A 72,089-nucleotide genomic window follows, 5' to 3' on the forward strand; every position below is an offset into this window, starting at 1 on the left:
ATAGAAGGTGATTTGGGACTGAAAGAACATAGGATTATATTTGGGTTGAAAAATAATAGAATGATCTGTGAATCGTGAAACTACAAAGCAATGTGAAAGTACTTTAAAAAATACCAAGTTGTGATTAAAAAATGACATATTCATTCTGCAAGACATCCCTTTCCCTCATACCACACAGATTCGTTTATGCTTTTTAGAAAAAGGACACTGTTTTTGTCAGGAGACAATAACCCTAACAAAATGGTGTCCATCACTTTCCCTGAAAAATAAGAATAACTCTTAACACCAGGAACTGTATAGAAGTCAAGGAAAAACTGGGGGTACCTTCCCAGAGTTTACAAGAGCCTGACAGGTACTGTAAAAATAACAATTATTATGATAATTTAAAATTGATTACATTCTTTTTATATAGCACTTAATAATGTCATGTGCATGCATATTGTCTCTGTGTGATTTATTTTGAACTGTTTTATGCACTGCTTATCACCTTTTTTTTTTCCATTATTTTGAGATCTTAAGAAAACACAGAAAGGAAATGCAGAAAGAAGACAAAACAAAACAAGATTCACTATAGATCTATAAATCAAACAAAACTAAATTTTCTCTGAGCAGCCGAATGTAAATGTTTTTACAGACAAATATGTGATTCAATACAATAGTTTCAGTGATTCACATGTGTTTCCCTGGCTGTAGCACTATATATGTGACTGATTTAATGAACCCTCTCACATTCAGACTTCAGAATAGCTGGATGGGACTACTGCCATGTCTGTTTTGTAGTTCTGACTTGCACACGTTCTCTACCTCGTTATTCAAGCTGCAGGTAGCAAGATACCTGCGAATGATCAGCTTTGCCAACAGGTATAATGTAACAAGGATTTAATTGCTTTTGCCTTTCGCATCCTTCACCCGCGGGGGATGGCAACTGTTATTTCACTTGTAAGACAGAGCAGCTACTTAGTGGTCTTTCAGCCGGAAAGGGATCAAGAATGTAAGTGTTAATTAATCAAAGTTTGAGTCTGTTGTCCACTTTTGACATCCTTTCCAACAATGCAAGATTCAAAAATTCTTCTAGAAGAGTCTGCAAGCATCAGGATCTGTAATCACCTTGTGGTTTCTGAAAATCGTGTCCAAGACACTGCTAATTAGAAAGTGACTAGGCAAGGAAAGCATTAGAGGCAAGGAAAGCATTATTGGCTTCTGCTCCATGTCTTTTATCCATTTTAGTGTAATGTACTACGTCTTTGCAATTTCCTGAAAATTGTCCTCACGACACGGAGTGTCTCTGGGATCTGTGCACTGAACTGGCTGTTAAGGTGTCCTGAGCTCACCCTTGATTGACCAGTCATTTCTCCTGGTACCACAGAAAACACATTACAGCAGACTGTCTGGATAGCCCGCTCTCATAGCCATTATGGCACAGGTTTTCCCTGTCCCTGAGGATTGCAGTTCTGTAGCACGGCATTACCACTGCTGCTAATGGGCCATAAACTCTGTACTGAGTTTGCAAGGCCTCAGCAGTGAGGTTTGTCAGTCCTGCCCTGCTCTGTGTGAACATTTCTTGACCTACCTGCAGCTTCATTTTACCTGTTTGGGCTGTGACAGCAGTTTCTCTAACTAAGTGTCCATGGCTAATTTGTCCTACTTCTGTTTGTCTTTGTGTGATAAAATTGTGCTTTTTTACAGCAACAAGCTCTTACCCTGTGAAGAGCAAGATATCTATGACTAACACAAAAACACAGTGTGGGGAAACACACCCCTTTTATGACAGTGAAGAAGCAGAAAGGAGTAAAATTAAGTTATAAAATCTGTAAAAAATAACCCAGAGTGGATTCTAGACCAAGGAAGAAGCAACGATCAGCATCAGCATCATATTCCTGCCAGTAAAGGATTCCGGATACTGAGGACCTCCACTACACACATCTCCTGTCAGCACCAGCATGGAAGACCTCATGAACCAGAGGAGCAGTAGGAGGGTGAACATCAGTCCAAGAGATATGGAGAAACTAAGAAATGCACATTAAAGAATTTTAACTGCATTGTTTTTCTTCCTATAACAATTATATCTGGATTAATAATGATTGAACTTAAGATTTCCATTATATTACCAATAAATTCTCAGCTTTATATAAACACAGTTGTGCTTCGTCTTTGACCATAAAAAAATTTTAAGAGAATAAAATCTTGGCTTTATGGAAAAAATATTTAGAAACTATTTCCACTAACTTCATTAGACTCAGAATTTCAGTGTATGTCCTTGTGTGTGAAGAATGCATTTTTATTAATTTTGAAATGATTTAGACAACTGATTTTAACAACCTAATAATATCTCGACTTAGAGATAAGAGTTTTCTTAAACTCTTAGAAACTCTGCTCTCCAGAAACATTTTGACAGTGTTGTCAGAGGTGGTTTTTTCTGTTGAAAACATATTAATTTCATCAAAACATTTGTAGTGGGAAAAGTCTCTTGACAAGGATAGAATTTCTGATCAAAAGAGAGAGAGGGGAAAAAAGAAAAGGGAGGAGAAACTAAGGAACTACTGGCTTAGTTGCTGTTCTCTCATGAATCTCAGTCCCACTTGGGAGTTATTCTTCAAAAGTGAACAAAACCCCTCAGCTAAGACATGGAATATTCATGTTCGAATTTCTGTCCCCAAAACTGTCCCACCCTGGGACTGGAAAAATGTTTGACATGCCTAGATTTCATAGGATAAGTAAGCTCTTAACTTCAAAAGGAAGCTAAAAATTAGTCCCATAATACACTATTTACAGCACAAATACACTGCCAACAGCACCCTTTAATTTGAGTTGTCACTACAGTGACATTGAGACTAACCTTTATGAAAAGTTCAGCTATTTTTCTTCTATGAAAAATACTCTCCTACATAATAAAAGGGTTTCAGTAATATCAATTTCATCAACTTTAAAACAAAAGTAAAATTGGGAAGTATATTTTCCTTTTAAAGCATACTCTTTCCCTCCCCCAAAAAAACAAACTTAAAGGTAATTTCACCATTTGGATTATATCTGGAGGGCTAAGAAATAATATATCTCAAAAAAAAATCAGATTGTGAAGTCAGTTTCTGAGAAGTTAGGGAATGTCCATGTCAAAACCGTCTATGTTTGTTCTTTCACCTTTCTTGTATATTCACTCAAAAAATAAGCTCTGACATACATAAACAGAAGTTTAGAAATAAACAAATAGAGGTGCAATTTAAAGAGAAATAAATACTGAAACTTCTCAGTATCTGCAGAGGTCACAGTGCATCGGAACATTTAGGTCCACCTCACACAGCTACACATCTACGCCACTGCTGGCAGCAAATTGCCAGGAGAGGTCTGTTACCAAGAGCTCTCCTACCAGAACAGAGATGGGTTCTGCTCTGTATATTTTGTCTTGTAAGGTAGAAGTAAAATAAAAAGTAATTTTACCACACAAAGGATTTACTGTTTGTGCAACCCTTTTACACAAGGTGTCTTTTTAAGAAGAATGTCTCCAAGCATATAATGTTGTCTATTAGCTCACGGTAAAACAAAACTGCAAAAAACAAACACAGAATCAACCCTGAAAAATCCTAAACCATGAAGCACTTAACAGCCTAACCAAGTTCTGGCAGAAATCCAGTGCTGCTGGTGTGTGCTGGTAGTCTATGTCAAACACAGCATCTACATGCATCTTTGCATATCACCATCTGTATTATTTTGCCTCTTCCCTATTTAATGAAGGTTTAGGAACGAAAGGCTTGACAGAGAGCTCTGCAGTTATGATCAGAACAGATATAATAGAGGCAATAATAATGCAAACTTTCAGAATTAATAAAATTCCTTAAATGACACTGGAGAGGATTGAGTACTAATCTGATCTGAGTGTTTGTTCCCAGGTTCCTCAGAGTAACTCCCAAGGTCTGCGGGTTACACCCTGGGCACTCTCCCCTGCACAGCCTGTGCTTCCCCAAAGGCTCTCCTGCCAAAAAGGCAGCAAGAGCCATTGTGCAATCGCAGGCAGTAGCCCCAGGGCTACAGATAAGCAGGTTGTTAGTAAGGACAAAGGCTGCCTAGGCCACACACCTCAGGCCCTTCAGTTCTTCCCTGGGGTGTACAGTAGGATTTTATTCTTGCCTAATTATGAATACCGCAGGCTATGCTGTTCCAGAAGATGGATCTGAATAAAAGCAGCTTCAAACAAACCTTTACTATAACTCTTAATGGTGGGGGCAGCAGAGTGGCTCTTTTCCTTGCTATTAGATTTATTTAACTGAGTCATGAGAAGGACTAAAACCTTACAGAAGAATTTTAGAAGGTGCCTTTCAGCTGAGTATTTACTAAGAAAGCTGGACAGGGCTGAGCTGCACCTACAGACTGACACATTCTGCTTCTCTTCACTTTCTGTGGGTTTGAAAGCCCAGGCTACTGAATTAAACATTGGATACTCAAGACTATGAGAAGCAGCAGTACAATTCTACTTATTGTGCCCTTTTACATATTCCCTCAGCAAAAAAAAAAAAAAAAAAATCCAACTAATTAGAGTTTATGAGAGCTATGGAGCATTGCTGTGGATGTTTTATTTCAAAGGTCATTTATAGTGCAGATCTTTATTGCAACTTAGGAGAACGAAAAATGTAAAAAGAAGGTTCCTCTTGTAGCTATCAGGGTGTGATATAAGTTTACTTGAGAATATATTTGAGTGGCATGTAAAAGAGATATTTAAAAAGTCTCTCAGCACCAGGCAAGATAATAAATAATTGCTTTATTTTATTTAATTTCCGCTTCCAGAAATTTGCTGTTCGAGAGTTTTGCAGCAAAATCTTTCTTCTGTGTTGTAAATAATTACAATTCTGGAGAAGAAACAACTGGATTGGGAAAAAAAATTACCCTTGTTTGCTTTAGAGTCCAAAGAAATTGCTCCATTATTTCAATTTGTCACCTTTTTTTTTGTTTTTTTACATGAGTTTTTTTACTGAAGTCTATTTTTATTGGCCATATAACTTATAGAAATTAGAGTGACAGCGCATCTTTCTATGCTTAATGTTTTAACATCTCCTCTTACAGCCAAAATTATGTAAATACACGGCCTATTGACACACTATCATCTTCTTCAGCAAGAAATATAGTAAATTTGTTATTATTGATGTCTACTCTCTTCTCATTTTTACAGGGGAAGACCAAAGTTCGTTGTAATCCTGAATTTAGATTAGATTTAGGTCTTCCAAAAATCAGCAAGAAGGAGATATTCCTGATTGATGTCTTGAAGAGGAGAGAAAAATAAATGTTTTCCCTTTTGTGATTTCTGAGTTCAGAGAAAAATAATTGGGTAATTTTGAGGATTGTTTGATGGTAAAGTGATATTTTTATCATATAGGAGCTTTGGGCATCTATGTTTTCTTTACAAAAGTGTTTACAACCATGATTTCCAAATAGGTTAGATCTTTTCAATTCAGTTGAAGTCAAGAGGAGATGGGGATTTAGTAAAAGCAGGCTTAAGCCAAATATGTGATATATGCAGAAGTATAAGAAGACAGACTGAGAGAATTTGGGTCATTCAGCCTGGAGAAGAGAAGGTTCCAGGGAGACTTTATAGCACCTTCCAGTAGCTAAAGGGGGGGCAAAAGAAAGCTCAAGAGGGTCTTTTCACAATGCCATGTAGTGACAGGACAAGGGGAATGGTTTTAAACTGAATGAGAGTACATTTAGATTAGATATTAGGAAGAAAATCCCTGCTCTGAGGCTGGCACAGGTTCCCCAGAGAAGCTGTGGCTGCCCCATCCCTGGAAGGCGAGGTTGGATGAGGCTCTCAACAACCTGGTCTGGTGGAAGGTGTCCCTGCCCACGGTAGGGGGCTGGAACTGGGTGGTCTTTCACATCACTTCCCACCTTAATTATTTAATGATTCTACAATTCTGTATATCAATGTAATGAGGACATCACTATATACTAAGGAATATGAATAACTTTATTCTCAGAATTGCTGACAACATACTCCCATCTCAGAACCGTCTTCAGCAATACCTTCCCACAGACTAGCTAGCACTACTGTTGATTAGAATAATATTGTAGGTGACCACATCCAACCTCACCTATTTTCCCCTGAACTTATAAATGGAGCTGATGGAAAGAGTCACTTGTGTAAATTTTCAGTGTTTCACATTATGTCTTGTAATTAAATAACCTCTACTTTGCTTTTAGCTTTTGATTTTTTCTCTAAATGGGAATAATTGGAAATAATATTGCACTGAAAAACACCTACTGCTCCTGGAGAAAGACTTTGCAAAAGAGATCAGTTCTTATTACCAAATACTGAGAAAAATCATGATGATCTGATCTATTTTTCTTCTGTTTAAAATGTACAGAATAACTAAGAAAAACTTTTTTCTACAGTCAATTTACCTTGAAAAACAAACAAAACTGTTTTTTAAATTTTATGTACCACAGATACCCTTTGTAGGGATAATACATATTCCACATTTTGGGAAAAGACATGTTTATAAAGCCAAACAATAAAATACAATCACAAGACAGACACTTAAAATTATAATTTTTTGGCTTCAGCATTGCCATTAAAGTTCTTCATGCAGAGTTTTTTCTGCCTTCCCTCCCGCTACAATAGAATGTCATATATGGGCATCTATTTTTGCAATGTTTAAAATGTTCGAATACAGCTGCCACTGTAAATCTTACTGGAACAATGAAATAAGCTTCCAAGAGAGTGCTAGAATAAAAGGATAATAACTCCTATTGATTTATGTCTTGCAGTCAATTGATTTTAAGAATTGCCCAAGTTATGATCAGAGCTTATCCTGAAAGAAGAGCATTTCTCAGAGCACTTGGTGTGGGTTAATTCCCTAGTAACAAACAAAGGATTCTGCCATGTCATGAGGGAGGAGAAAATATCCACTAACAAGGCTTTTCCTTTTATTTAAATATGGATGATCATTATCTGTGATACTTCTTTCTCTTTTGAGTTCACAGGCATTAAGGGGAGTAACAGACAGACACAGCTACCGTGTTATGTGATTTGGTAAACCTAGTGAAGTTCTTCCAAAGGCTACGTAGAAGCAGAATAAGGTATTTCATGGACATATTTTGGACTACAACAGATAAATACCAGTGTATCCCAATTCAAAACAAGTCCTTTTACTGCAAGCTTAAAAAAAAAAAAAGTGAAATATAAGTAGCTTCTCCCCACCTCCCTGACAAATTCGTCCCGTGTACCTTCAGAAATGCAAAATGTTTAGCACATTTTTCTTGTCATGGCTCAATCATAAAATCTAATTTTTAAACTTATGTTTCTTATTTCCATTCTCTGAGTTGATATCTTCAATAACACTTGTTCACAGCTTGTTTGCTAGGAAATTGCATCTTCTCAAGGTTTCTTACATATTGAGATTCTGGATGGAAGGGCCCTCAGGAGGTCCCTGGTCCAACCTCCTGCCCAAAGCTGGATCAGCTCTGGAGTCAGACCAAGCTTCTTGGGGCTTTTGACAGCCAGGTCATGAAAACCTCCAGGGATTTAGACTGCACAGGCTCCAGAAAGTTCCACCTGAACATGAGAAAGAACTTCTTTATTGTGAGGGTGACTGAGCTGGGTGAACAGGCTGCCCAGAGAAGTTGTTGAATCTCTCTCACTGGAGATATTCAGAAGCCATCTGGACACAACCCTGAGTAACATGCTGTAGGGGTTTAGATGACCTTCAGTGGTTCCTTGCAACCTTAAATATTCTGTAACTCTGTGAAATATAACAAGACTGACTATCCATAGGGACATATTTTATTGCAAACTTGATTCTGGTCACAGAAATCATTATGAGGGAAGCAATTGGAGCTATGAAATGAGTGAAAAAGGTCTACAGTCACGAATAGCAAATGGCATGTTTTCCCCTCTCTTTCCACATCCAACCTCCATCAAGTGAATTTTGGATTGGTGACAACCAAGCTGAGGGAAATAGGACCTCCTCCGACTATCTGTGTTGGATCTTCTATTTCATGTAAACATATTCAGATGTCCACTGCCAAAAAACACCTCTCAAATTCCAGTGGCCATGTCTGTTTTTGTGTACAGTATCAGATAAACAGGAGTACATTTAGAGTTTATGCTTGATCTTGAAGAAGGTGGATTCTTAGATGCTTGAATTAGTACATTCTTCTAACCAATTCAGTATATTTGATTTGATGGACTTGGGAGTTAGTCTCTTGTTTTCTAAGATGTATCTTATTTTATTCCATAAGCAGGAAAAAAAAAGTCACTGTCAGTCAAATGACAATAGGCTAAACAAACTAGTAAATACCAGTTATGTACTCTAATTTTTAAGAGCAAGTGAAGCAAGTTTTCTAGCCTAGATACACGCACACTTACAGCAGTCTTAAACATTGCCAATTTGGCTTTCAATTATCCCATTTCTCAGAGACAATTTGAGCAGTCAGCAGGAAACACCCTAAAAAACGCCAAGGTCAAACAAAAGATGGAAAGCTAAAAGATAAAAATGAAATAAACAACTGACCAATGGAGAATTAAATTGACAAATAGGGAATGCCAAGAGGTGGAACTAATCATCTCCTGGACATATGTAAAACTGTAATTCAGATCCCAGACTGGTTTCTGCCTTCCAGCGCATACTGTTATTTTTCTGGGTACCTGCCTCACACTTTTCTTTTAAACATATGACTAGACTGGAAGAATTTTTGGTGTCATCCATTTCCATCATAATATATTGAGTAACTACACAGAACTCAGGGCTAGCTACAGAGGTCTTTGTCTTCCTATTTCCAAAATTTGCTTTTTAATGCCAGCATGTTAAGAGGAAGAAACAATATCCAGATGGCAGAAAACTCCAAAGCACTTTGAAAAGAACAATTATTTTTCATTACTAATTTTATTTTTGAGTGAGCTTTTTGTGCATGGGACCCAAAGCGAAGACATGAGCCCCAGATTTACCTTGGTGTTTTTATAAAATGGGGAAACACAAGGATGAAACCTAATTTCTTACATTATAGTACATTATAGTGCATCTAACTCAGCTCACCAGCTGTTTTCAGACCCGGATCCTTAATTATTTAATATTTCAATTTCATTAAAAATTAAAGAAGTAGAAGCAAGTTTTGTGAAAACTTCTGATGTTTACTAACAGGTGGATGGTGCACATAATAAAATGCTAACAAATATTTGAAAGAATATTCAAAACATTGTTTTTTTCAGTAATAATGTATTCTAAGTTCATTCCCACATAAGCTATACTTTATAATCTTCTCTGGAGACAGAGAAAACATTAGAGCAAGAGAAAAAACAGCAGGATTAAGTCATTTGCAGTTGTTACAAGGAGATACCAACAAGTGTGACTGAGAATTTTACAATCCTTTTGTTTTTAAAGAAAATCACAACAAAGTATGCCAGCATACATATTTGCATTATTTTCTTGTATATAAAGGTAGTTACATTAATACTAAGTTTAAGATTGATGATATGTCACATTAATATGTTTATTTAATGAGCAAAGAGAGATGTCATACTACTAATGCAAAATACTAGTTAAACTAAGCCACTAATCTTACTTGTGTTTTACCCATTAATATCAACACTGATTTCCCATGTTAAAAGAAAATGCCCTCATACATTCTACCGTGATTAATTTATTTTTTAAATGCCAACTTTTTACTCCTTTCACAGTTATTTGAAAGTATCTATTAAATTTTGGTGTTATCTATTTCATAGAGAGGCAGGAAAAAAGGAGAGAGAAGAAAAGAAAAGCAGTCAATGGGAAAAAGGTGAAAGAAGGCACCAGGAAAAAAATAATAATTAACAGCCATAATAATCTTAAGATGTATTTCTGATATACTTTCACTTCTCTGAATAGCCTCTGAGGCAATAAAGAATATTTTTCAAAAGCAGTTTCTTCACTACTTGTGATATCAATCAATTCCTTTCATTTTCCATGATATCAGAATTATTAACTTGGCCACTATTAAACCATATGATAGTTTCTCTAGGAAATGTAACTCAGTGTTATCTGAGGGTTGGGTTCTCTTTGTTATTCTCCCCTGAGAGAGTTTTACACTGTGAGGATCAGCCTTACAATGGACAAGCATTGGCATCTCTTGAAGTATTTAACTCTCTCCAATCTGAGCCACACAATTTTTAGCCCTAAAAATAATCACTACAAAGTCCCTTAGGATACAGTAAAAGGCAATTAATATGGAGATGGATCCTCTTTCTCAGGTGCCTGTACTGATGTCAGTCCCTACTGTGCTGCTGGAGTGAGGTACAGCTGGAGCAGAAAGGCATTGCCTCCATCCTTCCCCTTAAGAGCACTTGCAATCTGGCATCCAAAACATGTTTTCAGTTTCCTCTGTGGCATTGTCAATAATAATCCCAGTTCTTAGGGAAAAAAAAAAGTTCTTTTTCATTTAACTGCCCCCCTAACCGTGCACCTTATCACTGCCTTTCACTTTTGATACAGGACAGCTCAATTGGAATAACAGTGTTTAAGGCTATTAAAGTGACATTTTATTTACAGGTCGATGCTATTATCACTTTTCTGCCTTGCATGCTTATATAAATTGAATCACGGAATTTGTATATATTCGGATATAAACTCAAGCTTGAGAAAAAAAAAAAAAAAAAGAAAGAGCTCCCTGGGGTAACCCAACAGCAAACACCATCTGCTGTTCTTCTGAGCTGAGAATGATGAGACATTCCTGAAATTTCATGATTGTACAGTGTCCATGGATAATTATATAATGAAAATTTTGCATGGCATATGATACATTATAAGAGTACTTTAAGCATATCACTAGTACCAAAGGGGAAAAAAATCTCAAATATGACAAATTTTCAGAACAATATATTGATCTTATTAGAAATACGCCTTTAATCTGAAGCACTATTGCTCTGTTATTTTTCTCTCTCTCTTTTTTTTTTTTTTTAAAAAAAATTATTGTTTTACAAAAGACCTACCACACCCTTGTATTTTTCTGAAAGTGTTTCTGCATCCAGGTTCCCTGTCAGTACCTGTGAGAAAGATTTCCACACAGGTATACTACTGTCATGCTCTTGAATGCAAAGTTACACATTTTAACATGCTTACAACTTCCAAATCCATTAATTTTCTACTTGTCTGTGAATGATCAAAGCATACACCTATCACAGCTCTTTAAAATTTTGTATTTGCTTAAATGATCTACCAAGAATACTTTACCAAATCTCACCTTTGTCAAACTGCAAGCACTTCTTTTAGAATGATTGATTTATTTTTTTTTTTTAATTTAAATTCATGAAGAAAGGCTAAAAGGGAATAAAAGCATGTATCAACTCCAGGAAAAGTTATTTTTATATTTAAAAATAAAAAGCAAAGTATTTTAGTTCAGACATTTACCCAGTTGCATAACCATAACTTTGATGCCTCACAGTCAGTGGTTCTACTTGACTATACCATTTAAGACACATGGTAAACTACAGAATGGTTGAGGATGGAAGGAACCTCTGAAAGCCATCTAGTTTATCCCCCCTGCTCAAGCAGGGTCATCTAGAGCCCATTATCCAAGACAGTGTCTAATGTTCACCAGGGAAGGAGACTCTACAACTTCTCCAGGCAATCTGTTTCAGTGCTCAGTCATCCTCACAGTAAAAAAGTGTTTCCATATGTTCAGAGGAAACCTTCTAAGTTTCTGTTAATGCCCTTTGCCTCTTGTCCTCTTGCCTCTTGCCACTGGACACCACTGAGAAGAGCCTGACTCCACCCTCTTTGCATCCTCCCTTTAGGTATTTAACCACAGTAATAAGAGCTACCCTGAGCCCTCACTTCTCCAGACTGAGCAGTCCCTTCTAAGTTCATCTAAGGAAAGACTGAGTCTTTCCTTAGATGGGAGGTGCTGTAGTCCTTTAATCATCTTTGTGGCTTTCCAAAACAACCCTGAGTACCATCTAAGGGCAGCCTCTCTATGATGTCCTCTCTGAGCCCCTGGCAAGCAGCAAACCTTGGACAGCAGGCTGGGTTGGCAGACAGGGACATCCACCCCCGCAGCCGGGAGTCTTCCACAGCCATCCCTCACTCCTTCCCCACGGTGGGAGGTGGCGCTCAGGCCTGGGCATCTCAGGCACTTCCCACCACTGAATCAAGCCCGTAACAGACAGGTATTTCATGTGAACTGACACTCCAGTCATAAGACAGAGATAAATCTCTCTCAATTGACAGTGAGGACTCATCCAGCAATGTGTCAAACCCTCAGGAAAGGCAATTAAAACCCATGGGAGCGATGCATCCTAAGGACTGCCAAATGTCTATAGGCCCTTGGAGAGATGCCAAGAAGAAATTGATTGCAATTTGGACTATTGATCTGTATCCAGTTTCTGGATGTTAGGTTAAGCTACACAGCATAAGTAAGAAAATCTTTCCTGAATGTGTAGTCCTGCCTCTAGTGTTTTCTAGTTTGAGCTTCAATACCTTTGGAAAATATGTTCTGTGTCACCTTAGAAACAATACATCAGTATTGCAAGTAACTCTAAAACCTTTTTAGTTTATCTTCACATTTTCTGTTAAACTATTATCTTTGACCCCAGATTACACCTTGTTTCTAAAGAGCAGTAGCTTCTAGAAACATTCCACCATGAAATAGCCCATAATAGCAGAGCAATATGTACAATCAGAGAAGGTAAAGTAGCACAATTACCCAGAAAGATCAGTCTTGCTGTTTTCATGAAGTCATAGTGGATCTAGTGTTGTCTGTTCTGTAAATTACTTGGAGCAGATATCTCATTTCTGAGATGAAATAGAAATATTTTGCTGCTAGTTTGTCATTCAAAGCATACATAAAAATAAATTTTATTGCCTGAAGTGAATGATGCAAGTGTGAAATAATCATTAGATACTCAATATGCTACCTAAAAAAAGCCAACCAACCAACCAACAACCAAATGAAAAATCAACATTTTTGCATACAATGGAACAAAAGACCTCAACTTTCTGCCCACATTATGCCTTTTCTCACAAAAGCCAAAGGGAATTTGCATCATTTGGGACCTTACACATTTTCAATACAGGGAGATCACTGACATATCTGAGCTCTGTGGAACATCATCAATAAAAGACTGGATATATTGTTATCACCTCCACCCAGAGCATGAGTAGCTGGGATGGTTTTGGTCAAAACACTGTCATTCCCCCTCCAAATGTTGTCACAATGGCACTGAATGAGTGCCAGTTAAAACTGGAGCAACTCCTCTGCAAGCCCCACATTCCCTGTATGCTTCAGAAAGGAGGTGGCACTGGAGGGAAGCCTGCTTTACCCTCCTGGAAAGGCCAGGGTAGCTCTCCTGTAGATTTCCATGCATTAAGGACTGACACAAATTGTGTAGAACAGGCAGCGAGTGAATCTACATCTTGCGATGTTGTGCTAATGAAACAGATTTATTACCTGCTCGATATAATTCCTGGCTCCCCTAAACCACAATTCACAAGCAACTCAACCTACAACAACATATGTAGATATTTTATCTGCATCTGGGTTTGGATGGAAAAATAAAAACCACTTTTGCACAAAACAGAAATCATCAAGAGCTTGCCTTTAACTTTTACCCAAAGGTTAAGGGTAGCAGTTAGTAGTATAAGTGGTTTTTTTTCCCCTCAGTTTGCATGATTTTGCTGTTATGCCTGAAGATTTTTTAAAAAATTACTTAATGCCTACCCCCAAATTGTAGATCCACAGATAAATTTATTGTTGTCCAGTACAGACACTATAAAATAAATTAAAAATCCAGTCCTTGATTCTGTTGAGCAATCCTCCTCTTCCAACCTCAGAAAACTTTTTTATCACAAAGAGCTACAAAATATCTGAGATCTAATGTTTAATTAGAGTTATGATCTAACAATCTAAGTAAATGCTACTACTAGTCAAATGGGATGATATAGTGGATATACTCTGTGTTGTAAAAATATAGAAATTAAGTTATTTAAAAAAAAACCCTTGGAGTCACAATTCTACATGCTACCAGAGACTCTAAACCACTTCCTTAAAGAACAGAAAGCTGAAAGGCAAGTGAAGTTAGGGTACTTTTGTGACCTCCATTAGCCTAATGACACCTTTCAGAGGGACTAATGTCAGTAAAGTGTACCCTTATCTTTGCTGGTTCACTGGCAGCAAGTCCTGTGCCTCAGGCAGTATCACACATCACTCAGTTCCGCTACCAATTTCAATGTGTTGTTTTCCTGTGGCTGTGGTCAATAAATAGGTAGCACAAACCACAGATTAGGCAGCTCTTAAAGACCTGTACAGGGATTTTTGTTGAATCCTTTGAGTGCTCTTTCTGCCTCAGTGACCACCAGCCCTCCAAGCCAGATGCAACAACTGTGATGGATGTGACCAAGGCAGACCTCACTCCAGAATAATCTGAAGCCCAACATGCATCCAACAACTTCTCCAAGGACTTAAGGATTTAAGCTTAAAAAAAAAAAAAAAAAAAAAAAAAAAAAAAAAAAAAAAAAAAAAAAAAAAAAAAAAAAAAAAAAAAAAAAAAAAAAAAAAAAAAAAAAAAAAAGAAGCCATTAAAGGAAGAAGTCATATAAATCTATTCCAGGTCTTATATGACTTATATGATCAAACTTGTAGAACTTTATGGAGTGAGACAAGGGCATAACCCCTGGACATCCCACATCTATGTGAATATGGAGTGATGGAAATCTCAGTTCTATCTATGACACTCACCTTACGCAGTTAAATCCATCATATATACACTCTAGAGTGAAAGGTAAATTTTGTTCTATTAATATTATTTTCTTGTTTTGTTCTATTAATATTATTTTCTTAAGTAATCAGTAGAGAGAAGTGGATGTTCCCAGATCAAAGCTCCTAAACTGTCCTTTTGAAGTTAGATGGTGTTAATGATGCCTAAAGGTGCTCTAGGAATTCCTGTCAGATAAGAATCCTAGGGAGGGAACATAGCATTTACTAATGCTAATGATTTTATAAAAATGGGACAAGGGGTAAATTGTATGGACTTGGGAACATTGTGAGCTATAAACAAGGAAAAAGAGGGGAGAAAATATGAAAGTAAAGAGGATAGCAGACTGTTGTGGTAGTTACAGACTTGAGTATAAGAAGGCAAGCAAAATACAAATATATATATGAGTTATATATTTGCATGCAATGGTAATACCATGGCATAGATGATTTGTATTAATGACCTTTTAAGAGATAATAGAAACAATTGTTGAAGATTAATGACAAAAAAGAAAAATAAATGAAGACAGGAACAACGAAGGAGTCAGTCTGTGCTTTTAAATATTCAGAGACGCTTTCAGAGTTGAATATTATCATTAATAAAAAAATACATATCCTATTCTATATTTAATTTATCAATATTTCCTTTACAAAGTCAAGACAAGGTTTGGAAGGTTACAGATATTTAAGATCTTATCTAGATAGAGAATTAATTTTTCATCAGCTTTTGAGGGGTTTCTTCTAAATTTTAATACCCTGTGATCACATAGCACAATCCCTACTTTGAGTTAACTGGCCAGTTGGTGCAAATTCTCCAACAGGCTTTTAAAACCAATTAAGTTCTTTCTAATATTTCAGTACGAATAAGGTTCATGCATAGCTTTTGTATTAGGTTGGCAGTCTTCCAACTTCTTTCCTGCATTTTCTATATTATTCCAGCATTTTATACTGCAACTCCTCTGCTCTGAAGTTGACAGGACCAAGCTGATTGTGGACCTTTTGCTTTTGCACCTTCCAAGAGACCTGTACCTTAAAAAAGTAGTATGGACTGGGAGGAGATAAGTACACACTCGCAGAACACTGAAAAAAAAGTAAATACACAGATTGTATTGTAAAGAATATTGCAATATGAGACAGGCTTTGGATCTATTTTTTTTCTCTTATTTTACTCTGACAACACTTCAGAGCACTTTAGCTCACTGTGTATATTCAGAAATTCTTATTTTCTTTCTTATCTACTCTCATTCTCTGGTTCAGTGCTACTCTCAGACCCAGAAACACCAATACATCAAGGTTCTCAGGCACTTGCCTGCCTAACAGTAGTTTATTAAGATGACCAACTCCTGAGACACAAGACTATCACTGCAGAACTTTTGTGTTACACCTTGATTTGGTCATACAAAACAAAACTTCTGACACAGAATTGAATGACATTTCATACAGCAGTATAATTTTTGGGGTCTTGGAGATTCCACAGGATTCTAGGCCAAACCAGGGCAAGATATACCATGTCCTTGGTGCTACTCCCTTGGTGTCTTGAATGGATGAGCAACCCCTTCCATTCAGTTGCTTATATGACATCTCTGATGGAAGTACTTCCCAGCCCAGTGCAGGATGAACACAAACCTATTAAACCTACCAAAGATATTTTCCACTCTAAGTGATTCTATTATTCTATTTCCTAATTGTGTCCTACTTTTCCTTATCCCATAACTACTACATACAAATTGTGATCTCTGTTCACCCTTTGTTCTTACTAGTGACAAAGTAAGTCAGTCATGGTGAGACTGTATGAGTGGCACACACAGGCAGCTTCCTAATTAAAAAAAAAAAAGAAAAAAAAAAGAAAAAAAGAAAAAAATACATTACTTGAAATAAGTGCCCAGAAAATTAGGTAGCAGATGACTTATCTTCTGGAAGATAATGAGAAGAGATTATGGAAGAAGTGAAATGTTTTATCAGTGTTCCCATGGAAACTGTAATAGGTGCAATAACAAGCTTTTAAATTTCATCAACTTTTCAAAGAACATAAAGTTGAATTCTGCTAACAGCCAAGGCCAAAAGCCTCCTGGGTTAGTCAGGGTAGTGTTCAGTCAGCCTCAGTGGTCAGGTTCCCAGTGTGTGCCTAAGAAGAAGAAAGGAAGAGCCTTGCTGTGAGGAAAAAGACAGACGACTAATAAGGGAGAAGGACATGGAGTGTGCAAAATCAAGCCCATGACAATAACTTTGCTGCAGATTATGCTAAAGAAATATTTTTACAAGCAATGACAGCTACCAGTATTGTCAGAACCCAGTTATATCCTTTACCCCACAGTGAACTCTGCTTTCTGAAAGCAACAGCTCCCTCCGCAGGCTTTTGACCACAAGCCTGGTTGACAACCTGCAAGGAGAAGAATGATGAGTTCTGAAACTCCCACCCTGTTTTTCAGGCACAACATTTCCACCAGGCAAGGAATAATTACTGTAGGTGTGAGTCTTCAGCTTCCTGTTTTTCAAGACATACTCTGTTATGAATGCCTCTCATTGCTATAAAAACTGAACAGCTTTTTTTGTTTATAGTGTGTCAATCCAAAGTTTGGCTCATTTCGCCTTTTCTTGTTCTGACTGACAGTTTGTGCATCTCATATCATTAGTACCTCCGCTGTTTTCTAAAACAGTAATTTTTGTAAGAGGAGAATGAAGTTTCATTAACAATTTTTCACATGCTGTCACAGAGGATTAAAGAAATAGTGTTTGGAACTGTCTAGTGTTTTAAAAGTCTAACATGACAAGATCTCTGCAGCTCATGTACTGCATATGCCACACTGTGCAAAATACAGTAAGCTCTCATGCTGCAAGGTAGACTTTGCTCAGCATGTTCATGGCCATTATGTTTCGGTTTCTCTCTCAGTCCTCCAAATATGCTCTACTGTGATTTGAGAGATACTTTGTCTATAGCAAAATAGGCCTTTTAAGTATCCAAAAGTTCAGTAAAGGATTTCACCAACAAAGGATGCCAAGAAAAACTAAATCAGACAGAAGAAAAGGACAAAGATGAGTAAACCTTGTACTCAGAAACCACTGAACACTAAGTTCCAGTTTTTCATCAGCAAAATCAACTGTTAGTTTATGAAAACTTTCTACTAGTGATTTTTCTCTAGACCATGTTATATCAGTCTTAGTGAGTCAGTGTCACAGTGAATCCACAGTAATCATTAAGGTATGCTGAAGAAATAGGTTTCCCAGAGGTACAAAGCTAGAGAACTGTCTTAAAAGTTCACAAAAGGGTCCTTACTATAAACCAAGAACTGTGAACTTGTAAAGGTATCAATACATATCTAAAGACATTATTTTCATTCTTGTGCTTCTGTTAGGTTCCTTAATTTTCGAGTCTATCCCAAAATTGCAAGTACATATCAAAAGCACACTCCTCCACCTCCCCCAGTCCCACTGGTACATCGTAAGCAGAGCACCAGAAATACCTCCCTCATCATTTCTGTCCATACAACCAAGCGCCTTCTTCCTTCCAGCTCCACCCCTGCCCCCAACATATGTGGTTTGCAGTCTGATAGCCCAAGATCCTCTTAGGCAGTGTTGTTTTCTACATGATTGCACCTGTCTTTCCTCTTCCCACTTGATTAATATAATGCCATTTACACATGCTACATCATTTTTCCCTGTCTCAAAGGAGCCGGGCTCCCCTGGAGAGATCAGCAGCCTGACTACCTTGAGTCCTCCTACAGGAGCATTCAGGAGGCACTAAAATCCAAGCTGCCTACTTTCTAAGCTTTAGCCTAAATAGCTTTTTTTTCCAGAGTTAGATGACAGTGCTCACCTAGTTCCTCTAAGATCTTCCATAAGAGGAAGCCACCCTTGATGTCACCAATGAGTTTTAATTGACAAAGGATGTAGAGCAAGGAGCTGGACTTAAACCACAGCAGATTCACCATCTGGGGATCAATGGCAGTTTAAAAACATTGCTACGCAAATAAATGAATGAAAAAACAGAAAAACAAAGGAAATAAAGAAAGATTTAAAAATTCTTAGACTAGCTCCCAGCATCTGAAACATTCCTGTCTAAACCATTAATATATCTTGGAATGCAGATAATCCAAAAGAAACACAGCACTTCAGGGTGGTGTGTTTTTTGTGAGGAAAGGAAGAGGCACTATTTACTAACAGTAGTAATTAATAATTGCTTCTAAAAATAGGTCGGGCTGTGAAAACAATGTCAAATAAACACATGGAGTAAGCATTGTTACATCTTTATAGAAATTAGGATATATTAAGTAATTATGATATAATAAAGAAATATAAAGGCAAACACCACACAGGGTATTACCCCAAGAAATTTGTTTGTAAACATAGAAAAACAAAATTTTTAATCGGCTCTGATAAACTTCCACCAATAATAAGGCAAGAATAGAAATTCTCCTTTTTTGATAGCTGTATATTATGCAGTTATCCTTTCAGGTATTACTAAGTATGCTGAGTACGCTGAGTTCAATAAACATTGACCTAACTTTTTGATCCTGTCTGAAAGCAGCTTCTAATTTCAATACAAGGCTGTAAAAAATTAATTCTGATTGCTTGAACCTACACACCTCTGGTTCTGCATAAGAGTATGATCATATCAAAATAGGCTTTACAGTAAGTAGAATTAACTTCACTTAAAAATACAGGTTTTTGAAGCTTTTGATATTTTACTGGGGGCTTTGAATAACTTATGCTCTTCCACAGTTGAAGTCATCCTCTCCTAACACAAGTTTACCAAGAGTTACGAAAGACTTTGCTTTCACATTTATAATGGTTGCACTTTGCCTGGAAAACATTCTCATTATATAATTTCACCTCATTATTTCTAAGTAATGGAAACTCAATGACATTAATTTCAATTACTTATTAATATTTATAGGTGAAAACCTGGAGAACTTGAAGTGCATTTGATACAGATTTAAAGATGTCCAAGGCTATAAAATTCAAGATATAAAATTCAAGTTATACAGTAATTTCCGAAATACTCCAGAACAGATACAGTTTTAGGTAATCTGCCAAATCCTAGATTTTTGCATGACTAAGATATCTTACTTCTGTCCCATTTATCCTGGTTAGTATGTCTTGAAGAATAAAGCTTAGCTTTCAGTTATGTTAAAGAAGATCTGACCTGGAAAACAGATTATTCTTATATGCATAGATGCAATACCTGAGGCAGCATAAAGAAATCCAACAATATGCCTCTCATATATCCTGCACACAGCAAGAAGCCTTTACTTCTGTGAGGTACCAAAACCCTACCACAGCCCCAAAACATCTACATAGAAGTGCCACACACAGCCCTCCACTCACTTCTCCTTGTTAAGATGGGGGAGAGAATCACCAGGGTAAAAGGTAGAAAACTCGTGGGTTGGGATAAAGACAGTTTAACAGGGAAAGCAAAAACAGCACGCACAAGCAAAACAAACCAAGGAATTCATTCACTACTTCCCATGGGCAGGCAGGTGTTCAGCCATCCCCAGGAGAGCAGGGGATGTGTAACAGTGACTTGGAAAGACAAATGCCATCACTCCAAATGTCCCCCCCTTCATTCTTCTTCTTCCCACAGATTTATGTGCTGAACATGACACTACATGGTGTGGAATATCCCTTTAGTCAGTTGGAGTCAGCTATCCCAGTGTGTCCCCTCCCGACATCTTTTGTGTCCCCATCCCAGTTGCTGGTGGAGTGGTGTAAGAGGCAGAAAAGAACTTGGTACCGTTAAAGAGCTCCTGAGTAATAGGTAAAGCATCCTCGTGTTATCAACATTTTCCAACACAAATCCAAAATGCAGGTCCACACTGTGAAAAAAATTAACTTTAGCCCAGCCAAAAGCAGCCCTTGACTCTGTCCCCTCCGAACTGCCTTTTTAATCTTTATAATATGGCACAAAACCAAGCTCTTTATATAACACTATTTGCTTGAATAATAATTTTATAAACTAATCATTTAACTGTGTATAAGCCCTGATAAAGTTTATAGCATGCCTTTACCTAATTAATTAATTTTTACTGGTGAAAGACAAACACGGGTTAAATGCCTCCTAATGCAGTGGAAACCAAGTCTAGGATTACTTTAATAGCTGTAAGCTTTGGATACCAACATTTTCTTCAACACAGATTATTCATTCTATTATTAATGCTATAGACTTTATGAATGAAAAGAATAATGATCAGCTATATTGCCTTCAGGTTAGCTGTGAGCCCAGACATTGGGAAACAAGATTATAGAGAGGGAAGGAGACAGGAAAAAAAAAAAAAATCAGATCAAGTGGTGAGCTACGTACATATTTTGCCGAGCTGTTAACAAGCACTTCTTATTGCAATTGCAGTTTATCTGACTACATGACAAATGGAGCAGGCTTACTTAAAAACCAGTTTGAGATAATAGATCTTCTGTGGTTCTTTGTCTCTACTAAAAAGAATAAAATATCTCATAACCTATTTTTAAACAAACTATTTTTCAACAGTTGGTGAGCAAGCGTGTGTTAATTTGCATGACCTATTATCTCCAGCATCTATTTGTTTGTGTTCTTTGCTTTTAGAAGAATTGGCATTAATTATAAGTATGGAAGTAATTTGAAATGTCAGTTCAGAATTTTACAGCTTGGAACAGCTCATCCTTCAATAATTAAGTCAATAAAATTAATTTAATTTAATTTAAACAGCGAAGCTTCTTTTTAGACCTTACAGAGTGATTACAATTAGTATTTCATAATTAGTATTTTATTGATGTCCATACACTGGATTGCCAGGCATCATCAAGATACACCAATGATTGGAAGTAATTTGATAAACATTCAGAACTGTTGCATTAATGGCATGCCTCCCAATTATGCATTGAGTTAATGAATGCATTTAAATGTTATGGAGATGAATTTAAAGGACAGCTCAACCTTAATTACTATACCATTTCCTCCCTCTTCCTCGACATTCTAATTATAACTTCAGTAGTTATCACCTTTTAGTATACAAATATCAGATTCCTCTGTAAATACAGAAATAGAACATTTATGATACTTTTTAATTTTTTTTTTTTTTTAAGTGTGCTAACAGTGCTAAAATAACAAGGGGTCATTTTCCTATAAAATAAAAACTTCTAGAGACTGAGAACTGATCTTTTACCAGTTCTTCCTCATTCACATTTAATTTTCTCAAAGACTTACAGTCAGGACAGAGAAGAGAGCATAACTAAGTGAAACCCTTTCAGTCACTATCTTAATTTTTCCCCCATGCTTAAAATAATACCAAGAAATAATGGAAGAGTTAGCATCATTATTTACAAGCTGAGTGTTTGAAAGTGTGTACAGATAGGTAGGAGAACTCTTTGCAGCTCTGTTTCAGCATAATTTAAGAATATAATGTCAAGGAGATGACACTGAATACTTTGAAATCCATGACTTCTGAAACCCAGAATTGTTTCACTTTCACATGGAAATGTTTTGGCCCTAGAAACACCTGTCACTGCCAGTGCTTCTTCAAAAGATAATGTCAAGGAGGACAGCAGACCTGAACTCAGTAAATCCCCTGAAAAGGTATTCTCTTGTGAGCACAGGAAAACTCAGGTTTTAAGGCAAAGCAAAGCAAAACTGCTATCTCTAAGGGACAGAGATGAATCATCAGCTACCAGATGGCTAATTTATGGCTGCAATTTCTTAACTTTGACATGTTTAAAGGGACAGCTGATGGAAATGCATGCCAGGAAACATTCCTGTAAAGGTTGACTATGCTGTTAGAACATTCTTTCCAAACTGCAAAACCTACTCAAGCACAGAGAAGAAGGGAAAAGTATGAGGGTTTTGCTCTCGGATATGCTGGAGCCTTAGAAAAGAGATGTAGTTTGCACACCCCACCCCCCCCCAAAACATTGTAAAACTGGAAGGAACACAAGTTCGTGATGCCCAAGGACTTTATGACATTACAACCTGCCCAAAATAGTCTGTTGTGCTTCTCCATATCTTAATGTTTCTTAGAACTTTAAAGGTCCTGATGGTCTACAGTAGGCACTATCTGAATGGAAATAGAATAAAAGGAATATTAAGGACAGGAGTGGTGCTTAAAATGTATCAATTACTATCCTCGCCAATTCGCTAATTCTTCTCTCTCCTCTACCTTATTTAGTTTTTGCTATCTAGTTTCTCACAAAGTTCTCACAGATTTTCAAACAAACTTTTGTTTGTTTGTGGGGACTTTGATGATTTTTTCAATGGATATTATTGATAGTGGAGAAAAGTTAACTTTGAGAAGCGAAAGAGTGAGTTAGCTGCTCCACTCTAGGGAAAGAAATCATGGCTAAAGCTACTGGAGAACCAAGATAACACCTCTAAATAAAAATATAAAATCTTTTTATTCCCACCCTTGCACAGCTAAAGCAGTACTGTCTGTGGTGAGAGACTCTCTCTTCTGTGCTGAAAAGGCAGTGTCTGGAAGGCAGACGACTGCACAAGTGGTACCAAGAACAGGTTGAGGCAACACCAACTCAGCATCCCACTTGATGTGTCTGCTCCTAATTTATGTGTGTATCCTCACAGAAGAAACAGGACATGTGTAATGAGGGTGATATGATAGGAAGATGTATTTATTAGACTACACAGGCTTCTCATTGCACTTATGTAAATCCCCGTAAATTCTTTGCCTGTTGCATCTCTGCTGCTTTTTTGAGTACAGTGATAAAAAGGGCAAATACATTCAGCCTTTATGATTTGCTGTGACAAACACCATGGGAATTTCATCTTGTTCAAACATATTGACATGTGAGAAGACTTTCGGTTGTGTGTTCAGGTCCCTTCCCACCAGACAGTCAGGAAAAGTCTTAGATGTACATCATTCAGCAGAACTCCAAGAACACTGGGGAAAACAATGGCTGCACTATTCTAGCTTGCCTATGTTTATTGAAAACATAGGGTAGGGTAGGAAAACGGATCTAAATGTACATTTTTCTAAATTTAAACAGTGATTAGCATTGTGTTCAAATTCTATTCATGGAGTAAGACACAAGCCTCAATAATGCAACAAGAGGCTCAAAGTGACTTTCATATCACTTACAAGCATCTCTGCTTTACACTCCTACATGAAAGTACAATTTGTCTTTCAGCATTTGGAGTTTCCCTTAAGAACTTATATTTCAGATCAAAAAAAGAACATTGCACTTTGCTAACTGGGGGCCTACTGAATGTGACAAAATCATGATCCAAATATACTATGAAGATTCTGAAACCAGGCAATGATTAAACTGAACCCTGATTTTAGAAAGCACCTTTGGAGACCTGACTCAAAAGTTTTTGAACTTTTGAGGTGAGAAATAGTACTTTTTTTTTTTTTTTTAAAGTGGTATGACATAGGCCAGTGGCAAAGGTGTTCAGTAGGAATTAAATTGCCTAGACTCAGCATAAATGCAAAATGAATGCAGTGGAATGATACTGGCTGTTAGGTCAGGATATTTTGCAGGAAATTTTTCATGAAATATAGATTTGGAACACTAAATGGGTAAATTACTATAGTAATTGAGTCCTACACACTGAAAATACTTGTTGCCTTAATCTAACCACAACAGGGCCAGAACACCTGAGGTAGGTTGAAAGGCACGTGCTATTTTCTTGGAGTTTCTAAAATTTAGGCACTTTATTAAAGTCAGTTGGCAAATATGTCTTTCTGGAGCATCAAGATGATAAAAGCTTGGAATGGCAAAAATATAGTGCAACAAAACTTTATGCAAGGCCTTACAAAGGGGAAGGGGGGGTTTGTGTTTATATCTTTAACCACAATGGCTTTTTGCACTTACAAGCACAAGAAATGCATCTGAATGGTCTGGCCACCCTCACATACACAACATGGAATGTTGTCAGGTCCTTAGCATGTTTCTTGAGTTTGTCTTTACTCTGACTAATCACCTCAAATATGGTCCTACCACGATGTAAGACTTTCTCACTTTCTCACGATCAGCAACATTTTTCCATTTTACTACTTAGGAATGACATCCTTGGAGCAGTGTCCTAGGAATGTTATTGTCCACTACCCACACAAGCCATTCTTAACTCCTATTTAACACATATTTACACATTCCCTTTCATTTTGTGTTCATACCAATTCTTCTTCTTAATTTTTTTTTTTTTTAAATCCCTACCGAATTATCTTCTGAATTCAGAATGAAGACTCTCCTTATGTATTTCCTGTATTCCATTCTAACATGGGGCCTTTAAATGATCTAGTATTTCCATTAGTTTCAAGTTAATCAATATTCAACAGTTTCAATCAATATTCAACAATATTCAATATTCAACAGCCCCACCCACAGAATTCAGCTCCCCAGTATGGGACAAGCCACTATCTGTATCCAAATTCTGTGAAACATTTTGCAAACAGTGAACCATTCCATTTTTTTCCTTCTAAACCAGCCTGTGTTTTGGCTTTGATCCCATGTATAAAATCAAAATGTAATAACAAGCTCCGTGAGCAAAATGTCATTCTGTCTAGCAACTGAAGCTGCAGCACCAAACTGTGCTAACTAGATCACTGACAGTTCAACACTGTCAATAAATGACAGCATTGGTATGAGTAATGTGTATACTTAAGGCTACATGTAATGGGAATAAAGTGTTCTTCTATTGTCAAAAGAGTATCATTTCAGAATCTTCATAGTGGAAGCTTGCTCGATAGCTCAGCAGGCTGGCAGACAAGGGAGCTCACAGATAAAGACCAGGGCAATGACAGGTATAGTTGCTACATGTTTCTGGAACACCGTGATATAACTGCAGCCTTATTAGATAAGCAGAGGTGAAAGGGAAAAGAAAAAGAAGAAAGGCCTTTAAAAGGAATTGCCTCAAGCTCACGTGTGGCAGCACGTGTAGAGGACACACTAAAATGCTTGACCTGAATAAGCAAGAATGACAGAGTAAAACCTGCAGGTGCCAGAGAGTTGAATGATCATACATAAGCAATTCTGGTTTTGGTATCACATCCTCACCATTACACCCATCTTAAGAAACAAACACCACCACCTGCTCAAAAAAGCCTGCCCAGTTATACTGAAGTTATTTTAAAAAGCATATGGAGTATCATCACTATACATATTCTGCTTCTGATCACCAAATATCAGGCCTGATAATGCAAACTAAAGCTCTGGAAGTCATTCTGTTTTCTTACACAAGCTCCCCACCCTCTCCCTCCCCCAGGCTGTGGAGGACATTTGCAGCTACACAGGAAGCAACATAATATTGCCACTCTACTGTTTGTCCTTTATCCCAGGGGGAGGAGAGCTAGAAGAGACACATCTGGAAGGTGTGACTGACATATTAAGAAAAAATTGTGAAAGTACCTAGGGAAACGTTTAAATTATTAGAACAGCTGTCCTAGTTACGCCTCCTTCATGGCTACTGATGTAGCCTTTATGTTGATCTCCCTCATCTCCACTGAGCATTTGGTGCTGTGGTGGGTCGACCTTGGCTGGCTGAGTGCCAAACCTCCACCCAGCTGCTCTCACACTTCCCCTCCTCAACAGGGCAGGGGGGGAACAAACTAACCTGGAGGAGCTCATGGACAGGGAGCCACCACAGGCAAAACTGTCTCAGCCTGGGGAAAAATACTCTAATTGCACGCCAATTAAAATATAAAGTTGCATAGCAAGAAATAAAAGCGAAAAACTAGAACATCTTATGCCAGAATCAACTTCCCTCCTTCATCCCTGATTCCTCTACCTGCTCCTTGAGCAATGCAGGAGCCATGGGAATGGAGACTGGGACCCATGGGGGTCACATAAGAGGAAAGAGGTAGAAATTTAGATACAAGAAGTTCCACCTGAACATGAGGAAGAGCTTCTTTACTGTACAGTGACTGAGCACTGGTACAGATCACCTGGAGATGGTGTAGAGTCTCCCTCGCTGGAGATATTCCAGAACTGTCTGGACACAATCTTGTGCCACGTGCTCTGGGATGACCCTGCTTGAGCAGGGAGGTTAGAACAGATGACCCACTGTGGTCCCTTCCAACCTGACCCATTCTGTGTGATATGGGATCCTGTCTCTTCTCAATCTAAGTATTACATTTGTTTCTCTTACTGCTGGTGGCAATTTTTAACAAGAAGATACTGAGTAGATATATTTATAGCTTAAGACCTATACAAGTAGGTGATATTCAATACTCTTCAACTGTATGCCTTTTCCTCTGCTATAAAACAGTGGATATATGCAAATGGTACCAAAAAAGGGCTCCTTATAAAATCTTCCTCTAAAATTTCTAAGACTTTAAAGCAAAATTTCTTGTTACTTGAGGGAGGAAAAAAAAATTCTCTCTGATCAACAAAATTACAAAGCAAAAATCCAGGTTTGGGAGTTGGGCAATGATTAATCTCCTAAGGAATTTAAGCTCAGAGATTTTTAATGTGATTGTACTGGTAGCACAAAGGAAAAGAAAGCAAAGCAAGAGAAGAAAATTAAACTAAATTTAGTCCACCACAGAACAAACCATTCAGGAATAAAACCGCTGGATATGAGGTACTTCATTGATCTCCTAAGACAAATGCTATTTTCTGCTATTTAGCAACTAAGACCCTAATTCCCAAAACCAAGAACCAAAGGGAAAAGTAATAAAAAAGGCTTTCTCTCCCCACATTTAAATCATTCCATATACATTCCATACATAACTTTTACTACCTTATGCTAATCAGAAAGGCACCATTGGATAAAGCACTTTAAAGCCACCATGATGGATATAGGTGATGGATATCGAGATATTGGGCTGAAGAAAAGAGACAGAGATCAGAAGGACAGAGCTGTTACTGACAGATTTAGCGAGTAATACACATGTGGGCATGAGATTTCCCACAAGGGTTATTAAGGAAAAATCACGAACCTCAAACCTTACAATTTATAAAACCTACACAGAAAAAAAAAAAATTAGAGAAGTTGAAGGAGAGTAGAGGGAAATAAAATAAAAAATAATCCAGAAGTGCTCACTATGTAAGTTTGAGGAATCTGCTATTTCTGCTCAAGCAGAGAAGGTATGGATATAGTGTAGCACAAGCTTTGGGAAAAGGCACCTAGAAAGTGTTTTGCAATGGATATAAGAATAGGTCTGTTGAATGGAAGCTGAAAAGAAGTTTCAAGCAAATGCTTTAAGCACTGAATTCAGAGGACAAAAGTAAAGAAATGGGAAAAAGTTATTTTGGAACAAGAGACTGTATTTTAAAGAAGGGAAACAGACCCTGATTGTCCAGTCTGTGAGGTAGTCTGAAGTGTTAGTGACTCAAAGAAGAATCTGTGTTTAAAGATGATATTTCGAAACCAGATTTCACTACTTTTAATTGTTCTTTAGCACTGACATGTGCATCAAGCAGAAATACAAGCATACCTGCTGAGTAAGGCTCAATTGATGTGTTAAGAATTGATGTCTGTAGACACTTTCCTGACTTAAGTTTGTATGCTTACATAAGAGCATTTCATCATATAATTTTAATAGGAGCATAAATTAGTTCTATTATACTTGTCTTTAATATTCTTTCCAGAAAGAACTTTTCATGCTGAAGGAAAAGTAAAAAACCATGCTATTAAGTATCTGCTAGGAAAGCGATATCTTCACAATGTCAATTTTAAGTGAAAGAATTTCTCTCTGTCTTAAATGTAAAAGGAACCACAATCTCTGAACCAAATAGAATGAAAAAAAAAATCTGGCTTGACACTTGTGTGGGACAGCTTTTTGCTCTACAAATACACCTGAATAATGAATTCAAACAGCTTTTTATCTTGTTTCAATCAGAAAGCTGATGTAGACAAAACCCTGCATTTAAATAGCATTATAGCACAGAGATATGCTGACAAACCCCTGCAAATTCAAAAGCAAGAGCATCTTTTAAATTACATATTTAAATTGGAAACCTCTGGCTTTTGTGGTTTACTTTGTTTGTATGCTCTGAGCATGGCTTTCCTCTTTTGTCCAATTTTAATACATAAATTGTACTTCACACAGTCTCTAAAGGTTGTGAAACAGACATTCAGTGGCAGCCATTCCGGCCTCCCTGGATGGCAGACAGATGAATGATTCAGAATAGCTGAATTCATACTGAGGATTTTTAAGGGTTCACAATTTAACTGGTTAACTTGAGTTTTGCAACAAACGATTTAAGCACTTCAGGGCTCTTGAGTATATCTATTTTGATAAACTTACCAATTACATAAAAGCATTTACTACTACAGACAATAGAAGCTCCTACCCTTTATCTAAGTTCTTTCATTTTGTGGATTATAAATCCTGAGACCAACTGTTTCAAAAGCAATATTAAAGTCTTTAATGCTGATCCGGTTACTAGGCACATGTCCTAAACTGATGTGCCTAAATATCATAATGAAATTTTAATTGCAAAGAAAAGGGCATTTCTAAAATGAAACAGTGTTTTTCATTTCTACAACACCCTGGGGCAATAATTCACGTCTAGATGAATGGCCTGTAAAATTCCGCTTGTTGACAGTTAACTGCAAAATTCAAGCTGTGTGAAAGAACATGAAATGCTTCCGGTAGAGTACTGGCTTTAGAATCATAGAATGGCCTGTGTTGGAAGGGACCTTAAGGATTATCTAGTTCCAACCCTCTGCCATGAACAGGGACACCTTCCACTGACCAGGGCTGGGGTATCCACAGCTTCTCTCAGCAACCTGTTCCAGTGACTCACCATCGTCACACTAAAGAATTCCTTCCATATATCTAACCTAAATTTCCCTTCTTTTAGTTTGAACCCTTTACTCCTTGTCCTATCCCTACTGTTCCTGATGAAGGGTCCATCTCCAGCTTCCTTGCAAGCCCCCTTCAGATACTGGAAGTTGCTATGAGGTCTCCACACCTCTAATTCTGAAGGCTTAACTCAGTTTATTTAGTTCTTCACTCTTTGTAGATCAATATACCTTCCTCAGCTTCCTGGTTTTATCCTGACATTAAAACTAGTAGTAGATACTGCAACTTGCATTCAGCACCTCACCTCACTGCCTACAGCAGCCTGTGGACATCATCCCCGAGATAAACTTTGGGAATGTGTGTACTACTTCAGGAATTGTGTGAACAGCAAAGCAGAAGATAAGTTTTCTGTCTCTGAAAAATTCACATTCTTGCTTGTAAAGATAGAAGGTGCATGCACATGTATGGAATATATACTAGGCTGTAAGTGCATCCTTCCCAGACAACTCACTGCTCTGGAAAAACAAATAAATACCCTGTCACCTCAGAGTCTGTCCATATGGAATATCACTGCTGTGCCTGATGTATATTCTCATCATTCGATCTCCTTAAAAGCCATATAGGCAAGGAAGTTTCAGCAGAATTCCGTGGAAGGGGAGAAAAACACAGCCTGTGTTACGGCAACATTTTTCTTACTTGTTCATTTGTTGGTAGATACGAGAAAGATAGTTCTGAATCAATGTAGAATAAAAGTGCTTATAGATGAATTGTGGATTTCTCACACCACCACCACTCTACTGAGGGGTAACACCTCAGGTCCAAGTTCAGGGGGCAGCCTGGATACAACAGAACCTGCAGCTACTGAAGCTCACAGAAGAGTTACAGCTTGGGAAATAAAGACTACTGCTTTCACCTGACCAGGGAAATCTGGTCCTTACTCATATGGGGCTACCTGGTGGATTAGAGGCTGCATGTTCGTGTCTTGCCCGTCATAAGTGCTTGTAGAGATGCGTTTTCTACACGTGTAGTTTCATAAGTTCTTTAAACAAATTTTGAGTGTAACTGCTTATATAAGGAGAGTATCTTAAACTCACATGCATTTTTTTCTGATTAAAAAAAAAAAAACCCTGGATATATAGCATAGCAGTGTCACTACTTGTTTTTCCTTCTAATAAACATGTGCCCACACAAATATATTTTTTTAGTTTTAGATTTAGAATTGCAAAGCCGTATATTTAAGCAATGGCCTCCTATTGGACAGTTTAATTCACCTTCAAATACCACATTGTGCATTATATCTGCAAAGATAGTTCACCTAGTCAGCTGAAAGAAAAAAAAAAAAAAAAAAAAAAGAAAAAAAAAAAAAAGAAAAAAAAATCCTCAGCCTCCCACCCTCCCTCTAAATCACAAGCAAGAAACTTATTACTAAAACACAGAAACTAAACTGAGAAAGCCTAATTTCCCATGTTGAAAGTGCAGGAAATTAAGCTTTCTAGTAATTGTCCTATCTAGTTATTGATTAAACCTATACTCAGGATCTAACACACTTGAATACATAACTAAAAACAGAGTCTGGCATCATGGATTTGAGGTATGTGGATTTTGATCTTGTTTTTCTCAGTGGAGAGTTTCCTTTTCTAAAGCATGACTAGCAAGTTAAGTGAAAGGAAGACATTCTTTAATTGGAATACTTTGGAATTATTCTTGGTGGTTTTTTTTCCATTTAGGAATATATTAACAACAACAACAAAAAAAGGTAGATTAAAATTTCTCCTTTCTTAATTTTACTACTTCTACTCTTTAGCATGCTGCAATAAGGTCATTATAGTTCATGTATCACAACCTGTAGGCTTTGTCTACTAATGTTAAACTGCTATTGTTAAATTTTAATTGTATAATGGTCCTCTCCAGAACAGTCCTGACTTTGCTTTTATTAATGTTCATGTTATTTATTATATGGGAGCAGAATACTTGTAGCATCTAAGATTTAAGTCCAGTTGAGTACACCAAATGTTACAGTGTTAAATACAAACAGTATTACAAAGATGATTATAAAAATCAATAATCCATAAAGAATTCATTTTGTCCAGGCTCTTAAATCTGATATACAGAAGGTGAGCCAAGACCATACATCTTGGAATCCTGCTGAAGTATTATTCAACTGTATTTTATGCATTCATATTACTTGTTACCACAACTTCCAGGCACCAGCCAAAATCCTCCCACTCTAGTTAACAAACCTGAAACTAGTGGTATTAATAATTGTGCACACTCCCCCTTGCAAGGCTAACAAAGTGTCTAATGACATTCTATTTTTCAGTAATTTTGGAGGGTTGTTGAACCTTTTCTTAGAATGTCATAATTTCATCAGCAGTGTTATTACCTTAAGTCTGTATTGCCACTGAAATGTTAACTAAGACCTTTTCTAATTCACTCACTCCCAACCAGATAAAAAAGTGGTTGGACTTTCTACTAGTGAACTACTACATTTGGTCCTCTAAACAAATGTTTATACCATGATCCTAATACCATAGCTAAGTTTGAGAACAAAAATATTAGGAATTGAGGCTCCTAAGCCATAAGTTCCCAACCAGTCTCCTGGTAAAGTTCTGTGAGCTCTCTTACCACACACCTCCTTCCATCCTTTGCTCTCGGGTACAGGACAGGGTGCATGGCATAATCCCCCAAGTATTCCTGTTATTTTTACTTCTGTTGCTTAGCTGCAACCATTAAGGTAGCTCACATGGGTATTAGTAGTATATAGGAGCTTGAGTGGGGCAAACATGATGTTTTACATGTTGCATATTTGTTCTTTACTTCTAGGACATCTACCTCCCACTGTGGTGAGTCCGTGTGGTGGTCTTGGTGGAAAGTGGTCTGTGACATGGTATTTGGTGCAGGGATCCCTAAAAGGGGAATGCTCAAAGCTAAGTGGCTTGGAAGGTGAGGACATACCCAACAGTTAAATTTATTAGAAATTTGGACTATGGTTTGGGATAAGTTACAATGAAGGTTTTCCCTCCTTGTAACAAGGCTGTATAAACTCAGATACTTCCTCTACCCATGTAAAAAGCATGGCAAAGCTCAGTAAATTTACCTGTAGAATTTTCCTGATTTCCTCAGGTACTAGGAAGCCTCACATCTGAGTAGCTCTGGAAAAGAAATAAAAACCCTTTCACTTTTTAAAACAGTGGCCGTGGTGGATTCTTCCTGCACCACTTGTCATTCATCCCACTGAATGGCCCTCTGACAGCCATTTAACATGCAAGTGATGGATCCGAGCTTCCTGTCCTCTAACTTTTACAGCAAAGTAAGAACTTAATAAGACAGTCTTCAGCCCCTCCCACCTCCCAATTTAGATTTACGGGAAAACAGTCTCAATAAAATTTTATCTCCAGGCTGCAAATCATGTACCTGTACTTCCAGAGGTGTGGGTTAGTACCACTGATCATTATCCCTTTTAATCTTGAAACTTTCCTGTAAGCTTAGACCATAGTGTGTCAAAGGCTTGTCTGGGTTCAAGAAGCTGATTTGGCTGGGATATGTCTCCAGTACAGATTCAGGAGACAACAGTTCTAAGGGTTGGGGCGTTTTTGTCTTGGGGCCTTTCAAATGTCCCACAAAGTTAAATTTAATGCTTCTGGACATTTTAACCCTGTGTGTGTGCAGACTGTAGCTATTCTCTCTGTAACAGTTCAATTCATCCTTTCTACCTGCCCAAATGATTGAGGGTGATAAGGGTCTGTGATCTTATTTTTAATTGCTAAAAGGTTTGACTTCCTAATTGAGCTATAGGTCTTATATCTGAGAATTTCTGAAAGGTAGGACAGACCTTGGTAATTTTTTAGTGGCTACATAAAGACCCAGTTCCACTCATACTTGCTTAGCCACTGTTTCAATTCCTCCATGAGCTTTAACATGGAACTATTTGGTTACAGTAATTTTTTGCAGTAAGACTGCAAAAAGGTAGAAGCTTTTCCACTCATTTTTTATATTGTCACCATCTTTTACTGTTTTCCGTTTTCTCCACTGTTCTCCATTTGTCATTTGATTGACACAGCTTAGAGTTTTCTTAGGTGACCAACACTGGACCACGAGCTCTTGTCTAAAGCAACTGCCAAAATCTTTGCTATGAGTTGTCAAGACCCAGCTTTTGCTGCTGTTTCAACTAAGGCTGTTTCCCTTTCCTAATTACAGTATGGACAGTGAATCACAGCAACCTCTTTGGGAAGTTGGAAACTGTTGCGTTGCTTCTCAGTAAATTGTTGGGAGCTACTGATGTCCATTAACTGGTAGGTATTACAGTGCCTAGTACATCTGAGCTCTAGAATGATAGACCACTTCTGTTCCATATTGAGACTGAAGTCCATTTTTTGTGGCTACAATGTAAGACAAATGTGTTTCTAACCTGTGGCTTGTTTGAACTATCCAAACAGTTAACCAGTTTCAAGTGCTGACATTTCCTTAGGGGGTAATTATTTAAGAATTAGTACTTTCAGAATTCATCAAGCTTTGCTGTCCACCACCAGTCTGCATCTCTATTAGAGCATATTTTTCATCTCTTTGCCTCCTTTTTACTTTCTAGTTTACACCTAGGTCGCTTGGCTTGCATTCTGTGAGCTTCTTTTTTATCATCATCTCAGCTGGCACTACCAACTCTTCTCAATTTATGACAAGCTGAGAATGTCATTAACACTATATCCCCCTCCCACCTCCAAAGCAATAATGATGATGGTATGCAAATGACCTGCTGAAGTAAATAAGTCTTAACTCTGATTTACATAACTTGGATAAAAGTCCCTGAAGAACACTTGACAAGTTTTTCCACTTTGGTACAGGTACTCAAACCCACTATTTACTTTTTTCAGATGGTTCTAATACTGAGTACACCATTCAAGAATAACTTGTGTTAAGCTAAAGGGGGTGATCCCCTCACTCCCCCAAATGGATTCATTAAAAAAAACTGAAACAAATCTGAAACATATTTCATCTAGATAGTCAAACATTTTGCTGGTATATGAACTTACAAATGCAAGTATTTACCATACATGTGCAAATCAATGATATTACCTGTTAAAGACACAATTCCATCAACATAATTAAAAATCTAATTTATTATATCTGCTGTGGTAATTTCTGCACTTTGCTGTTAGTTCAGGAAGGACTACAGCTTGGTGTGTTTGGTTGGGCTTTTTGTTTTGCTGTTTATGTTTTTGAGCTTTTAAGTGAAGTCCACTCTTTATTAGCCTATGACTATTATGTGACAGCAAAAATATTTGATTTACAGTGTCACATAGAAACCACTATTCTGACGTCAAACAGCATGCAAGAAGAGCAGAATTCACCCATGCTCCTGTCACTGTGGGTTTTATCCACTATAAGTGGCAGACAAGAAACACCCTAACCTAAGCAGTATCAACCTTTACTCCAGCTTTGACATGCTGCTAAACTTCAGGCAAGTCACAGACCATGATGCCCAGTTAGACCATGACAGGTGAGGAATCATCTGCCTGACAATACCTTAACTCACACAGAGAGAGGGTGATGTAATCATACAGGGTGCATAACTAGGGAAGAGAAACAGGATTATCATGGGCATGACTCACATAATGTCAGATGAAAATGCTAAAATAGACCAAGATGAGCCTCACCTTGAAGGCCTGTTCACTGACCATAACAGGAACCCAGTGTGGCTCACGCAGACCGAGACATCCTTCACGTGTTACAGCCAGGTGGGACGGAACAAATCCTTCCCTTCACCTTCCCAGAAGTTAAACTGCTAGAAGAAGCTATGACTTAATCTGAGACTTGGCAGCATGACACAGGAGCTGCAGCTTCTCTTTCCAACTCTAAATCAATTGCCTATCTCTGCCTGCCAGATCCTACTGTGATGCAGATGTGAATTAATTGTTTCAGTTAGCTTACCTGATCTGAAATCAAGGCATATTGCTTAGAATTTTCTTGGCTTGCCCAGCACAATTCAAAAAAGTAGAGGAGGATTTTTATGAGCAGAACACACTGTGTATTTATCATTTTTGGAATGATTATCTCATAACTACTTTAGAATTTTATATACTCTGTGGCTATTCCACACTCCCCAACCTATCCTAGATACAGGAAGCCAACACAGACAACAGCTTGGAAATAAGAAAGGAAAGGAAGGAGGAAAATAATAAGGCAAGAAGCTGTGCTTCTGCAGCATCTGCACTTGACATAATAGTATTGAAATATTCTGTGCATGCACCTCTATGCAATAATCACTAGATAATCCCTGTTACCATCCACAGGAGTCGTGCTTCTGCAGAGCTGAAATCACAGTAACAGGAAGATGAAAATGATTCATTCAGACAAAAAAAAAAAAAAAGTTAGAAGTTTATTCTACCCAGAAGGAAAACAAGCCTCTTTTTCCAGTGCATTTGGAGAATTATTTTCTGAGAGAAAAAAAAAGTCGCTTTCTTTGCCTTAAATATATTGCTCCATCTCAGGTGATAAACATAATCTGCATAAGTGATTAATGTATCCAGAATGTTACATGCTGTATTATCTTTATCAAATATATATATTTTAAGTAGCAACGCTATTAATTGTTGTTGTTCAGCTATGAAAAATAAGAATAAATCTACAAGGACAAAGTACTGCTGCCAGGAGTGGGTGTTCAGCTCCACTGACTCCAGGCAAGCTGAACCTGCTGATGCCAGCAAGGACTATGACCCTAAGTCACTCTTCTCTCAGAAGAGTGAGGGTGCAGGATACAGGACATGCTGCATACTTCTATTTCTGTAAGGGCTTTAGCACAATCTGCATGCAGGGTGTGAAATGCAGCAAAATTGAAGCATACGGAAAGGTTGACAATGTCCTTTTGCTAACCTACTTCTTCAAAGCAATATTCTCTCATCAGCTTATCCTTCTTCTGGCCCTCTGCTTGAGGTCTTTGTCCTCTTCCCCTCCTCTCTACTGTGCATTAGAATCGAGCTCTGCAGCTAAGCAGTCTTCTCCAGAAGCCAACTGTACAGGCTAATTTTATATTCTTCTGAAAATCCACTCTCCAGTGAAGTGTGCTTTGAGGTAAATTTGAGGTCCTTTTATGTAGTTTTACTCCTACAGGTCTTTTATTGTTTCCACCACTTACTTCTGTACTAAATACTTTATTAGGTTGCTGGTGAGTGTGCAGGCTATTCCTGTTCCTTTCACTCTTTATTCTGGAAATAAAAAATTTTTTCTTAGAACTGACATAGTGGGAAGGGGCAATGATATGCTGGCCTTGGAGCAGGCAACAAGGAGAATGTTGCCAATTTAAAACCCAAAATATTAAAACTGCAGTAATAAAAAATCCCACGTGCAAGGACTGCTGCTAACACTGGTTCACTGTTTCTGCAAATACATAATTTTTCCCCAAGTTAGATACTTGTTTTCAAGGCCTCATCCAGGATCCCTGCTGATATTATTCAGATGACCATAGATACCAATCATATGCGTAAGGATTATTAACATTTACAGAGGTTGGACTACCCTTATCACAAATCTTAACATCATAGTTTTTTGCTTTTTGTCAAGAATTGTCACTCTTGGACCTGTCTTGAGGCCTCTGAACTTTCTTCCACGTGTGGCTAAAGGGAGGTAGTTTTCTCACTTTCTCTTTCTTTGTTGTAGTTGTTTTTTGTTGTTTTTTTGTTTTTTTTGTTTTTTTTTCAGTGAATACATCCTATTTTATTCCCTTCTCCTTTCTTTAGCAGAGCCATGTTTTTTCTTCATTTCTCCTCATTTCCACACTCACCTCTGTCAACTGTCCTCTTCCCTACCCAACAGGAAGCTGCACTCTGATGAAAAGCATCTGTTGGTGGTAGCCAAGTGCTGTGGGAATGCAGAACTGAGGATGAAGCATTGCAGGTGCCTACCTTAGACTCCACATCTGTACTTGTTAGCCACTGTTTTGTTTGTTTGTTTGTTTGTGGGTTCTTTTTTGTTTTGGTGGTTTTTTTGTTTGTTTGGGGTTTTTTTTGTGTGTGTTTTTGTGTGGTTTTTTTTTTCTTTCCTCCACTACATAAAAGACCAGATCAGCAACAGAGCACAGAAAGATGTTGCTTTCAAGGGATCACCTGCCATTCCACCTACACATAAACCAGCAGGTTTTCAGAATACACAAGGATTCTGCAGTTTTCTTCACCTCTGTCTTTGCCTCTATGAAAAAGCAATGAACTATGCTATAATGACAAAGTACATAGATGCTCTTCCCACCTCCCCTTAAGGAGCTTTCGAAAAAGATGCCAGGAACAATTCAGATCCACTCTGAATCCTCATGTGGAGCCAAGGACAGAACATTTCAAAGCAGAAAACCCTCAGAAGGACAGTGCTCCTATATAACCCCAATGCCTTGCATGACAAGTGCCTGAAGTCAGAAATGTTCTTTGGGTTGGTGTTGTTTCAAGCTTTAAATCCTACAAGTAGAATAAGAAGCAAGCTGCCTCTGAAGAGAGCAAAAACCATGATGCTCACACAGTGAGTATGGAAGTATACTCTCTTCTATTAACCCTACTAGACATGCTGGTGTTCCCATCCAGAGACGGGAAAGGATATAGTGAAATTCAAACCTGTTTTAAGTTTTTAATTTGTCAAGGAAAAATGAACGTAGGAAGTATTAGAACAGCTGTATGCCTGGAGAAGAGAAGGTTTCAGAGCGACCTAATTGCAGCCTTCCAGTACCTGAAGGGAACCTGGAAGAAAGAAGGAGAGAGACTATTTACAAGGGCATGTAGTGACAGGTCAAGTGGAAATGGGTTCATACTAAAAGAGAGTAGGTTTAGATTAGGTATTAGGCACTGACGAAGGTTTCCCAGAAAATCTGCAGATGCTCCATCCTTGCAATTCTTCAAGGCCAGATAAGATGGATCTCTGAGAAATCTGATCCAGTGAAAGGTGTCCTTGGCCCTGGCAGGGAGGTCAGAACTGCCTGATCTTTAAGGTCCCTTCCAACCCAAACCATTCTGTGCTTATATGCCACAAAGAAGCGACATGTGTATCTTTCTTCCCCTTGTCAACTCCAGTATTTCACTGTACAGTTATCAGTCCAAACATGCACTAGAGCACCCTTCTGGTGATAACAGAACAACTGGATAGCAAACACTGCTTTACCCAATATGACAGTCATTGCAAATGAACTCTGTGTACTTGTATCACCTCTTTTCAAAGAAGCTGGAGATTGATAATGAGCAGAGCAGAAGACTGAGAGAACAAAAAGTCAACTTCTCACCTCATCAACTTTCAGAATACCACCCCAGCCATGCAGCTCAAAGGCAATCCAGGGTGGCACTATGATTATCAATTATGCAATGAAGAGACAGCCTTCAAGTCCCACACAGTTCAGAAATGCTCCTTTATAGCAGTCCCCTTGAAAGGCTTGCACAGACTGTCGGGTTTTTCTTCGACTAGATTTTCAGAGGTTTATAAAATACCTGATAAACCTTCAGTAAAATTGTCAGACAAGCAGGAAGAGACTTAAATCTCTTAAAATTAGCTGTCAAAGTTAATTGGATAGTTAGAGCAAATGATTTACTTGAAGCAGGTTTCTTAAGTCCCTACTGTGTCTTGAGTTGATTATCTTCCCTCGTTGGCTGTAGGGGAGATCTAAGGGAAATTTAGGACAATTTGGAGCAGGCATCTATTATTCAGATATCTGAGTTATTTGCCTCAAAAAGGGAAACTTTAATTTCACATAACTATCAATATGGCAGGCACATTTTGACTCTGCTTGTATTAAAATACAGGTAAAAATGCATGAATGTTCTTCCAAACCAAATATGCAACACTAAACCTATATGTCCACCTTTCCTAATGCAATTTGATTCCCTTAAAAGGCAGCTGGAGTGGCTGTGCATGTTACAGCAGTATCTAGAGGTGGGACAACTGGAAGAGCAGGACTGCAGAAAACACCACACATCACACCTGACACTGAGCATAACACTCCATCTTATTTTGCACAGTTTACCAGAGGAAAGCAAAGTGGGAAAACGTGTCCAGCACTTGTCTCCCAGAATGCCACAAGTTTTCTGCTTTACAGGAAATGTGAGTATGCTTTCACAGTTATGTGACACCTGACAAAGGTAATTTACAAGTGCTTCTGGAAAAAAAAATAACCACACCAAAAAACACCAAAGAAACAAACAAAAAAAACCCCACACCCCCATCCCACCCCCAAAAAAACCCCACCAAACAAAACAACCAAAAAACAAACCCCAAAGCAAAACCCTGAACCCCCAAAACTTTCTTTGATAAATTCTAGTAAGAGATGACACTGGGGAAAAAAAAAAAATTTCAAAGCTGAAGTTCAGTTTGTATTCCACTATATTTAACAAAGCATAAGCTTCAGGTCATAACTTGTCTCCACCTTGACAGTGCTAAACAGATACCCTTTCTACCTTTTGTTCACCTCTTGTCAGGAGACTTAGAGAAGAGCACAGAGTCCTGTCTGGAATTTGCTAACTCAGTCAAAAGTAACTCAAGACTGATTTGCAGCCAGAAAGACAGACTTCTTTTCTCGAAGAAACACGTTGAAAAAATCAAGGCTGTTTAGGATGACAGGATTGTTATTGATGCTTGAAGCTTGAAGGCTGGTCATGGTCAGGAGCTTGAGAGGCTCTTGTCCATCTGACAAGACTTCACCCTGTTAATCCTTTTCACATAAAGAGCCGCTGCTCAAGATTCGTCTTCTTAATACACATTCAGTACTTTAGATCACATTTAAAAGAAATAAGACACCCTACAGACAAAACAAGAGATTCTACCAAGTTATAACAATACTCTGTTAATACAAACTGAGTCTGGTCTTCAAGATTGAAATTCTAACTTTTATGATTGCATCTTGTACTACATCTCCAGTGTTTATACAATCTGTAATGGAATCAGTGCTCATATGATATTTCTTAAAGTAAAAGTTTCTGCTATCACTCAAATAACTCAGAAATCCCCTTTTCAAAAGAAGAAATTTCAAACATATCGTGTATAAACAAGGTTGACAACATCAAGTGTACAAATTCAAGAGTCTAAAAGTAAACCTGAACTCTCAGTAAATTTCTAAGTTATTCTGGATTTTATTTCACCATGATCTTTGAGTCTCGCAGTATACAAATACTTTGAACCTAATACTATATACCTTAATGCATGAATTTTTGTATATATTTTAGCACTAAATCTGTAAATGAAAATGATTCCTTCCACAATTGTCAAGTAAACCTAATATTTACTTCAGGAGTTGGATTTATTTTTGTTAAAAGAAATACCAAACCAACAGGGAAAAAAAAACCAAACCAAACAAACAAACACCCCACAAAACAAACAAAAAACCCCGCACAAGCCAGATATACCACTCAGAATGATTTCCAACTGTCATGATTTTTATGGGTTTTGGATATTTGAACTTTTACTTAAAGCCCAATCTCCAAAAGATAGGACTGTTATTCTTCCTTTTCAAAACTGAAATCATACTTTCCTTGTTGCAGAGAAGGTTTTGGAGTTTTAGGTCAAATACGGTATCAAAGAATAATTAAGTTTGGAAAAGACCTTTAAGATCAAGTCCAGCTATATTATAGCACCACCACCATGTCCTCAAGTGCCATATCAACACATTTTTTTAACATTTTCAGGGATGGTGACTCCTCAGCTTCCCTGAGCATTCTGTTCTAATGCTTTACAACCCTTTCCATGAAGCCATTTTTCCTCATATCAAATTTAAAGCTCCGCCGGTGCAACTTCAGGTAATTTCTTCTAATCCTGTCACTTGTTACATGGGAGAAGAGACTGACCCCCACCTGGCTCCACTCTCCTGTTAGGTAGTTTTAGAGAGCAGGAAGGTCTCTCCTCAGCCACCAAAGGGCTTCTCCCTTTCTCCAAGCTGAAATTACTCCATCTCCTGAACTCTTTCCAGATGCCCCTACAGACTTTTAAAGCTTTCTCCCCTACCTGAGGAGATTCAGCATGGGAGCAGGAGCAGCTCCTTATGCCAGCAAGAACGCTGCTTATCTGCATCTCTGTACTCCAGGAGCCAAAGCACACCACTTCATCAACAACAAAAACCACATCTCCACACATGGATGTGGAGTCTATAACACTATGACTATGTTTACAGGGAGCAAAACCAAAAAAATCCAGCACCTAGCACTGTTGATATTGCTCACAATTTACAGGTGTGGAATTCTAAGGCTAACTTTTGCCTTCAGTGAAGCTGACCATGCTGGGGCTCAATGTGAGCTGTGGCGTTTTCTCCACTGTTGCCTTCTCAGTGCTGAACAAAAGAATGAAAAGGAGAAATGATAGTTTTACAGCTTAAGAAAGAAGAGTTGAAAAAAAAAAAACAACAAACATTAGAAGTATTTTTGTTTGTTTGTTTTTTAGAACTCACCCAGAGCAGAAAATTAGAGAAGTAGGATCTTTTTTTTCCCTTTTTATTTTAATGTATTGAAATATCAGTGTGATTCAGATTTATGAGACATTGGGACATGCCATGATTTTGTGGTGTCAAAAGCTCAGAGGTGCAGAGCACATTTAAATACGAAGAAACTTTCAAGAAAACATGCCAAAGTTTACTGAACTTCAACTATCATGCAGGAAACCTAAGCCAAGGCATTTGCTTGCTGTCCTTTTTTTAAACAGGAATATAAAGTGTTTTAAGAGTAGTAATCTTGAGAGTAGTCAATAATCCCATTCCTATCAAACATCCTTTTAATGCTCAAAGGACTGGAAGAACCCGTCCTGTGAGTAAAAGCTGGAGGAGTTGAGTCTTTTCTCCTCGGAAGAGAAAAAAACTCAGGCAGGACCTCCTCACAGCATTCCAGTCCTTAAAAGGCAACTACAAGAAGGACAAAGGCTCTCTCTTTGCAAGGAGAAGATAAGGGGCAACAGGTACAAGTTGCACCAGGAGAGGTTTCATGTCAGTATAGAAGACAAATTTACTTGTTTATTTTTACAGACACAACATTCAATCACTGGAACACCTTTCCCTGGGATCCAGTGGAGTCTCATCACAGTATGTTTTTGAGATGTGATGGATAAACTACAGAGTAATTTAATGTAGGCTTCCTTTCCCACAGAATATTGGTCCACATCATCTTCTGAAGTCCCTTCCGTTCTGGGCTGTTGATCCCAATTAGAGAAATTCTTCCAAACTGCTTCTGTGAGTGTCAAGGCCCATTAATAGCCAAATCTTGGCTCTCCAAATAGTAAAAGCACAGCTTAATTTAACATGCTAAAAAAATGTGGGGTTTAAACACACCCACATCTGGGTTTATGTACACATACGTACCCACATGTGTGTTACATGGCATGGTTAGGGCAAGATTTGCTCAGTAGTACATACAAGAAAAGGTTACTAACATTTACTTTGCCTTGATTGAGCAGGCAGAATTCACGCAAAACTCACTGGAAAGATATAGAATTTCAAAAGCTGTTGTACACAGTCTGCAAAGTGCAGTGTCTTTGATTAGAGTACAGAGGATTGTTTGCAATTCCTACCTGGAAACATTTTGTGCATTGTCAGAGACCCATGATGACATTTCTCCCAGCTGTGATCTCCTTTATTTCAGCTAGGTTTCAGGTATACTTTACCTTTTCTTTCCCTAGCACTTAACCCGTGTTTTGTGGTCATAATTACACAATCATTGCAGGAATTTCTTGTGAGAAGAATGTTTGAAGGGGGGAGATAGCAGGACTGCATAAGAGGAGCACCACAGATAAAACACAAAACCAGTAAAAATGGAAACTGAAGGGAACAGCAGTGAACAGGGTGGTGGCAGGCCGGCCTCTACCATTAGGAAACCTCAGTGTTCTTTTAAAAATAGCTCTCTTGACACCTTACCCACCCACCCCTCCCTGATAGCACTTCCAGCAGCTCTGGTTATGCACTTTCCTCTTGTGAATTCAAGTTGCCTAAAGCAAACTAATTGTTGCAGTTCATACATATAAAGGGAGAAAGCAGAATATTTTTGGATTATCCAGGTTTTCATTGCAGACATTTTCCCCTTAAGCACTTTTCAAAAATCTCCTTAACATGCTGGACTTTTTAATGGTATCACTTACCTCAAGCACACCATTCAGTTCTGTAGTCTATTTTGAAGAACGCTTTTATTGCACTTTTTTTTTAATCCAAAAATCTACTTCTGCAGAAGCTGCTCCCAAAAGCAGTGTTCTACAACAAACTCAGGAGAAAACTAAACTCTACAAGACACTTGGTGAAGAACTGTAAGAGTTGTGTTCTCAACAAGAGAGGAGGGCAAAGAAAAAAAAAAACAACAAACCCAACCCTACACCCCACTTTTAAATTCTATACATGAATAGGAGGTATTTTGAAATAGACCACAAAGACATCCATGTACTAGACCAGTATCCAGACATACAGGGTTTTAAACAAAACCATCTTAGAGGGAATTTTCGGACTTTTCTGTGACAAAAATATTTTTCTTCAGATCCTGCTTCTAGATGATTAATTCATTACAACTCCAAAGAAGAGAGTGAAAAATCGAGTTTCATGCTGGTTCGGGCTGGGACAGAATTAATTTTCATCATATTATCTAGTAGGGGGCTGCTTGTTGAATCTGTGCTGGAAACAGTGTTTTTCATTATTGCTGAGCAGGGCTTACACACAGTCAAGGCCTTTTCTGCTTCTAGACTGTCCCACCAGGGAGCGGGCTGTGGGTGCACAAGGAGTTGAGAGAGAACACATCCAGGACAACTGAACCCAACTGATCAAAGAGATATTCCATACCATATGGAGCCATGTTCAGCATATAAAGCTCGGGGAAAAAAAAAGACTGGAAGAAGGACACTCAGAGTGATGATATTTGTCTTTGCAATTCACCATTACACGGGATGGATTCCTGCTCTCCTAGGGATGGCTGAATACCTGCTTGCCCACGGGAAGTGGTAAATGAATTCCTTGTTTTGGTTTGCTTTCATGTACAGTTTTTCCCTTTCCTGTCAAATTGCCTTTATCTCAACCCACAATTTTTCTCATTTTTACCCTTGTGATTCTCTCCCCCATCCCGCAGTGGGATGTGAGCCAGTGGACGGGTGTGACCTGCTTGCCAGCTGGGGTTAAATTACAAAATAAACAAGAGTGACCAAAGCACTGTCGAAACATTCCTTTGTCAAATTTCCTGATATCATGCCTCAAGACATTTATAACAATAACAGCTGAAGAGACAAATACACCAGCCAACAAGAGATGCAGAGTTGATGAAGGTAGTCTACTGCACCAGTTGGGCAGTGGAGGGCCCCTTGCATGGCTCAGTAGCACTGTTCACACCAGGGACACCTGTTGTCTGACAAGAGATAATCAGTAACCTTCTGACAGTCTTATAACACTACGTACATGTACCATAGCCCAAGTGGAGCAGTACTATTGTTAACACGCTTTTGAAAACTTTACTGATTGCTAACTTGGATTATGGTCTGAATGAAAATGGACTAATGAATACAGCCAATTACCCTGCAAACCCTATGAACAGTGGTCTTAAGTGAGGCCCCTGGAGCTCTCCTGGACAGTAGTAGGCTGTGTCAGCATCTCCCCCTGAGAGGGATGCTTCTCGAAGCTCACCAGCTCTCAAGTTTGCAATACTTGGAGGACTATCACCAAAAGCTGATGATGGGGCCTGTGCCAACACCCCCCCTGCTCCTCAAGGATCAGTCCTTTGGCTTTTGATAAACACAAGGGCATTCAACATGAGTATGGAACTGAAGCTGAGGAGAACTGACAGATACTTTCACACGTTTAAACAAATATCTGTGTGTGAACTGATCCCTATACTCCCTAGCAAGTATAGCATCAATGTAACAACTACAACAATGACTTAAATGTAGCAAATCCTATTGAACTACTTTCTAAACATACAATTCATAAACAATTAAGTGCTGCATAAGTCCTTTAGTCATGCGCTGTTGACCGAGTCTGAAAGTAAGATTGGATCCAGATGGACCTAGCCTGCCAAAGAGTTCAGAAAGCAAGGGGGGGATCTATGCTGAACTTCATGACTAAATGCAACAGTTTACCCTCACCCTTTGCATCCCCATTCTCCCTGCACATAACACTAAAACTATTTTAAACTATTTTTCCTTTGTATGCTTCACCTATGCAATAAGTAAAACAACAAGACCTTCTTTGTCCACTTTCACAAATTTATATCAAAGCCTGCCTTTGCCAATACCATTAGTGATGATTCTTTAAGTGACCTAAACCACTCATTTGCAACACCCCCATCACCTACACACAGACAAGAGCTTGCCTGGCAAGTACATGCTAAGGCTCTGACATTTGATTTTTCACCTTAACAGGAAACTATTATACAAATGAAGCATCCACATATATCTCCAGACCACCACCAAACCCCACCAGACTACTATATATGTAAAACTTCCAAACTACTAAAGAAGATAAATTAGTTAACTCGCAGCCTAAGTCTTGGACTTAAAGGTACAGAGTACTTAAAAACTTTGCTTCCACTTTTAATCCTCACTTATTTCATCTGTCACCGGTAATCCTGGAGATCATATCACTTTATCCCCTTTTAAATCCTTCCCTAAAACCTACCTCTCCTGCAATACCTACAAATCTCTGCCAGATGGGACTGTTTAGACTAATGGCCATTTGTGAACAGCTTCAGTAAATGCATCTTTCTAAGTCTTCTCTCATTTTACCTTCCTTTCCCACTCTCAATCTGCTTATCTAATTATTTATAGTCTACATAAGCTTAAATTCAGATATTTCAGAACTTTCTTTTGCAAATGGAGCTGCTCTAATGATTTCATATCTTACAATAACTAGCATCTGGAGACCTGAGAGGGTGCCTTGAAAAAAGAAAAAAGCAAGGACACAGAATTACTGTTTAGAGCATAACAGAAGAAAAAAAAATAGTCTGATCTTGCACTTTTAATGGACTTCACACTTAAAAATAATCAAGAACTCAAAAGTAAATGAAATAGAACAGCATTGTTGTTCTGGAGATTTTGAGTAGTAGTTTTTCATTTTTATACCCTCTTTCTTTTTCCTGAAGGGTAGGCAGATAAAACAACATGAGAAGAGCAGTACTTAATATGAAAAACTAAAACTGACAAGGACTTCTCTCATAACTTTAAATAAGTCATGCAGAATAGCTTCTGCCTCATAAAACATTGACACTCACAATTCTAAAAGCAAATCAAAAAAACCCCACAATTATTTTCCTGCCTTACCCAGAGTTCAACAAAAGGCATGAGAAGGCACTTACAGCAGCCACATGCTACCAGTTACATCTTTCTCAAAGCTAAAAAAATCTCAGAGATATTTGTAAGTCTTACATTTTTTGTACCAATATTTTATTAATAAATAAGAAAAAAAAAGCCCACAACTTTATAAAAATCTTTCAGCCGTTATCTATAGAGTCTTTCAGGATTATATTCACTGCCTTCTTTCTCTCTGCCCCTGTTCCCCCCCAGACACATAGATTTCTTACCTCTAAATCCAGATCCCCAGATCCAGTGCTCTATCAGCTCCTCAAACTCTTCTCATATCCCGCTGGGAGACCAACAGGTACCATGACTAAACTTTCAAGTGGATCCAGTTGAGTTCATTTCAAAACAGTGCTTGTGCTGTAGGTGTTTTAAACATTGCAGGCTGCAAATTCAAGCCTTAAAGAATTATTACTTTGTACCAGTGTTACTGGAGGACACCACAGGTAAGAAGCCCTATTTTGTGTGTGGAGGAGCAAGAGGACAGATTTACTGTGTGTTCAGAAGCAGCCTCTATCACAGGTGTGGAGGGACTGGGCTCTGTGGGTTGGTTATGTGTGGTAAATCTATCCTTCCCTGTGCATGTCTGAGGTGCTTGTTATGGACTAATGGATGAATTTGGTGTTGAATTTACAGCACCAGGGGTAGGCTCAGGGTTGGAGACAGCCATGTGAGAAGGGCTCACTGCATCCCTCCAGGAAGCACATGAGGCTAAAGAAGGTACCAAGTAACTCCTCTTCTGGTTGCACCTGTGCTGCTGGTCCCAGCTGCAGCCCTCATAAATGGTTAGCTCTTAGAATCATAGAATTGTAGAAACATTTAGGCTGGAAAAGACCTTAAAGATCATGTCCAACCATTAACACAGCACTGCCAAGTCCATTACTAAACCATATCCCTCAGCACCACGTTTGCATGCTTGTGAAATCACTCCAGGGATGACGACTCCACCACTTCCCTAGGCAGCCTGTTCCAAAGGTTGACAACCCCTTCTGTTAAGAAATTTTTCCTAATCTCCAGTCTTAACCTCCCCTGGTGCAACTTGGGGTCATTTCCTCTCATTCTGTCACTTGTACCCCCACCTGACTACAAACTCGTTTCAGGTGGTTGTAGAGACTGATAAGGTCTCCCCTGATCCTCCTTTTCTCCAGGCTGAGCCCCCCCAGCTCCTTCAGCTGCTCCGCATCAGACTTGTGCTCCAGACCCTTCCCCAGCTCCATTCCCTTCTCTGGACTTGCTCCTGCACCTCAATATTCCTCTTGCTGTGAGGGGTCCAAAACTGTGTACAGGATTTAAGGTGTGCTGAGCACAGGGGTACAGTCCCTGCCCTGCTCCTGTTGGCCACAATTTTGCTGATACAGGCCAGGATGAAAATGGCCTTCTTGCCAACCTGTGCACATGCTGGATCATGTTCAGCCAATTTTCTTTTTCTGAACCACTCCTAATATGTAAAATATGCTGAGTTATTTTCTTAATGCTTGCAAGACATTACCTAAGTGCTAAATATTTGATGATGACAACAGCAACAGAAATAGGCATTTTCAGAAAACAAAACACAGCACACAGCTCAATTTTGTGAGCTTTTATACATTTTCATTTCAAGTGTTCAATGCTGTTGTTTATTCCCCTAGGCTACAGTTCTTCACAGCTCAAGTCAAGAAGTGAGAGTCAAGAGAGAAGATGCAATTTCTGAACTCTCCAGGTACTGCTAATAATTTTAAATTGAATTAAAAGCTCTGAAAACAAATTTTGAGGAAAAAAATGTATCCAGACTAACAAAGTAGAAAACCTCAAACTCTAGTTCTGTGTGTTTGTTGGTTTAAGGTTGGTTTCGTTTGGGTTTTTGGGGTCAGGTTTTAGGTTGAGTGTTTTTTTTTTAGATTTTAAACTCAGCCTTTTCTTTCGGAAAGGAAGGCTAGGGAAAGGGGATTTTATGCTTTATAATAACTCCACATTACCAACACACTGAGACCTGTATGAAGATTTAGAATTCCGTGGAGGCAGAGAACAGAAGGAAGAAAAATAATATGAAAGAGAGAATAAAGATTAGAGCAAATATTGTAAGGAATTGGCTGGTTCCTTTCTGTGTACTCTGTTAACATCCAGCTGGCAAAAAGCCTTCTGGCATATGAATAGGAAATTCTGCTGGAGGAAGGACTTTACAACCTGAGTGAAAGAAGCCAGAGGCAGAATTAAGTACAATAGGCTGAAGGCAGCAGACTTGAGAACTGTTTGTAAAAAGAAGATTTTAATCCCCTATATAGGAACATATTAAAAGACAACAATTTTCAGTTGAAAATGCTGTTCCAGCACTAATAAAGTGTTTTACTTTGTTGCTGCATGACTTGCATTTACTTAGGTGAATACAGGATGCTATTAGTTTGCATTACATTTCCATCTTACGGAAAACTTTCTGAGTAGAAATACTTCTGAATATTTCACTCCACACAATAGTGAGGTTGTGATTTTCATCACAATTTAGTACTAAAGCAGATTTAGAAATGTTGGAATTATCTCCAGGTACTCTTTGTGTAACTAAAAAGGCCAGAGGACTACAGATAAAGGAAAAGCTTAAAGTTAAGAGTTCAGCCTATGTTTCCTGTCTCAGGCAACTTCCCATTTTTTCCCTCTCCCTCCCTCTGGCCTTGCCAACTCCTGTTCTAATTTGTCTCTGTCTGTGATGTGCCCTGAGAACAAGGTGTGATATTCATGGGACATAGGCCTGCAGGGTGCTCAGCAATGGGACAGAAACAAGGAATGTTGAAACACAGGTCAAATGCTCAGGTGGGATCCTTGACAGTCTGGGAATTGCTATGCCGAATTTAAGAAATGTGGGAGGTATAAGAGCTGCAGAAGGCACAGACAGGATAAACAGCATGTTCCTCTTTTCTATGAGATTGCTAAACTCTTCTGTGTGAAATGTTGTGATACACTTGTGTGAGCATGAGATCCAGCAAAAGAAAAGGTATATGTCTGAGGAGAAGTTTGCCAAAACTACAAGCAACATGAAAAAATGATCTTTTAAAGGAAATTACCAAATATTAACAGCTACGTAGTAATAACATTAAATAACTCTGTTTGCATCTGTTTGCAAATGCCAAGATGTTTTTATTTCTAAAGGGAGCACATTTCAAATGCTGAGCAGAATTTTTCTGAGAATATAAGGAAGCTTACAAAAAATATAGAATTTGTGAGAGCAATTGGATATTTTGTTTCAGAAGCAAGGGAGAGCATTGCATTAAAGTTGTTCTAGACAATAAATTTGCTTTTGACGATGGTTAATTGTTTTCTAGAGACTGTTAATAAGAAATTCAATTAAGCACAAGTGGAGTTCAACGAGTTAGGTATAAAAATGTCTCTACCTTTCCTTCCAGCCACAATTAGTGGGTAACTTCCCTGTTCATTGCTTAATTTCCATGAGTCTTTGAAAAGATCTGCTTCTCTACTGAATTCCTTCTACTTTTCAGATTTAACATCTAATTTGTTCTAAGGACTGAGGAGGCCTGATCTTGTCTAGTGTTCATTTTTATTTTTTTTCTGTCTTAACAAAATTTCTGACAGTATGGACTGTTTTGGCAGCAGAAAATGTTTTCCAAGTTATGGGGTATGACCTGCAGGCAGTGGATGTAGCAATAATCCAGTGAAGTAAAAGTTGGACTCACAGTGATATGTTTCATATCAAAAGAGAGAAGCATCATGTAATTGAGTCACAGAGGAGAAATCGCTAGACAAAAGTTAGTCATAAGCTGTGACATTTATTATAATGGGGACAGTACATGATATGACAAGTGCTGACATGCTATTCTTTACATATGGTAAATGTAAGAGAATGAGTTAGGCTGAAACAATCTGCTTTAAAAGGCTGACAAACCCCATAACCTTCAGTACAGGGACTGAGTTGCCTGTTATACAGGGTTTGGCTTGCTGCAGCACAACTTTGTGACCTTGGTGCAGTTTTACTAAGAAATTGTTGATGAAAGTGAGGTATGTCAGGGCCACACGATGTAAGGAAAGCTAAAACCTAGACAGGTGATTGAGAAAAACAATAACTCAATGGTTTGAAAGAAAAAAAATACTAATACGAAAATTTATTTTAAAAATGTTTATAAACAATAAGCAAAAGAAATGCAGGCAAGTAATATGTGTCTACATCAAGAACCAACTCTTTCCAAGGGGTGGTGGTTAATCCTTGCCCACTTGACCAAAATCAGCCTGGGCAGTAGAGGCTCATCATGTGGTAATGAGCCCATTAATGCTTAGCTTGGGTTATTAATAGAAAACTCATGTGTTGTGATCTAAATTGTATAAAGATCTTTCTTTCAAAGTGTTTTTGTACATGGTAAAATTTTTCTTCACATATTAAAAGTAACCCAGAGAAGGAGATTCAAAGCTGAAACATTTAATGATGAGAATACAGTGGTCAAAACTTTTGGCTAAATACTAAAATTATATGTCTCAAAAACACAAGTGTAAAACATATATGCTGTTTCATTGTTCAGTTGATTTATTACAACTCCTTAATTTGAAAAAAAAAATATGTCTATAAGATAATTGAATTATAGAATGGCCTAGGTGGAAAGGCACCTTAAAGATCATCCAGTTTCAACCTCCCTGCCATGGGCAGGGATACCTTGAGCTCAGACCTCAGAGCTCCATCCAACGTGGCCTTGAACACCTCCAGGGATGCAGCATCCACAACTTCTCTGGGCAACGTGTTGCAGTGTCTCACCACCCCCACAGTCTACAATTTCTTCCTGATATCTAATCTAAATCTACACCCTTTGAAGTCATTCTTCCGTGTCCTGTCACTACATGTTCTTGTGAATAGTCTCTCTCCATCTTTTTTTGCAGGTTCCCATGTTAGGAATTGCTTGATGGTATTAACTCAGTACTAGATTTTATCATCCTATTGAATGCATATAAACATACAGTTTCCTTTCAGGATATGAAAACTTAGGTTTAGGAGGAGGAGGGAAAAAGAGCCTTTGACTGTGAGTGTAGTTAAGCAGTTGGACAGTCTGCCAAGGCATGTTTTAGAGTTGTCAGCTGTGGATTTTTGAGTGCTAGACGAGACACCAGGCACTGGGGATGTGTATAAGCCACGAAATCAACTCCTCTACTATGCTGAGCTTAGCTAGGTGACTCATTAGAATGGCTTTTCAATTGAAATTATTCCTGTTTAAACAGTAAAATGCATGAAAAACTTCAAATCTCAGATGTGTGTGCTTGTGTGTCAAATCAAACACTGGTCCACACCTGTATTCTTCCAGTAGCAAAGCAGTTCTTTGTGTGTACTGAAAGAATGAAGTGGCAAATAAACAATCCTGAAGGAAACTGAGTTCTGTTTTCTCAAAGGTTTCTGTTTGGTTGGTTCTTTGTATTTTCTTTTTCTTTCTGTGTGTTTTTGGTGTTTTGTTCATTTGTTTAGGGTTTTTGTTATTTGCTTGTTTTGCTTTTCTCCATTTAGTAAACATTATTTAGATAAGTAATTAGCTGGAACTTGGCTTAAACAAAAACATGTTCATCAAAACATTGTACCACAAAAGAAAGCTATAAGAAAAAGAATAATGGAATGGGTAGAGAGCGAAAAATAGTGTAACATGCAAGAAATGCCCCTAGATAAGTTAAACATAACCCTAATTAACGAAATACATATATTTTACAGACATATAAAAGAAGATATCTCTGTCTTGCTTTTCTAGACAAGTTTTCAAAACATTAAAAACAAAACAGAAGGGAGGGTTTTTTGTTTTTTTTCTTCCTGGACTGGATGATCCTTGTGGGTCCCTTCCAACTCCGGATGTTCTATAATTCTATGATTAATTATTTTGTTAAACACAACAGGAAAACTGATTAAAATTTTAGGGTGATTTTAAAAGTCATTATTTTCTTGTGTTGTGAATTCCGTGGGTGCTATGATGATCCCACAAGTTAGAAAGGATGGAAAAGAATTTAGTAGTGATCTTAAAGTTTGTGTTCTTTACTTTTACCAGAAGATAGAGAAAGTAGTAAATTTTTATTTAAATATTGGAAATTCCCTTAAGACCCTCTCTTCTGTCATTCCTAACAACTGCAATTTTCAGAACCCTCCCCCGCTTTCTTTTTTTTCTTACAATTCTTCCAGTGGAATCCTAAGAACTATTTATCAACTAGATTGTTTTCATAACAGAAACAGAAAGTTAAAAAATCCCTTTCAATATCAGGAAAAGTAATGTATGCTAATATATGCTAATTCAGATATTTATACATACAGAGAAAATCTCAGCTGAAGAAATTTAGTCATTTTCCAGTGAAATTTTGAGTATTGTTCATTGATGATGTTTAAGCAAGAATCCTTTTGATATTTCATGTTTTTTAAAGATTTGTTTCCCATAGGCATGTCTTACTGTCAAACTTATTTTCAAAATCATGTTTTTGTTCAGAACCTGAATGCAATTTATTGCCTTAAAAAGTTGAAAGAAAAAAAATGTCCAGAAATATTATTATTGACTAATTTAGTTCATTCTTAATACTTAACATTAGCCATATAAGCTTTCACAGGCCAGTTTTAACTGTGTACAAACAACCTGTTTTCCCCCTTCTTTCCCAGAGAGTTTCGTGTTTCAACTTCAAGAATGAAAACAGATAAATCTTTTCTAAAGTTATTTTGTTCCATATTTTTACTCCATTTACTAAGGTCTCTGCAACCACTTTGGGAAAACAAAGGAGAAATGTTTACCTTAATCTTACCTTCTGATTACCTTTACAAAAGCTAAATTCTAGGCTTCTAAACCTAAGACTTCTACACTACTAAGACTGTGTGTAATTTGGGTTGTTATCCTTGCAGGGCGATGATTAACATTTACCTGGATTCTCACTGGCTCTTGCACATGGCCAAGATGTAATGCCTTGTGAGAAATGTGAAAAGCACAGTTTTCTTTAGTTGCTTTGCCACTCAGACTGTCTTCTATCACGAGGGGACTTGATTGAAAATACACTAAATTAGTGCAAAATACAATATTATTGTAGAGAAATTGTTTCTAAGTGCAGCATTGCCCCAGGAGATTTTTAGACTAAAACCTGAGAATAAACTTGGAGACATTTTAATATCTGTAAATGGGACAGGGTTGTGTTAGAAAAGGTAAAAGCATGGTGATTTGTGCACCTGGACAAGAGCTGAGATGTGCATTTATGCAACTTTACTCTTCATGGACCTACAACCGTATTAATCTCAATTTTTCAGAAACTAGCTCTGAGACCAGCAAATTCCACACAAGACAAAATTCAGCTTCAAATGAGCTTCTTTACACTGCAGAATTTTGGCTGGATCACCAGAATAAACTAGGATTAGTATTAGATTTTGGGTTTCAAATGCCATTATATAGATTAAACATCTGCTTCCTCCACATGATAGACCAGATATTGCATCCAGTTCAGAAAGTCTCTCTCTCATCGATTGCTAAAAAGTCAGAGGAAGTATTAACCTGTATGCCCAGTTTATTACTATACATTTTGCCTAAAAAGCTTCTGCTGGTTCAGAAATGCTTTTGACATATCCCAGTTGTAGTTCTCACATTCTAGAAAGAATATTGCACCCTTAAACTATTTAGAAATTCTAAAACCCTGTACTTTTTAACAAAGCTGCCACCAGTGATCCTAAGGAAGGTCACAAGCTGTTGTGGAAAGTTATAGACCTCTGTGATGCCTAAAATTAGAGCTCTCTCTACATATTTGAGGAACATGATGCCTGTACAAACATGGATATAGAGCTTTATAAGCACATGATATTGCCCACGGCAGGAAAGTCAGGTGCACTGGAGAGTGAGTTAATGACATTGCGCCTCATAATGACAGTTTTAGTTGATTTTACTACCACACTGCTACTTGTAGATCTGCAGAACAGTAGCATGACAAAAGGCTAAAGTGTACTAAGGTTGTTTCAGTGGTGATTTTATTTGGCTGGCAAATTTAATTTCTTTTTCCCTGGGTGGTGGATTTGAGATGTAACATAAGTTCAGTCATCTTCATCAAATCCAGCTATGCTGGAGTGAGACTTATTAGGCATTTCATGTAATATATGCTGGCTGAGGCCTGATATGTCATTTATCTTCACTTGTGAGGAGACCTCAGAACTCACTTGTGGTAATGTCATTGATGATTTATTAGTCTCCTCACTTGTGAAGATAAATGTCATATCAGACCTCAGTCATCATCCCTTCCTTCTACATATAAATCCAGATTTAGAAAAGAGAGTGAGGAAGAGAATAAGGGAATATTCCCAGGTGATTTGTGGTTAAGGGATGTCAAGCTTTCTGTGGTAGAAATTGGACATTTACTTTAATAAATCTTGTTGTTCGAACATTTCTTCTTTGACATATCCCTTCAGGCAGATGCCACTGAAACATTCAGGTGCTTCCCTTCATGCTGCACAGAACTTTTCTTTTTTCTAGGAATGCCAGCAGTGATTGGTAAAAGCCCTTTTAAAAGCTTTACCAGAGGAAATGGCTGGCAGACAGAGAGGTCCATTTGTCAGATTCTCAGAAGGGCAAAGTCCCCATTTAGAAATGAAACCTGAATACCACTTACGTGTATCTTCTGTCCAATTTTATGGGCTTTCATATATCACTCAAAACTCGAAGAAAAAACTGTGCACAAAGTAGAATAAAACAAGACTAAAGATTGAACACCATTCTGGTTCATTTCTAAGCTTCCATGGATACTGTGTTACAAAGGATCACAAATCAGGTGAATCTGATTTTCTCTTTTGAATCTTAGAGAGTGGGATCATTCCTTTTATGTGCAGCATATAATACCCAGATGAAGTTAAGCAGTTGTGTGACAGGTTGAATTAGACTTATTACAGATATGCCACTTGCCATGATGCAGATGCATAGAAAGCTGAAAGGGATACCAATTGTAATTTAAATCTTCATGAATTACTTTTAACAGCAGAAGATGTTTAGATTATCAGAGCATCTGCTTTGTGGACTGACCTTCTGATAAAAAAAGAAAAAAACCAACCTTCTTGAGTCTGCAGTTTTTCTTCATGCTGGTAAAAGGCATTTGGAATTGGTCCACTTTACTTGTCCTGATGAGAACACATCATGAAATCTGCACCCAGAAAGCAGCTTGATTTCTGTACAGAAACAACGAAATTGCCTTGCAGAAAAATGTTTGTTATGTTGAAAGCTATCATGTAGCATCATGACAGCTAAGCTCAGGGAGGGCACTCATGCCTGCAGCCTAGATGTTTCCTGTAAGCAGGATGGTTCTTAAGGCTTTTGTTTTCCTGCATGCATTCCTCCTGCAGATCACACTGATCCCAAATTTGATGAACTCCTGGCCGTGCTTCTCTGCTCTTAGATATTTTTCAGAGGGAAAGAAGGCAAGAGAAGAATTTATTTTGGGTCATCTGTTTCTTATTAATGAACAAGAAATATTGTAAATGTATATATTTATGTGCTTGCATATATATATGTATGTATATATGTATATATATGTGTATATATATTTATGCACACCATGACATAATAATACATAATGAAACAGTCATCCTAAGTATTGCTGTCATATCTTTTTGGAACTAATAGATGCCATCCCAATAGGAAGAGTACCTTTGCTAGTTGAATTTCAGTTAACATTAAAGTTTTTAAAGAAAAAAGCCAACACATGAACATAAATGCCGTATGCCATATGTCTGTCTCAGTGCTATTATGACTTACAGGTTTTTTTGGACCATAATGTACAGGCTCTTCACAAACTTTTCATGCCAGAGAAACATGCATAAGTTATATTTCTCCATTTGATGCTGCTGGGCCCAAAAGGAAGGAGAGAAACATGAGGTGAGGGCGACTTTTGTTTGGAGTACACGAGATATGCCAAGAGTTATCCTACTGAGCTTCATAAAACCCTCAGTCATCATTTCTCGTTGTTCCTTTAGAGGAGTTTATGGCTATCTGCCATAGCTCCCTTCAGACACAGTTAGATGTTTACTCCAGGAAAACCTAATATGAGAGAGAGATTATGTGCTAAACCAGGAGCCATGAGAATCTATGCCTGGAGATTGGCTTCATTTCTTTGCAAACACGGACTTGTGGAGCATGTGGCAGGGTACCCTGGTGAGAAAGACTTGCTGGAAACCTCTAAAGCTGGTAGAACTGGTACAGGAGCCTTTAGACTGGGACTTGCTTCTGAATCTGTACAGAAATTTTTCACTGTGGGCAAGCCAGCTGGCCCATCACTATCAACCACATCCTGAGAGTGAAGGTGTAATGGAAATGTGATAAAACAATGGCTGTATTTTTACAGACAAACAAACAAACCTAATGTAATTCCAGATTTCCCTAGCATAAAACAGTTCTACTTACAAAACCAAGAATAATGTTAGATTCATGGGTTTGTCAAATAATATCTGCATGAAAAGTTTGCTGCTAGAATCGAGTCATAGGATTTATCTTACTTTAGGTGCAGTCAGGAAATTTCTGCCTCATAAACAACTGATGATTATTCAGCTCACCCCAAGCACAGGCAAGATATACTATTTATATTATATGCAGTATAGAGATTTCCTCAAGAGCAACTGTGGAGGGGAACTGCCGTTACTAAGAAACTGAAAGGTACTCTGTTTATGAAAGTTTGGAAGGACATCTGAACACATAGGTTTTACAGATAATATCCCCGTGGTTTAATCCTGCTATTAACAAACCAGAAAGCTGGGCTGTGCTTCAGGAGAGTAAAGCTGAAAGAAAAGCATAGTAGGGGTTATTCATAATACCAGCTCAGGAGTCTGCTACTGCATTACACCATTGTCCTCTTTATACAAATATGTTAGAAATGGTGTAAAAACCCCGCCCCTAAACAAAATGCAAACACAGATTCAGATAGAGAATCTAATTTCTTTTTGTCCTCAGTCTTTTAGACCCTCTTAAGAGCAGTGTGAAAAATTTCAGTCTCCAAATCAAATCTCTCTCCATAATGCTGTCATTGAATTAAATCACCCCAGCCACATAGCACCAATTATGTTATGATTAAAAATTAGTCCTTGTTACTGCATAGGCCAAGTCAAATCCCAATACTGTGAGTGAATAACCAGTTTTTCGAGCTTAAGAGGATTTAGAAAACACACCATTGTATATATTTTTATATAATACCATTGTTTTCTGAAATCAAATCACTTTCTACAGCACAAAATTAATTTCGATGCAAGAGGAGAACTTATGTTCATCCTTAAGTCTTTGTAACAGTAAAAAAAAATTACTTTGTTTCTCTTGCATGATATAGTTCATAACACTTACAACCTCCAATGGGCTACAATGTACAATGAAATTCCTTTAACAGGACTAAAATATATCCAGGGTCTGCACAACAGAAGTTAAGCTGGAGTGAGTATTTTATGAACACATAGGTAAATAGATACTGTATGCATTATTCCCAGGGAGATTATCCAACACTGTTTGTTAGTACTATGAATTCGAATAACTGTTCAGGAAAAAAAAAAAACCCAACCTGTAGAAGCAAACAAACCTGACTTCCAAGCTTTTCATGCAGTGAGTTTGGCTGAGGTATCAAGGCATGATTGTCTGAAGATTTCCTGATGAGAGCAGCTGCCTTCCCCCCCACCCCCCAGGGTGAAATTACTTCACAGAATGAAAAGCCAATAAAAGGGTAACTATTTCCACTTTGTAGAAGCATTCTTTCAAAAAGAATTTTCTCAGCCCACAACCAACCCTCCATATATACACGCAAGAAAGATGGAGGGAAATAACCTTGTCCCCCCTTGTCCATGTTCAATTAGTCAACTCATCAGAAAAGTTACTGAAATACCAATACTAAGTTTGTTTCAAGGAGAAAATGGGAGTTTAATAAACATCTTGTCTGAAATGCCAACTCAAAGTCTAATAGAATTCATATATTACATTACCAGTTTGTATGTAGTGCTCTGTGTTCTGCTTGGGTTTTTTTTTCAGAGTATGGTTAGATTTCATATGGCAAAGAATTGCAACCAAAGGTAGTAGCATGAATCTTCTCATACCCAACAGTGGAGCTCTTTGAATACCCACATGGATAAAGGTGGTTTCCTGTGGCTGAATATGTTTATTTTATCTCAGAAACGATACTTTAGTTTGCATGCCTGTTTTAAATGTTAATTATTTTGTATGGAATACTAAATTCAGCCTGGTTTGTGTAGAATTGGCTGGATGAAGTCAACTTCAAAACTACAAAATGTCAGGGAGGAATTGCCCCACAAATTGATATTACATTATGAATATATTGATAGAAATAAATAACTATTCAAGACTTTAGTGCACCTTTTCCTTCTTCTTGTATAGATTTATCTGGTAGACTGAAATCCCTGGATTAGATTTTACTACATATCTGGATTTATCTATTCCTCAGTAGTTTAACCTTTTATTTAAATGTTAGATGTTGTCTTGGAGGTGATTGTTGTATTGTGAAATGAATCTACGCCTTTGCTGACTAGGTAACATGAAAGTATCACACAGGGTACTACAACCAATTGAAAAAGTAGGTATTTGATCTTTGATCAGACTACTGGAATTGCAAAGAGAGTGACATAGATGAGATAGAGGGTTTTTTGTTTGTTTGTTTGTTGTTTGGTGTTTTTTTTGTTGTTGTTGTTGGGGGTTTTTTTGTGGTGTTTTTTTTCTTGGAAGGTTTGCAGCATCCAGTGTGTCTATGAGATGAGCGAGGTCAGAGCAGTTGCACTGAGAAGGAAGGCAGCTGATGACTAAGCAGAAAATAAATAAATAATAAATAAAGGGCTTTCACTGGGGTACTTCCCTGAATTGGCTCAAGGTAGTTCCTGGCCTGGCTCAAGGAGAATCGTGGAGGTGAATGGCTCAGTAGAGGTCTGATCTTTTCAGCATGAGCAGGTGCTGAAAATGCACATGTACTAACCCATAGTGATGGTGGGATCACAGCCCTGAGAGGATGATCCCATGGTACTGAGTGTAGATAAGTCTTTGGTTACTGCTTTTTTCTGAGTGGCTGTGTGTTTACAACAGCCTGAGTCTGCCCATCGACCCTCCTGCTCCCATATGCTGGGCTGAACCAAAAGGAATTTGCAAGAATTTCTGTTTGGGTCATTGATCTGTTAAACATGCTGCAGAATGTGTCTTTAGGGATGTCCCTGTCTAACTAGTCTTATCAACATAGCAGAGTTATTTACCCATATCATTGTTTTAAGAATGAGGTTTCTCCCCCTACTCTTAATCTTGAATTCCAAGTCATTATTCTCTCCCAGTCTAAATTCTGACTGGAGTTTTACTCTTGGTTAGTATGAAATGCAAGTGAGTTTTGGTGGGGGTCAGTGTACCTCACAAGGCTGGAGTAGCTCAAAAGGCTCCAAAAGGCTCAAAGTGTTCCATGTCTGTACTTCAGCTTTATTGCTATTGAAAGATTATATCCAGTGAGAGGTGATTAGAGGGTGTAGTCTCTCAGCAAGCATTTTATTCATATAAGCCCATCATTCCCAATGGTATTTTAAATCTTCCCCCCAGATATTTTAAATGTAACCCTCTGGAGAGAAGCAATTAATAATCTAAATGTAGATGCCTCCTCTGAATAAGGTTTGACGTTCCATGGTCTGATGGTCCTCTTGTCTGGGGAGTTCAACACTCCAAGATCTGGCAGCTTTCCCAGGATTATTCCAAAGTAATATGAGGTATCAATAAGATACTGCAGTGCATATGGGTCTTTGATGCATCTGTTTTTGGTGGCAAGGTGCATACAGAGAATTTTTTGTCTTTGATTAGCTTTGTTATTTTTTAACATAGCTGTTTGCCAGTGAGGAATGAGAAACAGTAATATTTAGGGTTAGTTTTTCATTTATTTGTTTATTTAAAAAAAATTAAATGTGTAAACCAGTGACAAAACTATTTTCTCTTTATTTTCTGTGGTAATTTCAGAAAGTAATTGTTGTTTGTATCTTGCAATGACTTCAGATTAATAGCAAATATGCATCATCAATTTGCATTGAAACCATTGTTAGATAAATAATAATTACTTGGCAAAGTGCTTGCTGAAAATGCAAAGTCAATTATCTTGAGCATTGTTCTACATACAGCAGTAATTTATAAAGGTTCAGTGGGTGGGTTTTAATGGTATTTGTGTCTTTTCAAGCAGCTACAGCATAGAGCTAACATTAAATACTTAAAGAACACTTTTAACTCCTGTCATTAATTTCATGTCTTTTAAATGGTAAATATCAGCATTTTGATGACATCCAGTAAGTGGAACCTAATGCCACCAAAACACTCTGCTTATTTTGATCTGCTTATAAATGTATAAAGTGATACATGAGTCGTTTTACTAGCACTGGGCCAGATCCTACTGACTCTTAAAATAAATTTTTTAATTAGCAGGACAAAGTTTATTATGGTCTGAGAATGAGACAGTGCAGATTGATACCAAAAGAAGTACCAAGACACACATTTTTTTTTTCAAATTTATATTCAGTTCAAATCAGAATGTTATTAATTTATAGAACCTTTTTAGCAAATGTGTAGTGCCATAATCGCTCATAACTATGAGTGTCTCATTTAGTTCTGGTTGTTTGGGTTTCTTTTGCTTTGCTGTGTTTATATCCATATTTCGTGTGCTTTCCATGGTGAGGAGAGGAAGGAGAAGCAACAGGAACACAAAGAAACTGGGAGGAAGCTTCTAGGTAATGAAATCAATCTCTTGCAGCACCATGCAATTCTAATCTTCTAAGAACTTACTCAGTTTTCTTATAAGTATTCAGGTTCTCTCTGTCTGCATTCTTTTTAATGAAAGACCATTTCCAAGTCTGATAGGAGGGAAGGCTCAGAGCCCGTTTCTAAATTAAATCTAAATTTATTCATGTTCAGCTTATGTCTATTTGTTCTTGTGCCAACATTCTCCTTTAGCTCAAGTGGTTATTTTTTCTCCCTTGTGTTCATTTCCTTGTTGTGTCTAAAGATAACAATCCTTTTCCTTCTCTTCCTTCACTTTTCTAATTTAATGAAACAAGTTCTTTTGTTCGTCTTTCATGAGGGAAAACATCTTTTCTGGATTCTCCTTTTCTATATCTTTTCTTCAAATTCACTGATCCATTTCTATGTTCACTTTATTGGTGACAGAGCATTTTTTTCATGTGTTTTTTTTTTTTTTTTCAGAATACGAAGAAAGTCCTTATATGTTCTCCCTTATTTTCTACCTCTACTGCCTTCAGGTAAAAGTTTGCTTTTACTTTTCCTGCAAAAATTACTAACCACAGTCGAAATCTAGAATAATTTCAGCTGAAAAGCTCTCTAAATCATGTTAAAGGGCGTAGAAAAACACCCACTGATTTTTGCTGTTTTAGAAACATTATCTCATTATGTTACTAAACAATTATGGGTATCAGAAGGCACAAGTAGAGACATTTATCCTCCCCTTGATGCATATGCAGGACTGCAATAAGCCCATTAGACTTGGTGAGATTTATGGGTGTTTATAATGGGAATAACAGGCCCCGGCGGGTGGCAAAGGGAGAGCAGGAGTCTGAACTCCAGATTGGAAGCCAACAGCTTGAGTTCTAATTAATGCTGAGAGAACATTTTGAAACAAATTCTGTGTTAAAAAATGCTGTGCTTTTGCCTGTTTTGTACATTATCTTCCACATGGTCCTTAATACTACAAATCTATTTTCAGTTTACCTCTCTTTCTTCCTTTTTTTTTTTTCTTTTTTTTTTTTTTTTTTTTTTTTTTTTTTTTTTTTTCCCATGAAGAATATGTTGCCAAAACCATTTCTCTGATTCTCAGTGGTTTTCTGCCTTGCCAGATGTATTGAATTCTTTCTAGGCTGGAACATGCTCTTAGTAAAGAAAAGGGTATACTGAGTCTTTCCTGTTAAGTGGATGTAAGGGGAAAAAAGAAACTGGAGATTTAAGGACATAAAAACATTTTTATATCTTCATCTTTCCACCCTTAGACAAAAATGGGATTTTGGCTATATACCATAGCAGAGTCCTAGATTTAGTCATACTCGTCTTCTTTCTACAGGTGTTCTGAAAGATATTGACCCACTGCTTGTCTGGCAGACTTTGATTTCATTCATGTCACATTTTCACCAAGTGATTATGTGTGTGTATAGATGTGACATAATTTTTGTACGTTCTCATCTGATCCTTTCTTGGATGTTGTGATTGCCTGTAGAGGCCTAAATGAATTGCCATATATATCCTACATATCACTTTATGTGTTTGCTGAGAGTTTTAACCCAACATTCACATCTTTTCCATTTTCTGTAATCAGTATTTGTTGGTGTGGTGCACTGCTGTTTGCAAGTATTATACTACTATACATCTTCTTTTCTATTTTCAAAGGTTTTGCAATTGGAAGACTGATGGTTTAAGTGGTTTGCCACAAATTTCAATCCTATTTTGTGTATATTAACTAAATTGATCTCTATTCTGTGTGGTTTGTCCCTATTATGGCAATTTCATCTTATTTTGAAGTCAACAAATGTGCTTTTTTCTCTGTTACATTGCCAGGGCAATGGCTGAATAGTTGCAGAATTGTTCCACGTGACTCACTGTCCTCCTTATTACATTATTTCCACTACAGAATCTTCCAGTTACACTTAACAGAAAACAACCCCTTCCTAAATTCCATCTTGTGTGCTTGTGACCTCTTGGCCTGGTTGGCAAGGGCTGTGGTAGACACCCTACAGCTCTCAGTCTACCTTGCAGAGAGGGAACTGTGCTTTCTCCCCAGCACAGTTTGCCCTCCTGTTTCCAGTGGTTTATTTCAATTTTATGCCTGTAAAGAAAAATATCTCACTAATATTTTGCTCAATAACATCTTTTCAGCTTGCACACTCTCTAGCAACAAATAAAAAATTAAAAATAATTTACTTCTGGTTCACATTGTGATTACAAGCTGTCATATCAGCATTTCCATATTTCTTTTCACTTACAACATCCCTTTAGGCCTTACTGCCATTTTCTATCCCTTTCTGTCAGAGCGGGAAAATGTAACAGTCACAGTTACTGGTCATTTTTCTTCAAATATGCAGTTTTAACTTTTTGAAGCTGCCAAATACTAGGAAAATAAAATTTCTTCCACCAGAATAAATTAACCAGGAGCATGAAGTTATAAGATGAAATATCTCTTTATAGCAAGGTATATGCAAATCAGAACTGTATCTCCTAAGTTGTTTTTCATTCCATCAGGTTCCTGATGGATGCAAACTGCTGATGTTTTTTAACGCCTTGTTACAATTATAGATTTCATCCTATCAAAGCCATTGAGCATTATATTAATGCTATCTAGCATGATCTACAGAATCACGAATATTAATGATGCTTGACGTATCCATTTCTTCTGTAAGACTGCAGGGAAACCCGGACCTCTGGGTGGATAATGCATCGGTCTAATGTTTTAAGTTTAATTCCAGTCAAAGGGAAAATGTATTCCCTATTTTGTTATAGTCAGACAGTGTATGCATTCGTTAGTAGGCATAAATGTGCTTCAGGAACTTTTGGAACAATTGCACCTTAACAAGGCACTTTAGGAAGCCTACGCAAACACCACTTTCAACTGACACAGTTTGATCTTTTAAAGTAAGAATTTTTCTCAAAAGTGTGTGCTGTTTAGCTTGTACCTTAATGCACAGGCCTTGCTTATTTGGCAAGAGAATGACGGGGTTGGCATAGAAAATTAAAAAATACTGAAAATTGCATCAGTGTGAATGGGTGCATCATCTATTTTTTTCATAACCTGAACTACAGATAATGTACTTATTGTATCAAAGGTCTAGCTTTGCATCATTTCATCTTTTGCTTTAGAGAGAGCAGGGAGTGTGTAACACAGCGAAGAAAGAGACCTGGCTTTTTAGTGATACTGATAACAACTGAAGGGAAAGTGAGTTTGATTGTAAATCTCTGGATTCAATTAATCTCCAACACAACCCCCCCAGACATTGACACCATTTAGCTGATAACCAGCCTCTGCTCAGGGGAGGTCTAGAGTTGGATCACTGGCAGTGCTAACAGTCAGGTACTTGGTAAAATCTCTCTAGGGCTTGTCTGTGCTTTGATTTAACTCAGTGATAGTGATCCCTCAAAAATATTTTTCCAGTGTTTCATGTGAGACAGGTGTTCAACGCCACAGACCACAGCGCTGGTTCTGGTTCTGCATGGGCTTATCTTATTAACTGCTGCGTTTAGTCAAACACCGGTAAACAAAAAGTTGTCTTTCCACTAATCTTTGAAATGCCAATGTAATTGGTTCAAGAGTTACATAGAAAAGAAATCAGCTTTGAACTTGGATGAAATCAGATGTGATACAGTTCTTCTTCGACAGCACATTTATCAAAAAGAGGTTCATTTTTATGCCTGAGTGGATGCCTAATTAGTTGGGTGCTAAGAGTGTTTGGCCTCTGAAGATTAAGATGGCATTTCAGAAACCTCTCTGCTCTGTAAAATCTATGCCATGACAGACAGCTTTACCTTCATAAAAGAAACATAAACTAGTATTCTAATTAAAAGAAATTATGAATACTCTAAGTTACAGAAAATCCCCAAGGTGCTTTATGCACAGTGGAATTCTTACTGTATGAAGGAGTTCATAAGGAAGTTTCTCCAAATTAGAGATTCCCATTTGGGAATTGTACTACAGAAATCACTACTCTGAAAAAATAGCATGCAGGTCTAAGAATATGGAACTGTCCTTGTCAATCCCTAGCTCAACAAAATACAGAAGACATACTGGAGATCAGTTAGAAAAGACAAACCTTATAATTATTTTTTCCTTTATTTGCTTCTTAACCTGGTAATTAGGTATTGAATTTTGCATTTTACCAGATTGAATTTGTCCTATTCTCCGTCCAAATCTTGTTTGGTATTATATGAATTAACTTTGGTTTATCTGGCAAATACTGATATCCCACTCCAGGGGATATGATGAACATTGAAAAAATTGTAAAAAATTAATGAAAGTGTGCCTTTTACCCAGCACAGAGTCAGTGATTGACAAGCTCTGCAGGTTTTCTCCTCACTAAACTGCAAGGAATGCATTCAGAGAGGCAAACCATGAAAGCCAAGTCATAAGTCAGTTAAAGTGTCACAGGGAAGTGCCAGGCAGAAATATCTTTTGGCAGGGGCAGAGCAGGAGGAGTGAACTTGAGGTCTGGTTTCCGTGGCAGATATACCTGCCCATCTCTTAGTTTACTGCACTCCTGACCTCTCAGTCTCGTCTTGTGTTCTCCCCAGAGATCCCCAAGTGCCAAGAGCTTTTAGGGTTAGTCATGAAATGGAGCTGGCACAGCTGGGTGATGGACAGCAGTCTCTGACCAGGAACTGAGAAGACAATCTGGCACAGGAGGAATTTAAAGTGACACAGATGAATCATCAGGAGCTGGTCTGCTAGAGGGATATCAATTAGCTCCTGAAGGCATTCAGATGCCTAATATCCTACTGACATCCCTCCTTCTGCTAGGTTTCTTTTTTCTCTCTTACTGTCTTGCCCTCAGAGAACCATAGAATAGTGTCACAGAATCATTTAGGTTGGAAAAGACCTCTTAAGATCATAAAGACCAACTGTTTACAGAGCACTGACAAACACCTCATTAAACCACGTCCCTCAGTGACACACCTACATGTCTTCCAAATCCTCCACCGCTCCCCTGGCAGCCTATTACAGCACTTAAAAAACCCTTTGGTGAAGAAATTTTTCCTAGTATCCAACCTCAACCTGCTGTGGCACAACTTGAGGCCATTTTCCCTTGTCCTATCACTTGTTACTTGGAAGAACAACATTTACCTTGCTCATTACTTTCTCTCTAACACTGTCATTCTTTCAGCAGTGAATAGCAAAATATATTCTGTTTAAGGTGAAAAATAGGAAAGTGGGAATCCATGAATGTAAATTAGTTTGTAAATTCCTAGAAAAGGATCTCATTTTAGCCTTCCTTTTTTCCGCTTCATAATATGTCATAGAATCATGTTATAATTGAACCTCTGATTGAAAGTCAATACTTCATAAAATGAAGGGATATAAGGCAACAATTAAAGTAATTCAGCAAGCAATTGTTGCTGAACTTTTAAACTTTTACAAGGAGAAAAGCTGTAACATACCAAGCCTGACAAAGGAGGGTACAGTAAAATTACTGGAAATCTTAAGGATACCATTAAAAAACTAGTTGACCTAAAGAAAGATGACAGACGTAATTAAGTATAGACTAGTTTTGGTGTGCATACTGCTAAGTACGCAGTAGGATGGTTTTGAAAAGTATTAGTTAATGATAGTTAAAAGAATATATTTCACCTCCTGTGGCAAAATTTTGCAGTACCTTCTGACTGCCCTCTATCTGACTCCAATTTAATTGTATGTTACTCTCTTTTTCCTACTTGCCTTTGACCTATAGATACAACAAGAGGAATCACTTTGTCTTTAATGTGCCAGAAACCTATCCTTCTTGTACTGTGTGAATTTTTTAACGCAGCTACAATCCATAAAGGCCACTAGTGTAAAGTGCAGGAAGACATGAACACAAATCAGGGCAAGAAAATGAATGCAAATGATCTCTAATAAAGAAATGTTCCACTGTAAATTAATATTAGCTTATCTTTACGTTACATTGTAAGAGAAAGAAAAGAAATTAAGGGAAAAGAAGATAGGAAGGGATGTGACTACAGTGTTCTGGCCAGAGGCTTATAAGTGTCACTGATCGCGTTTAAATGTTGAGATTTTTATGCATTCAGAATATTAAAACTTCTATTAAATTTTCAATTAAAAACTCACGCAAAATACATGCTGTAGTAATAGCATGCTCTCCAAAGAAATTGATGTATGCACATTCTGAGGAAATGGGAATGTTCTAAATTTATAAACTGAGAGGTTTGCTTAGAGAATTAGCTATACGAACATCTACAAACATCGTGGGACACTGCAGACTCTCATTACATTTTCTGTGCTAAAATCCATTTCTTGAATAATCTCTGTCTCCAGGGCAATTATTCATTACCATTTAGGAAGAAAAGGCATGTGCTCAACATCAAATAAACAACCAGTCTCTTCAGAGAGGGAACAGTGCTCACTGAACAAGTTGTAAATGCTGATCTAGAAAAAAATTAGGTTTGGGCACATCTTGTGTGAAATTCCACCTCTGCTGAAATCTCAGCAAATTCCTCTTGAGTCTTAATGGAATATTGAGTACTGTAGCTAAGGTACTGAAGTATCTCTGTTGTGCTGCATTTTCTACTCGGGTATTTTTGACAACTTGATTGCCAAATGAACTGATTAATTTTTGGGATAAAGTTTGACATGAACTGTGCTTCTTTAAATAGTAAGAGGGTCCAGTTGCTGAGTCTGGGATCCTGTTTAACTTCTTGGCAGTTTAATGTCCTCCCATTAACCTTTTTTCCGTCACTTCCTTTAAGAATATCAAGAGTTCATTGTATCCAGCAGAGTTAGACAGAGGAAGTATTCATCCTAAATGGAAAAATGCACTGCATGTTTTCAAGCACCATTCTTTCCATAACTGGACAACCCCGAAACTTAACTTTTATGGGAAAAAGGAAGACCTAGAATAACAAGTGGTTTTTTTTGATCATGTCATTACATTTTTTAGGGGAAATCCAGGTTTGGGCCCCTATTCTGTTCTCTTAAATCCGAGGTGAATAACTTAAAATACAAAGTGACTGTGCTGGATGAGGCTGCCTTTCTCTGAAGACATCTGCTTTAGGCATACACAGCTGTTCATTCTATAATAATAAAGATTCTTCTAGGATCTCTATTAGATCCTTCCTCTAGTTCTTCAGGAGTTCTTGTGTCATGTCTTCATGGCTTTTCACATCTACCAGTCTGTGACTGATCTAGGTCTGTGTTAGCAATGGTAGAGGGATTAAAAAAACAATGTCTTGAATCATCAGGCTGGCCAATAACACAGCACAGTGACTTAAACCAGGAGCACTCTCCAAGATGCTCCCTGTGAAAGGTCTAACAGCCTCCTCAGGCCTCCTAAACCAAACCCTCAAACCCCAAAGGGTTAGTGTGGCAGATATACAGCTAAAAAGTTCAACACAACAGTTACCTTTCTAAGTAATATTTCTCCCCATGAGCTGAGTGTGGTCATGACACAAAACTCACAAAACTTGCAAGCTGAACCTGAAGTAACCAAAAACACTGACACCATGAAAGGAAATAGTTCATTTAATAGGTTCACCTAATAGGGACCAGTGAGCATGACCTTTGTTCCCAGGGGACTACAGTTTCACTTGCATGGGGGAGTTCAGTTTCCTTTAAGGGAAGGAGTGGTAGCCAAGCAGTGGAAAGGAGATAAGTTAGAGGCTGAAATATCTCATTTCAAGTATTCACAAAAATAGCAGCCATTCTTCTTGTGACTCGGGCTTGAGCAGAGGCTCTCCAGAGTCAAAACCATCACACTCAACAGAAACCACTTCCCTTCTTCTCTATTACACCTACTACTCTCATCAGCTTTGCAATCTGAAATGCTGACATAAACCGTTGAATTTCTGCCAGGCTGGTGAATCCACTTGCCGCTTCCATGATCTCCATCTTGGGAAGTGCTGCCCTACAGCTTGAACTAAGAGCCTGCCTCCAAAGCTGGAACTTGTAAAATGCTTCTAATCTCTGTAAATGTACCACAGCCTTTGAACAGTGCATTGTTTCCTCAGCACTCTGAGGGAGTGAAAGGGAGAGAGTAGAGAAATACCTTCATTGGGAGGATAACATCAGGGAGCAAAGGGAGTGGGAATACTCCAGGGTGACCTAATTAAGGTTGAGCTGTGACCTCTCCCAACAGGGATTGGGGTGTGGAACCAGGATGGTGACAGGGACAGGCACCAAAAGGCCAGATAGAGTAAGGGTTTTCAACCCCACAGCTACCCCACTTCTGGAGGCTGTTTGTCCAGCAGTAGCTTTGTGGCTCTCCCAGACCCTTTCCCAGGGGCTCTCTCAGAGCTGGAGCTCAGACAGGCTGGGTTATGGGCACTCAGCCACGGGGCATCTGGGGAGCCCATCTCAACCCTTCTCAAGGCAAGGGCAGCCCAGCCACCCCCTGGAACCTGACTCAGCATGGTGGCTGCCCCCAGCAGTGACAAATGTCATAGAGTCATAGAATGTGATGAATTGGAAGGGACTCATCAGGATCATCGAGTCCAACTCCTGGCCCTGCACAGGCCACCCCGAGAATCACGCCATGTGCCAAAACACTTCCTGAACTCTGTCAGGCTTGGTGCTGTTACCACTTCCCTGGGGAGCCTGTTCCGGCGCCCAACCACCCTCCAGGTGAAAAACTTTCTCCTGATATCCAACCTAAACCTCCCCCTACTCAGCTTCAGCCATTTCCTTGAGTCCTGTTGCTGGTCTCAAGAGTGAAGAGAGCAGAACTTGCCCCTCCACTTTCCCTCCATGACACTGTAGAAATTTCCATCATTGAGGTTTTGCGCCTCCATTTAGGAGAGAACATCACTAATGTGTGAGAGCAAGGAATCTGTGATTGCACGGGATGTCGACTCAGGGTAATGATTTGTCTTCCTGGAAAGTAAAAGGCGAAAACAAAAAGCTTCAGTTCCAGGAAGTCTGGCTTTTTGCAATGTGAAAACCCAATTTACCGTGTTAGCAAGTTTTAGAAAGAATATTTTAACCTTCAGTATTGGAGTAATGGATAATTCTGGAACTGTGAGAACGAAGACAAAATAACTTAGAAATTCAAGTGAAGGTTTTATGCAGAGAAGAGGAGAATAAGTTAATCAACTTGCGAAAGAGATGGTATGTGAGGGAGAACCTATTTATAGAATTTCTGCTAATTCAAATCCATAAGCATTTAGGAAGAAATCAATGTGATTTATTAATTTCTATTAATTATTCTATTCAGTACAGATACCTTAGGACACAGTAGATATCAGCAAAAGGTTTCAAATCAGTTTGTGTGACAGAGTGGTTTTTACCTCTTGCTACATTTGTCCCACTTATTGTTCAAGATATTTGAAATGTAGTTCAGATTAGGAGTGCAGACAAGTGCATGCTTTGCCTGAGGCTGCAGTTCTCACTAATAAGGAAGTAAGTTTATAAAGACAATTAGGTGTATTTCATGAGGTTGTTTATTATATTCTAACTTTAAGAGTGAATGAAGACTGTAGGACTTGACTAGAAACTAGTTACATCTAGAAACTATAGAATTAGTAGGGAATTATTCTAGGATAGTTATACATATATCACTGCTTTTGACAAAAGACAGAACTCAGTAAACTATGATAAATAAACTGCAAAGGATGGAAAAGTGTAAAGAAAAGCAGCCACAACGAGGCCTGATGCCTCTGAATGGTAACACCCAGCCCCAGTTACAACATGTGTAAAACAATGTGCTTACATAAACCTCCTTTCACATGATGAGTTACTAAGTCCAAGGTAAGTAAAACAATCAAAGATAACATAGATTATAGTAATGCATGTAAGTGTGTAAGGAATTGCAAGAAAAAATTAAAATTTTAAAATATACTCGATGGTTGATATTTCGGTAGAGGAAAAAAACTCCCTTAGTAGAAACTATTCTGGTGACAGCTTAAATCATACAAAGCCCAGATCAGCCTAACAGAAGTTCAGTTACATTCAGGGATAGTAATTCATAGAGTCTGTTTTATTTTCTATTTTTGATGCAACATTTGTTTAAGTGGGACAAGGGAAAACATTAATTGCATAATCCCCAATACAAAATCAACTTCTCTCATAAGGCTTTTATTAAAGATGTTTTCCAACCTCAGTGATTCTATGATTTTCAGCTTTAAATGTCTGCAAGGACTAATCAAAAAGAAAACTGGGATACGTCTGCCCTCAATCAGTATTGATTGATTAAAAGAGAGATCAAAGGAGTTCTGTTTGCATTTAAAACCTACTGCAGGAGGAATCTGTGGATACCCTTGCTGACAAATTAATGTTTCTGTCCCTAGTCCTACAAAATGACACCTGGACTGAAAAATCCCTCTGGGCTCCCTAACAAGAATGGGTGCAAATCAGCAGAGGAGAGAAAAACAAACAGGGCTTAGAGGAAATACAAGGAAAAATTTTGTTTAATGCTACACTGCCGAACTGTTTTTTCCACTTTCCCTTTGTGTTTGTTTCTGGGGTTAATTAGAGCAGCTGTGACAAAGTCCTTGAATTTAGAAAAATTTACTTCAATTAAACTGTGCAAAGGCTACCCACTTGTGTCTTCACTCTCTCTTTCCTCATCAGAAGAATAGGCTATATATTTAACAACAAAAATAGGTTAGAGCTGGGGTTCAGAGTTAGAGCTGGGGCCAGATTTTTTATTTATGAAAAATAGGGCCTATTATGGACCTGAAATCCATTAAATATCCAAATTACTTCACTAAGAACAACAGAATATTAGTAACATCTAATTCTTTGTATTTCTGTTTATGCTGCCACTCTATCATCTGAGTCCTGTCTTCTATTGCTACTTCAATTACTCCTCCTTCTGCATGAAATAATGACATGAGATATGAT

Source organism: Empidonax traillii, unplaced genomic scaffold (assembly GCF_003031625.1).
Source record: "Empidonax traillii isolate 1590-97213 ecotype Southwest subspecies unplaced genomic scaffold, ASM303162v1 scaffold176:size2985712, whole genome shotgun sequence".
NCBI lineage: Eukaryota > Metazoa > Chordata > Aves > Passeriformes > Tyrannidae > Empidonax > Empidonax traillii.